The sequence below is a fragment of the Eublepharis macularius genome, chromosome 2 (assembly GCF_028583425.1).
Source record: "Eublepharis macularius isolate TG4126 chromosome 2, MPM_Emac_v1.0, whole genome shotgun sequence".
In the NCBI taxonomy this organism is placed as follows: domain Eukaryota; kingdom Metazoa; phylum Chordata; class Lepidosauria; order Squamata; family Eublepharidae; genus Eublepharis; species Eublepharis macularius.
The window spans coordinates 157,350,926-157,423,014 of NC_072791.1; the positions used below are offsets into that span (position 1 = coordinate 157,350,926).

Consider the following 72,089-nt stretch of genomic DNA (forward strand, 5'->3'; position numbering starts at 1 on the left):
TCCCACTATATTGGAATACCTGGCAACCCTAACCTAGACTCTTAACCCATGCCTCATAGGAAACATGCTCCAACCACTTAATTATCTCTTAATCATCTGGATTGCCCTCTTCTGTACCTTTTCCAGCCCTGAAATGTCCTTTTAGTGAAATGATGATCAGAACTGCACATGATATTTCAAATGAGGTTGCACCATAGATCTATACAGGGGTATTATAATATTCATGTAGTTTATTTTTAATCCCTTTCCTAATACTTCCCGACCTAGAGTTTGCATTTTCATCCTTGCTGACACTTTATTTGACCTAGCCACTGTGATTCCATGGTCTCTTTCCCTTTCAGCCTCAGCAATTTCAGCACCTATTAGCATATATTTCAAGTTGGGTTTTTTTGTTGGTTTTTTTGCTGCAATGGGCATCATCTTACACTTACCTACACTGAATTTCATTTGCTACACTGTTGCCCACTCACCTAATTTAGAAAGATCCTCCTGGGGCGCTTCACAGTCAGACTTTTCACCATCCTGAATATTTTTGCATCATCTGCAGACTTGGCCCCTACACTGTTTCTGATCAAACAACACTGCTGCAGACCAAACTGGTAGTAAAGGAATGGCTACAGGGGCTGGTTCAAGACTTGACAATGTATTCAGGCCAATAACTTGTGACTTTCCTAAAGGTTGCCACTAGGGGTGTGCAAAGGCACACTGTTTTGGGATTCTCGTTTCGGGTATACCCAAAACGAGAATCTGTTTCGGCAACAGCTAAATCCGAAACAGCAAGCCGTTTTGGGTTTAGCAGTTTGGTATTGTTTCGGGTTGTTTCGGGTTGTTTTGGGTTTTTCAATTGGAAAATGCCTCCGTCTTCCCGGATGCCTGGGGGAGGTATTTTCCCACCGAATCAAGCCACAATTGGTGGGGACCTTCCTCTAACTCCTCTCTAACAACCCCCCAAGTTTCAGACCGATTGGACTTTGGAGGGCCATGTAATGGCCCCCCAAACCAGGTCCCCCTATCCTCGCCTAAAAAAGGGAAACGTGAACGTATTTTTAGCTTGCTGCTGCTAATCTTCTTCATTATTTCCTATGGGGAAAAAATGAAGAGGCAGGCTTGTCTTGCCAGGGGTGGCATTTTGCATGCAAAATGCCCCCCCAACACTCAGGGGCCCTTCTCCCACCTTTCCTCCCACCCCCCACCAAGGCACAGGCTGCTCCCACTTGGGGGGGCATTTCATGGCCTCCCCAAGTAGGAGCTCTTTTCTCCACCAATTCCACCTGGGTGAGGCTTGTCTTGCTAGGGGTGGCATTTTGCATGCAAAATGCCCCCAACCCTCAGGGGCCCTTCTCCCACCTCTACTCCCACCCCCCACCAAGGATCAGCCAGCTCCCACTTGGGGGGGCATTTCATGGCCTCCTCAAGTAGGTGCTCTCAGCCCCCAAAGTCCACCCCCTACAGCCCCACACAAACCCAATTCCCCCCCAGCTGCCACACACAGACCCAAATCCCCACATTAGCCCCTCACAGACCCAAATCCACCCCCAGCAGCCCTACACCCATAAACCCAGGAACAGGCTGGCCAGCCCTCCCCTTTTGTTCCCTATGCTGGGAACTTCTAAACTCTCTTTCCCAGGGCAATTCCGCACAGCCCAGGGATGCCACAATGGTGGGCACACTTCTGAGTGCCAACTTGTCCCTGTGAAAGAGCACCTGAACCACAGACACCCTCCCTCAAACTCCCCCACCGCCTACAGAGATGGCTGGCCAGCCAGCCCCATTGTTCCCTATGATGGGAACCAACTGCACAACAAAGAATAAAACACGAACAACACAAAATAAAGTTTTTTAAAAAATATTTTCTCCCTTTCAAAGTACAAGTAGGCACATTACACATTACACCAGCAGTCCCCCACACAGAAAAATAACACAACTCTCACTTAACATCAGAGAATCACAAAAGCACAATTCCTGTCAAAAACACTTTATTTCTTTAACTGCTTTAGGTTACACAGTAGGAGGGCACAACAAGGCATGATAGCAGTGTACTACACAAAATAATACAACCCACTTCACCATTTTTGACAGCAATTGTGTTTCGGTGATTCTCTGATGTGAAATGAGTTCTGATATTTTTGTGTAGTACACTGCTTTCATGCCCTGTTGTGCCTTCCTACTGTGTAATCTAAAGCAGTTAAAGAAATAAAGTGCTTTTGACAGCAATTTTTTGGGGGTGATTCTTTAATGTGAAGTGAGTTGTGTTATTTTTGTGTAAGATACCGCTGCCATGCCCTTTGGTGTGCCCCCCCTGCTGTGTAACCTAAAGCTGTTCAAGAAATAAAGTGTTTTTGACAGGAATTGTGTTTTTGTGATTCTCTGATGTTAAGTGAGTTGTGTTAATTTTTCTGTGTGGGGGACTGCTGGTGTAATATGTCATAATGCTTTGCCTACTTGTACTTTGAAAGGGAGAAAATATTTTTTAAAAAACTTTATTTTGTGTTGTTCGTGTTTTATTCCTTGTTGTGCAGTTGGTTCCCATCATAGGGAACAATGGGGCTGGCTGGCCAGCCATCTCTGTAGGCGGTGGGGGAATTTGAGGGAGGGAGTCTGTGGTTCAGGTGCTCTTTCACAGGGACAAGTTGGCACTCAGAAGTGTGCCCACCATTGTGGCATCCCTGGGCTGTGCAGAATTGCCCTGGGAAAGAGAGTTTAGAAGTTCCCAGCATAGGGAACAAAGAGAGAGGGCTGGCCTTTGCCAGCCTGTTCCTGGGGTTATGGGTGTGGGGCTGCTGGGGGTGGATTTGGGTCTGTGAGGGGCTAATGTGGGGATTTGGGTCTGTGTGTGGCAGCTGGGGGGGAATTGGGTTTGTGTGGGGCTGTAGGGGGTGGACTTTGGGGGCTGAGAGCACCTACTTGGGGAGGCCATGAAATGCCCCCCCCAAGTGGGAGCTGGCTGATCCTTGGTGGGGGGTGGGAGTAGAGGTGGGAGAAGGGCCCCTGAGGGTTGGGGGGAATTTTGCATGCAAAATGCCACCCCTGGCAAGACAAGCTTCCCCCAGCTGTAAGTAGTAGAGAAAATAGCACCTACTTGGGGAGGCCATGAAATGCCCCCCCCCAAGTGGGAGCAGGCTGTGCCTTGGTGGGGGTGGGTGGGAGGAAAGGTGGGAGAAGGGCCCCTGAGTGTTGGGGGGCATTTTGCATGCAAAATGCCACCCCTGGCAAGACAAGCCTGCCTCTTCATTTTTTCCCCATAGGAAATAATGAAGAAGATTAGCAGCAGCAAGCTAAAAATACGTTCACGTTTCCCTTTTTTAGGCGAGGATAGGGGGACCTGGTTGGGGGGCCATAACATGGCCCCCCAAAGTCCAGTCGGTCTGAAACTTGGGGGGTTGTTAGAGAGGAGTTAGAGGAACGTCCCCACCAATTTTGGCTTGATTCGGTGGGAAAATACCTCCCCCAGGCGTCCGGGAAGACGGAGGCATTTTCCCATTGAAAAACCCGAAACAACCCGAAACAACCCGAAACGTTTCGGAAATCGCTGTTTCGGATTACCCAAAACGTTTCGGGTTTTCTGAAACGTTTTGGGAGAACCCGGAACAACCCGAAACAGGTTGTTTCGGGTTTTTTTCAGGTATCATATACCCGAATTGCACACCCCTAGTTGCCACACATTGATCTTGTGAGAACAGCTCTGAGGCTCTTATTGACCGCAGTTCTAATTGAAGCCTACATTTTTGTAACTGCCTGTTCATTGTTCTCCTTGCTTCCCTCTCTCTCCTCTCCATCACTTTTGAAATTTAGATTGTAAACTCCTTGGTGGAGGCTTCTGTAATGCATGATGGAGTTATATATCCATAACAATGATGCCACAGTTAATTTAGGTTTTTATTTCATGGAAAGCAACAGCTCTGTTAGGTAACTTTGCCTCTGAGGAATCAAAACATTGAAAAGGAAGTTTTATAATGCTAGGTCTTTTCTGTCACAAATAGCTAAAATGTTAGCTATTTGATTTTTAAAGTCCCTAAAGGACTTTATGTGTGGTGACAAGTATGTAAATCTGTCTCCATCCCAGGCTTCCAAATGCATCTCCAGCTTCCTTCATCCTGGACTTAAATCCTTCCAGCATAGGCAGGAGTCAATATTGTGAAGACACTAATGAAAAATAAAGCTCAAGAAGTCAAGGTTTCTTTGGGAGCCAGACGATCTTCCAGTTAATTATCAGCTCATTCAGTAGCTTTTTGCCCATTCGTGTGTACTCCTGCAATCCCTCTCCTCTCTGGAAGCTAGATTGGAAGGCAAATGACCAGCTCTCGAGAAGTACCTTGACCCAATACATATATTTTTATCACGTTGCAAAATAACCCATTGCACAGATCCTCTAGGACTCAGAAAGACACAACAGCCTTCAGTATCTGCCCCCCCCCCAACCCTCTTCCTTTTATGGGTATTCTTTGCTGTTTGCTGACAATGGTTTTATTTGCTTTTATTAGCCACAGGTGTTTCCCGCTTTTCAGCTGCCTTTATGTTCTCTTTCCCCCAACCAATTCCAACCCCAGGTTGTACTATGGTCACCTTTTTAACTGTGATGGTCAAGAATGAGTGAGATTTCTGCTGCATCAGATGTGCACGACCTGCCTCTGTGCTATCCCTTTTTTGGTTGAAAACACAAATGATTATTTTGCCCCAGGCTAAGAGAGCCTGACAGAACCAATTAATGGTGAAAAGGGAAAAGGAAGACGGTCTAGAGACAGATGAGAAAGGAAAAGGCATTCCATAGCACTCTTGTGCCTAGTTTGAGTATTTTGAAGAGTATTTGCTTTAAAAATTTTAAGAGCACCATTACACAGGCTCTGAAATCGGCCAGAAAACAACACTATACACCAGGCAAACACAGCCAGTGACTTAGAGGTGCTAGCCTCCAGGCAGGGACTGGAGATCTCCTGGAATTTCAATCGATCTCCAGACTACAGAGATCAGTTCCCCAATCGCTGCTTCAGAGGGTGGACTCTATGGCATTATATTCAGCTGAAGTTTCACTCCTCCCCAAACCCAAGTTTTCTATAGAAGACCTGATCTCTGTAGTCTGAAGATTAGTTGTAATTCCAGGAGATCTCCAAGCTCCACCTGGAGATTTTGTCACAGCAACAGGCTGCCACGGAATTAATACAAATGCAAGAAAGACCCAGGTCCTCTGTGGGTTACTAATCAATTGAATGTGAATCGTATATATAAGATTTTTTAAATAATATTTATAATTTATAAAGTGCACAGTGTTCATAAGTGAATAATATGCAACACATTCTATTACAAACAAAATACAATAAATATATATTCAATATTAGATGTTCCAGTTAATAAATAGGTTAGCAATAAATATATATCACATGAATAAATATACTCTGTACAATACTCTGGGGCAATTAAGTTAGTAAAATTGCTTGTATTCCAGCACCCTTAAAGATATACAGATATACCGGGAGCACGCATGCTTTAGGTAAACTGGCAAGGCAAGCTACTGCGAAGGACTCTGGTAGGCCTTGCATTCCTTTCTTTGTTTCTTCTCAATAAAGTTATACTTTGTTTAATGAAGACTCTCAGAATATCCCTGATTGGGGCATGTTACACACATCCCCTCTTTAAATACATAGTACACAACAGTATTTAGTGCAGAGTAAACTCTTACCCCTTTTTACCTAAACTCTTAGGGTTGTCAGTCTCCAGATGGTGGCTGGTGATCTCCCAAACTAAACTGACCTCCAGATGATAAGAGATCGGTTGCCCTGGGGAAAATGGCTGCCTTAGAGGGTGGACTGTTTGGCATTATACTCTGCTGAGGCCCCTCCCCTATCCAGACCCCTCTCACTTCAAGCTGCACCCCCAAAATCTCCAGGAATCTTCCAATTCAGAGCTGGCAACTTCCTGAGGCCTAATGGGATTGATTTGTTGGACTGAAATAGTCACCATGAAAGATCATCATTTTGTTTCTAATGTCCAGCTGACAGACAGCATCAATACAGTCACAAAAAATAATCACCAAGCAAAAGTGACAGGAAAATGTTGCAATCCATGCATACTACCCCAAGCATGTTCATGAAAAACCTGCGAAAATTGTATGAAATGAAATGAAACAGTGTTACACATCTAAAATGGACAGAAGAATCAGGACTTAGAAATGTTTTCTGCATTGTACTTGGACATTCTAGGCCATCTTGCCCAGTAACAGCGCATATTACAATTACATAATTTGGGGAAGAAGTACTAGGAATGGATGTGCTGAACAACAGCAACCTGATAAAAAGGGCACTGTATCCTAGAAATCCTAAGCATCAGCAATTACGGCTTCTGTTTCCTCAGTGAAACATATGCTGCATCTGACAAAAAGCTGGGTCACAAAAGTCGTGATTTTCTATCTTTCTTTGCTCAAAGAATTTGACAAAAGGGAAATACAACATCGTCTGTCGTTATTTTTTTTTAAAAGGCAGATTCCAAATCGCACACTGAATGGTGGGTACAGGGATCCCGTGGAACATATACAACTCTGTTAGTAACCACAATTGTCAGCATAGACTTCGATCTAGTATTGGGGAATTCTAATTATGCATGCAGTAAAACTGATACTCCCCCAAGAGACACATTAGTAATCCAAACACTGTTGCTGTCTTCACAGTTTGCTGTGTTTGCTTGTAGTCACACAGAATGCAGCTTGCAAAGGAATAATTGGATTCGCCAGAGCAAGAGGCCAGATACCAAAGGATCTGCAGCTGCAGCAGTTGTGAATCCAGTATGCCCCCTAGTCTTCATGATCACAATTGCACCGAAAGAGTCCTGATAATGATTCTTTGCTGCAAAGAGAATGCTTGCATCATGCAGCTCTTCTTTGTTCCCTTCAGGCATAAAACCACAGTGAAAAGTAGAAGCTTTCTTCAAGTGTTATTAAGATTAGTAGACACATTAAAACACAGCAAACAAATCTGTATGCTTGAGAGAAAGAACACTTTTCTTATAAGAGGATAAATCAAGACATCTCTGTAATCAACATATTGATCTCAGATCTAAAATGTAGGGTTTTGCCAATTTATTGTCATCAAATAATTCCCCTTCAAAAAAGATGACTATATTGTTAAACCATTGGATCCAGTCATGCAGATTTCATGTACAGAACTTCACACTACAAGAGGCTTCCCTCACTCTTTTCAAGCATATATACCAAAACACAATGGGTATGAGTGTGCGTATCAAAGACAACAGGGAACTCCCTCTCACACAGAGCTTCACATACACTTCAGAGTCCTGTTCAGCATTGGATCTTGGCCAAAATATATAAACATATTTGCAATTCAGAGAATGCACTTTAAGGCTTCTCCAGATAACCAGTTTTTAGCACAATAAATATATTTGTACGTTCAGATATCTTGCTTCCATTTTGTTAGGATGCTTTCCATTTTTGTTCACCTAAGAAAAGGCAACTCTTCCTCCAGTTATATCCATTGCTGTTGTGACCCACAACAAGGCTAAGATTTCGCTGTAAATCCATTCTTTAATTGTCACTAGATTACATTTATTTGTTTTTATTCTATAATAGCATTAAGCTTTTCCAGAGATTTTGAGCCAGTGTTACAGAGCTGGCATTACTAATGATATAAACATTTGTCTATGGTTCTGTTGTAGTCTCTAATTAAACTAGTTTTGCAAGTTGTAACGTTTCAAGTATAACCTGAAAAAAGTGAAAAGTAACACCTAGGAAGCACAACCAACACTCTTGAAATAAACGTTTGCACTTTTTGGAATGACGGGTGTGGGATCCTATTGGATAGTGTACAGTATGAGGGGTGTTTATTCACATCAACACTCAAGAAAGTTCTGTAAGAAAAGGGGGGGGGGAATAGTGTACAGCTGTTTCTCCTTCTCTGTAGTGCCGACCACTTAAGATTTTTTCTCCCAAATTTCCAATTGGAGTGAAATTGATTGGGGCAGAAGAAGCTTCCAAGATGGTGTAATGAATTTCACCAGTCCATTAACTTGTATGGGATTTACAGAAATGCCTTAATTAGGATAACAAAGTATACGAGATTCCCCCTTTGCAACAAGGTCCTCCATCTTTTACATTAATTTTGTATAATTACAGAACTACCAATGCTAGATCAGTTCTACTGCTATAGCAATGATATTTCTCCCAGTGCTCTGCAGAAATAATTGTATACATGCTACTTTCTGAACAACAAATGTTTTGTTGGTGTTCCTTGGTCAGAAGAATCGGTTGTCTTTGTTTCATATTTTTAAAGATCACCAGAACTGAATATACTTTCATTTAGCTTCACTGTTTACTGGTATATTTATTAGTAAGAACGAACATTTGCCCAGAGTGGGGGAAAGGCTATGGCTCTGTATTAGAGCACATTGCTTTAGACGGTCCCCAGTTTAGGTTTTGGAAAGACCTTTGGCTGAGTGCTGTTCTAATGGTATATGGCAGCTTCCTACATAGCATCTTGAACCAATTGACAGCCCCAGGCTTAAAATGATGTTAGACACTAAATGCCATTTGATTGATTGCTTGATTGCCCACCTATCAAGCATTAGCTAGCCAACCCCTTTTCTTGTTTCTTCTCTCTTCCATCACTGTCCCCTCTTTCACTCTCACACATTGGCATTGTCTTCTGGCATTTCAGGGTGGAGATACTTAAGTCTCCAAGGGACTTTAATCCTTGACTTTCTTTTTAATTGCATGAAAATGTTCCCTCTTTTTTCAGGCTTGTAAAACTCAAGTTTCCTCAGCAAAAACCTTTAAAAATATTTATTATTATTTTTTTCCTTTTTACCAAGCTAACAGGACAGAATCCCTTCCAGATAAACTTAGTTCTTATCCATGAGTCATCCATTAGCCTTTCTGGATGCCCTGACCAAGTCTGATGTGTCAAGTGGCACCAAAATACTCACATCAGGCCAAACAGTCTTGAAGACATATGCTGTATCCCTTCATCTTTTGGAAAGTTAGCACTTTTATGCATTGTAGCCTGAAGCTAGTCATGGAGCATGGAGCAGATGAGGTGTAACTGAACAGCAGCCATTTACCCACAACAAATAACAATCCAGGGTGTCAAGAAAACTGTGAATAGCCCTGTAAGGCACAGGATCTATCACTGAATACAGAATCCAGTACATTGCCTCAGAATTTGGTGAATCTATCTGTTATATATATTTTGTGTATTTGTGTTATATGTATCCATGTATGTATTTGGTGAATCTATCTGTTATATGTATTTGTGCATGTTACTTGTGACAATGTGATTAGTCTTAACAAATAATTATTACACAGCTCTTGTTCTCGGATATTTTTTTCCTGATGTACCGACTGGTCTACCTACAATAATTGCCAACAGAATATCTCTCAGTTTTTTCACATGGACAAGTCTCTGGATATGTAGTTCAGGACTATGTGGAAGTTCGCAGAAATTTGAACTTGGGAGACAGGTGGTTCAGTTCAGGCATTTGTGTGGAAAATGGGCTTACTGCCTAATGGCCCATTTGACATACGAAATTAATCTGATTTAAAACAGGGAGTCAAATTAGATCTCAATTCTAACCCCCTACCTCACCCCTCCAAAAACAGTTCAGAGAGATTTTGCTGTAAACAAAGACTGAACCCAAACGTAAAATCTCCTGTTTGCCTTGAACTTGAACTGGAACCAGATTCATGTTCAAGGAAATGAAGAGATTTTAGGTTCAAGTAGTTCTAGGTCATATCAAGAACCTTTCTGAACTTGTTTTCAGGATATGGTTCAGGTTTGGTTTGAGTGCCTCATTTAAAAAGGAACAATTCTAAAACAGCCTAAATCTCTCCTTTCCTTTTACACCCATCCCATACCCTGATAAGAGCCTTCACAGCCGTTCCTATCCCCTCTAGAGTACTTTCCTTCTGTTCTTTTTGCAGACTTGCCAGGCTGGTTGGAGACAGCTCCATCATCACAGTAGGCCTCAGGTTTCAAGCCCTACATATTGTGACCTGGCTAACGGCAGTGTCTAAGGCCTGAACTCTGAGGCCTATTATGATGAAGGGACACAGTTGTCTCCCTTTTCCTTAGTAACTGTGAGAAAATGAAGGCAGTAGGGGCATAGGCAATGGGCCAAAATAGATTAATTTTGGATCAGCCCAGTCTCCAGAGGCCATCTGGATTCCATCCAAACTGTGTCCGTGGGGAGAAGACCCATAAAGCTCAGTTTCCAGGCCCCTCCAAAAATAGACTCTGCTTCTCACTAGTTCTTTAACTTCTTTGGGACCCATCAGGCTTTATGTCATTGTTGCTGATCTCATCTGTTCACTGCCACAATTCTAAATATATTACAGTATATCACAGAGCGGTGTGTACACAAAGCTCTGTTCCTTTAGCTGAGGCTTACACAGGAGGTTTCCTAGGGTCAGCAGTGCTTCTTGGCAGACAGCTGCCCAACCCACATAAAACACAAGTCCTTTGCTCTTACCATCACACTTTTGTTTAGTTATACAATTGTTGATAATCATGACTGAACATAAAATATATGAACAGTACATTCAAAACCCTCCTGGAGAATAACAACAGAGCAACAGAACAGAAAATTCCATAAACATAAAAGCGGCATTAACTAATTTTTTAAAACCCTTGTTATTTGGTCTACTGATAACACTTACAGCCTAAGTTTCTCTTAAAAGAAATATAAAGAAATAAAATGCCAACATTAAAATGCAGAAATATAAAATAATTCCCTAATGCAATGTATCTGTTTCCTCTGAAGACAAGCTTTAAAAAAACTGGAGAGGAGCAACTTCTCTAGGAGGGTGTTCCACATGGTAACAGAAAAGCCCCCTAAGCAAGGCCTCAGTACACCGGCAGGTTCACAGGAGAGCTGATTGCCCGCTAGGTGTCCTAGTCACAGAACGCATAAAGCTCTAAAAGTTGGCATCAGCACTTTGAACTGTGACCAGTAATCAACTAGAACCCACTCTAAGTATTAACGCGAGACATGTCCTGGTTAACAACATGGCTGCTGAGTTCTTTGCAAACTGCAGTTTCTGAATACTTTTCAAAGGCAGCCCCAAGTCATGTACTTTATTTTTACCAAGACTTGAGTGATGGTGGTAAGATCTTTCCTCTACAGCAGAGGGCAGAGCTGGCACAGGTCTCACTCCTGTTTTAAAGTCATCCACCAGGGCAATCAAGGCAGTTTCAGTTTCATTCTCAAAACTGGATTGCAAGGCAGTGTGAAATGGATCCAGGAGTATTCGAAGATGGCCCACCATCATCTGTTCCAATACTTTACATGAAGAATGATCGAAGACTGGCTGGTCATTTGACAGAACTGCTAGTTTATATATGGCTGTGACAATCTCCAGTGCTCTGCATTTTCCTCTTCCCAAAACATACCCTGCCCATCAGTTGACATCTGCCCTCTCTGTTGATATTCGGCCTCTATGTTGTAGCCCTCATTGCTACCCATTTCGGTCCCTGACCAGCCCATCGATTCTGCCATCTTGGAAAAATCTTGCGTGCCTTTGACTACAGAACTGTTTATCAGAAAAGTTCAGAGGGCATGGGTGTGCAATATAGGAGAGGTTATATTGGCCAGGAGAAAGGCAGGAACAGAGTGGACTGTTGCATCGCACAGTATGTACACATTTTATTCTAGCATAACCATAGTAAATGCATCTGATGAAAGCTTATGCTAGAACAAAGACATATTTCTCTTTAAGATGTTGCAAGATGTCTTATTGTTTTGCAATAGACTAACGCAGCTACTCCTCTCGAATGGTTGGGTTGGATACTGCCTAGCACTTCTGCTACTTTTCATTGATTCCCTGTTCTTGCTATTCCTGAGAATTCTCCCATCCTCTCGGAGCAGCAATTGGGGTGGGGGGAGTTGAGCTAAAGTGGAAGGGGACAGGTAGGAAAGTAATGTCCAACGACAGAAAGCCTTCCAGTAGCAATAATTTTCAGCTGTATCTAAGCAGCTATCTTTCTCCCAAGTTACAATTCAGTCATTTTTAAGATTAAGCTTGCAAATTTAATACACTAACAGAAATCATCAGGGATTGTCAAATTTAATACAGGTGCAGAATTGGGGGATGGTGGATTGTTTGTAGAATTCAATATTTCCCACCCCCCATACATACTAGGGTTACCATACTTTTTACTAGTCATCCTCCTGAGCTTCTAAAATATAGGCATTCAAAAACAAAGTTGGTGGGCCTTTTCTTGGAATAGAGAGAAGTGCTGAGAAAAGCTTCAGCAGCTAAATTTCAATGTGTCAGGCTGCTAATAAAGGCACAGCCAGTTAAAAAAAAAGGCAACCTTCCAGCACACCATACATTTTGTGATGGAAACGTATTGGCTGATGCAAATAGAAATAAAGATTCAGGGCCAGTTTGGACAATACTCAGCCCTAACACACAGTGGAGAGAGGGATCCTGCACTTTCCCTCCTCCCCCAGCATTCCTTCCCTTCACCCTGCATGAAGCTGCCTAATGTTAAAAGAGGGTCAGAATCTGACCTTTCACATCTTGGATTTGGATATATTTGAACAGTATTTCATGATCATGACATGAACACAGGCAACATTAGGAGCTGGATAGGTGCTTTGGGTAAGACAGAGAAAAGCTTCCTTGCTTTCCACTCCATCTAGGGCTGAAGCCAGGGTCACCCAACAGCCCTTTGTGTGCTGAATATTTGCCAGTAAAGGAGGTTATCATGTTTCAGACATTATTGGAGGCTCCTCCCACCTTTTTTCCCTAAAGAACAAAAAAAGAGAGAAAGCTGGGGAGGGGGAGCGATCTTGATCGGGGGCAGATAATTGTGAAGCAAAGGCCGGCTCATCATGGGTTGCAAACTCATGTATTTTAGGCATCACTTTGAAGGGCAAGTATTTCTTTTCTGCTGGTGAGAGACCAAGATGGCAAACAGATGTCACAGACAGGCAGGATTTTGCTTGATAGGTCACAAACTGTAGAGGCCTGGAGCAGCAACAATAAGGTTGCCAATCTCCAGATGGGTCCTGGATATCTCCACAAATTACAACAGATCTCCAGAAGATAGAGATTAATTCCTCTGGAGAAAGTGGCCACATTGGAGGGTGGACGTTATGGCATTATATCCCTCCCCTCTCCAAATCCTGTCTTCCCCATGCTCCACCCCCCCTCAAATCTCCAGCAACTTCTCTACCAAGAGTTGGCAACCATAAGGAAAGAGATAGCTAAGGTTGCTAACATTTTATTGTCTCGTTCCTGTTTGACCAAGAGGAGGAGCAAACTGTGCATTCTTCCCTGAGCTCCTTAGAAGGCAGGTGGGATAAACATGTAATAAATAATAAAATAATAATAATAAATACATTTGTAATCAATAAAATAGAGATAGAAAAAGGTAAATTGTCGGCCCTTGGCCATTTGGAGTCATCACTCTAAGAAAATTAATCTCTGGTGTCTTTCAGTAATGTAGCCCACATAAAGAGTGTTCAAGAAAGGTAGAAAGGGGTTAAAGTTTTCAAGCAGCCAGGCTCAAAGACTAATCATAGATAAGGGTGCATTCTAGTGGCAAAAGCTATGCAATGCAGGCATGCTCAAGACAGACTAAAGATCTGGGGTTCAAGTTGAAGAGGAAGAGGGAGATTTTTTAAAAAGAGCCAAAACTGCTTTCAGTCCCCTCCCCAATACTGTCTGCTTATTGGTTATTTGCTGAAGGAAGAATTTCAGCGTGCTGCAGCTCAAGATGTACTGCATTTCTTCTACAGCTATGTTTGAGTTTTAGTGTCCTGGGAAGACCACTGATCAAAGTGCACTCCAATTTTCAAGTACACCGTCATCCCCCCATTAAGATATAAAGTTGTACAACATGTCTTTTAACGTCTTCTTATTGTTTAGGAATGCTAGGGAGGAAAAATAAAACTCCTTTCCAGTACTGGGATGTTTTCAAACTCTTTTCCAGGTGCAGATTTAGAAGAGCAGGGTGACAGGTGAAGGATGTCTTTGCAACCCACGAGGTGCGCTTTACATGTCCTCTTGCGGCGCAGCTGACTTGTTCTCTAGGATCCTGTTTGGACCCATCGTGCCTTTTTGCTGAGTTCATGCTTTGGATTTAAGCTGTTTGTGTTTGATAGGCAAGCTGCTTTTTGCCAGTCACATACACATCAAAGTATAGCCCTAACTGAACACATTGTGAAGCTATGAAGCCATACTGATCGTCACTGTGCAGAGACTTGATGTCATGTGCAAATTGGCACCTACTGTGCCAGCTGCTTGTATGCTACATACCAAAGGGGCGTTGTGACTCTGACCCTGCAAGTAAATCTTTGCAGTGCACTGCATCTGCACTGCAAACACAACAAAGTCTTGCCGAATTGAAATTGAGGTGTCACACGCGTCTGATCCTGTAATCTCTCTTTGGCAAAGATCATACACTGGTAATAAGGTGACAGCAGAGATACTGACTAGTTGCCAACTGACCAGAAAAAAAAATAATGTCCTGGCCAGCTCCTGCGCCTTAAACAACAGCACTAGCTGCAGAAATCAGCAAATGAAGCTTTTCACTGCAAAGGAGTAAGCATTTAGCACCTGCCAGTGCTGTCAAAAGCACAGGAACAAGGATTATTATTTTGTATGTTGGCAACCCTGCTTGTGCACATTTACTCGCGAGTAAGCCTCAGAACCGCATGAGGCTTACTCGCGTGAATAAAATGATAGTCCCGAGCATTTAAAAAGATGACCGCCCCCCCCCCCACTTCTGTTTTGAAATATTCCCTGCAGTTCGGAGCGAAGAGAACTTCATTCCTTCTCACCCATCCCAAAAGAGACGGCCGGGTGCCTCGGGGGTGGCTTGCGTGCGTGTCCCCGCTACGACAACGCTGCCTGCCGCTCACCGCCAGGGCTCGGGAAGCCTAGAAGTCAGACGCTGCACACCCCACCCCCCACACACATTTGGAGCGTGCACTGATCTTGCCCTGGTTACTGGCACCCATTCAGGCTGAGGTGTCACTGGGATCTCAGATTGCAGCGAGGGGCTGGCGGGCAGCCAGGGGCAGTCTATTTAAAAGACATGCCTGCTCGGCATTATTCAGTCTCTTTAGAAACTTCTCCAGGGGAAAAGTGTTGGGAGATCTACAAAGTGGAATTTTTTCCCCTCCCTTTTCTCCCCCTTCACTTTCTTTCTCTCTCTCTCTCTCTCTCTTGCCGACTTTGTAAAAATCCTTCAACTTTGCAGAAAACCTCTTTGTTGTTCTTAACCCAATCTAGGAAGACGAGGGTAGGGGGGAAAATACAGCCAGTGCCGACCCAAGCGCAGTCTCTTCTCGACAAAGCCCAGCTCTACCTGCTTCCGTGCTCCTCTAGACGTTTTTAATTTGCTGCAGATAATATCAGGACAGGCGAGAGCAGCTCGGTCCCTACTTTGCTGCCTTTTCCAGCCTCTTGCCGACCTTACTTTTGAGTAGGGCGTGTGGATTATTGTGTACGTCTTTGCGCAGGCACTCCAAAACTATCCTTGCTGCTCCCCCCCTCCGTTCCAGTGAGTTTTTGGGGGGGGAGGAAAAAAAACTCCAACCTGTTGCATCTGCAATTTTTTTGCAACTGCAGATTTTGACAGCCTGTTGAAATTTTTGGTTTTTTAATTCTACTGAATCGTTTGGAAGCGGAAAAGCTTTTGGGGGGAATCTAAGGAAGGAAAAACTTTTTTAAAAATTAATTTTCTTTAAAAAGACGCTCCATACTGTCTGGTTTGCCAGCGACAGTGTGCCTTTGAGTGCCCCGAAGATGCTCTTGAGACAGGTTTTTCTCTTCTGCCTGTGCCTGGGGCTTTCTCAAGGCTTGGGCTCCTTTGTGCACTGTGAACCTTGCGATGAGAAAGCCCTCTCCATGTGCCCTCCCAGCCCTGTGGGCTGCGAGCTGGTGAAAGAGCCCGGCTGTGGATGCTGCATGACATGTGCCCTGGCGGAAGGGCAGTCGTGCGGAGTGTACACTGAGCGATGCGCCCAAGGCTTGCGCTGCCTGCCACGCCAAGGCGAGGAGAAGCCCTTGCATGCACTGCTCCATGGTCGAGGGGCCTGCCTTAATGAAAAGAGCTACAGGGAGCAAGCCAAAAATGGTGAGTCCTGATCTGGGCCTTGGTTCGGGTTCAAGGGGGGATCTTTTTATGTTGCTCTGCTTTCCTTCCTTTGGAGCATCCCCATCTATTGCCTGCCATATGCTAAGAACCCTCTCTCTGCACACCTCTTTCCCTATTTCCTTGAGGTGCCACCTATCCCATCAGGCCATCTTTTCAATCCCCCTACCTTTTGTTTCCCCCTTACCTTCATATGCCCTGCCGTGTAAAACCTGTTTAACCTCCACACAATGCCATTTTCCCCTAGAGGTGCAATAATAGCCTTGCTTCATATGTAGGGGTGTTTTCCTTCTCCACCTTTACTAGCCTGAGGTAACTCTTTTTCCTTCTCTTTTGTTGCATAACTTATTGCATACCTGGTTTTGCACTCCGGTGAGTTTTCCTCACCACCTGTTGGAGCCCAACCCAGGTTCATCACTTGGCCTTCACTAACCACATTTTGCCATCCAGGCTCCTTCCCTTTGCATACCTTCCCGCCAGTCTAAATAGTACTCTTCCCCTCCCTTTTTTTCTTCTGTGGTATTGTCACAGTTCCATAGCAGTCTATTGTGTTTGGCATTTGTTAGTAAATGTTGTGTGTTTTGCAGCCATGTGGTAAAAGCACAGAAGTCTCTCCATCCCCTTTCCACCACCCAGCCCCAGGTATGCCAACCACCATACCTGTACTGCAGCCTAACTGGCCCATCCTATTCTGTCCCAAATCTCAGAATGAGATTTTCTTGGGATGCTACTAGCGGTCATTATCAGCTAAATTATTTGGCATAGAAATGAACAGGTGCAACAGAAAAATGAAAAAGAATGGGGGGGGGGTGATCAGCATTTCTACTTTAAATGTTTTTTTTAAAAAAAGACACGTTTCCTATACTTTATTGCAGCAAGACGTTTCTTCATCTTTCTTCATACTTGCACTCAAAAGCCTCCCCCCTCCCCCAAGCAACGGTTTCTATCCCTCCTCCTGCCCTCTTCATCATTTACTTTCTGCAAAACTGCTTGTTGCATCCATGCAGCAAAGATTTGCAGTTACAGATGCTGTTTCCCAATACACTATAAATCTTACTTTTTAAATTTTACCCTTCCGCTGCTTGCTGGTATTGGCTCCATTTGGTTGTCATCTCCTCTGGCACAGGGAAAATTCCTCAAAAAACAGACACATTTCAAAATGTCTGGTGCTACCTTTGGAAGGTGCTAAAGGCAAAGATGAAAAATGATTTCTTGGATAATTCGGTATGTGGGATCTGCTCTGTTACGTGAGGAGGAGGAGATATATGACTTGATTTCCTGTCTCAGCCCAGCAAACTGCTTCCACTGAAATTCGGTTTCTGTGAAAACTCCCTGTTGCAGATCATCAACAGCTTCTTTCCGCCCTCTGTGTGTTTGTGTGTGTGTGTTGAGAGAGAGAGAGAGAGACAGAGAGAGAGAGAAAGTTAAGCAGTTTGTTCAGTAATATGAGCAATATGGCTAAAGGCAAATACAGCAGCATGCAAAGGAACACACTCAGCTCTTCTTCTGCATCGTTTGGAGTAACAACAGTGCCACTTACAGTCGGATGAGACCAGCAGCAGTTTGACTATGAGATATTCTGCACGCGTTGGATAATGCACTTCCAATCCTCTTTATAGATCGTTTGGAATGGATCTTTTCGTGCGTGGAACAAAAAATCCACCTCAAACGATTGATAAAGTGTATTGAAAGTGCATTATCCAACGTGTGCAGAATCGCTCCACGTCTGAACACGGCTGAACTTTTTCTTTTCTCTACTTCTCCTCCCCTACCCCTTCTGTCATGTTCCAGCTGTACAGCAGGTACTCAGGGGAGGTCTCTTATGTCAGGGATAGGCAAAATTTGTGTTTACATGGCCGCTCTAGTCTTCAAATGGTAGTCCTGGCCTGAAAGTCTCTTTCGCTGCACAGATCAGCCCCCTCACCACATCTGGTCACGCTCTGTCATAAAATCTCAGAGTAGCCATTGGGGGTCATGTTTTATTTGCTATCTAAAGGATTATGTAGAAAAATGTGCAATCTCTCCTTTACACATAGCCCTTGATGAAAATTGTATTCCTTTATGTGAAACCTGGGGGGAGGGGACTTTATTGTGACTTGGCCTGAAATTTGGCAGACCTGTTGGAGGCCAGCAGGTAATCTTGCTTTGTGGGTCAGATTCTGCTCATATAAATGACTATCCCAGTGAGCTTCTATGGAATTGGCTGTATGCTGAGCCACTCTTCAGGTTTTTTTAATTTTTATATATTATGTGTAAGTTCATTTTAAGTCCTCTTAATCATACCACCCAAAATGAGGAAAGACACAAAAATGAACATGCAAGTATCCCAGTGGACTCTGTATGAACTGTTTGTGGGTTGCAGGGTCTCTGGATGTTGTTGTATTGTCATCCAGTGACCTACAAGTATTGTTAAGAATTTTTAGAAGGCAGATGCTGAACAAAGAGACTCCCCTTGCCTATCATTATTAAAATGACTATTGGAGTAACTTAGCCTCTCTCCTTACCTCTAGGATGGAAGTTTCAAACATAATGAATGTTGTGCATATCCAGCATGCCTTTGAAATATTTCAGACATTTGTCATGTTCTGAGGGGCTTTCATATTTCTGGGCAGTCCTTCAGAACACAGGACATCTGGCCATTCCACTTGGCAGTGCCCGTACCCACTTCCCTCCAGTCTTGCCAGTAAATTTCTAGAAACATCTTTGCTCCTCACAATAATATTAAAGCAGTTGCTGCAAATAACAACAAAGCCACCTTTCTCTGAAAGCAGAAGATGTCTTAAGTGTATTAGGAATAGATGACTTGGGCAGAACTTTATGCCTGCAAGTCTTTAAAAAAAAATTAGGAATTTCTGAGGGCAAGGCACAGGGAAAATAAAAGCTCTTGGCACCAGAACAGTAGAGTGTGAGAACGGAGAAGTATATTTTCATAAGCATGTTTCTAAGCAACTGTTGAAGGGGAAAAAATGAAGTTTGACTTGAACTTGAAGGCTTGTGCCAGGTTGGCCAGAAATCCAAAGAGTGAGCGTTCAAGAAGCCCGTCCCAGCTGTGGTCTATTGATGACCAAAATTGGCCCAGAATAGGAAGCAGAGTGGCAGGGAATCAGGCCTATGTGTATAATAAATTAAGCATTGGTGAAGAAAGGTGATTATTTTTTCCTGCTCTTGAGAATGTGTCTGGCTTTAGTGAGTGTTAAGAAAGGGTCTTCCCCCCCCCCCCACTGGTTTCTACACAGGATATGTTACCGTAGTTTGGGACTATGAATGGGAGAAGGCCAATGGTCCATTTGACGGAGGAGTTGGTTTCTTATGCCTCAGTTGGTGAACGTCCTGAGTGCCACATAAACAGAATAAAACATTTGACAGGTCTATTCAGATATTTAGTAGCCCCTCTTTGCTGTTGATCCATGATGCTAGAGTAGATGGCATACTCTCATTTAGTCCTACATCGTCTCCTGCCCAAGGCAATTTTTGTCCATGTCTCCCTGCACCCCATGGCATGTTTAACTCCTGCTTACCACTTAGCAGAACCCACTGCTCCTTTCCACAATGATGATATGACTCCCTTAGGCCAGCTCCCACACACCTCTCAGCTCCTTCCTTTATTTGCTAATATGCTGGTGGACAGGATCCACACCGATCAGCAAGTTTTCTTCTTGCTGTTATTAAACAATTCTTCTGGAAGTGTAAGATCATAACACTCTCATCCTGGGATTGAACCATATCTTAGGAGGGAGGTGAGGTTATATGATTGAATGCTCTTCTCTTTTCCTGTTTTGTATCTTCTCCTGTTTTGCCTAAGCTAGAATCCTTTTCAAGGATTCTTTTCAATCATTTTCAAGAAAAGGGAGTTTTTTTACATGGGGAAGATTCAGTCATTTGATTCCCTTGTGGTTCAGTCCCAGAAGAGCTTTCCCATGTGATTTTAATGAACATGTTGCTATGTCAGATATCATCCACACCTTCCTAACTCTTACCTGAGTGTTTTTTTTTCTAAAGGAGATGCAGTTATTGCAGGAGCATCCTCTGGTGGCCACATTCTGCAACAGCAGTTGCAGTGAACAAATCTTACCTAAGGGAAATCATACTGTCCAGATGATTTCCTGTGCAACCGAAAAGGCCAGGAACATGCCTGAGTTTATTTTTAATGATACACAATAGATTGGGGAATAGATCCCAATAAATATCCTGCTCACTCAGGAAGCTAAGGCAGTTTCCAACAGTATATTTTGCATGTCTAGTTTGCGGAACTACAACCAGCCCAAAATATATTTGTCTCCTGAGTAGTCATGCACACAGAGATGAATGAGGCTTCCAGTCAAGCAGATGCACAAACATGGCTGCAGGCCTAAGGGCCAAATGTGAGCTTTGGTAGTCAGATCTCCACCACCACTCAAAGGAGAAAAATGTTCCTAGACGCCAGGTATTGCCAACAAGTTCCCCCCCACCCCCGCCGCCCCTTTTTCCTTTTGAAGACGAGACGCTGAGCCTTACAAGATGCTGAGCCAACAATAACTGCTGCTAGGAAGGAGGGAGTCTTGAATCTAGCTTTTAAAAAAATAATGTTTTTGCTGTATCAGCTTTCACAAGTCAGGAGAGAAGCAATGACTTGAGCTTAAGTTTCCTGCGGCTAGTCGTAGATTTAATATTTTATCATTCCTTTGACATAGTTCCCCTCAAACTCTGTGCTCAAATGAGTTTAACATGGGAGCCAGATCTAACAGGCACTGGACAGCTGCAACAGTGTCTGGGATTGGGGGGGCGGGGGCGGGGGGGCGGGTGCACAGCTAGAAGTGGAGGGAGAAGTTCAGGGTGAACTGGGGTTAGGCAGGGTGAGGGTTGGGGCAAGGTTCATGGGAGCAGCAAGCTGTGTGCCTTCTACCATTGCCAAGATCTGCTGCCTGTCCTCTGCATAACTGGCTACCCTTTGCGCACTGTTCCCGCTCTGCATGAAGCCAAGGCAGCTTTGAAATTCTCAAGATGTTAAAGCCAAGGCTAGTAGCAACAGGCCTGAGGCTCTCAGAAACAGGAAAAACTCCATTCTTTTTTTTATCTTACAAGATAGGGGAGGGGGGAGTGAGTAGTTTAATCCATCAGGTCTGAGCAAGAAAGTCGACCTTTTGTCTGTGGAAAGACAGTGGTGCTTCTGAGGGAAACGTTGGCAACTATATTTTGAAGGAGGAATGAGTTTAAGGGATTGATGAAAAGCAGCCAATAGACCTATAAAGAGGGGGTAGAACTGGCAGAACATGGAAGGATGACATTGCTACACTGAGAATGCAGGGGTTTGTGTGTGTGTGTGTGTTTTGTACATGTGCTGCTCCCCACAAATACATGTCCGAAGTATCCAACTGCATTCTTAAAATATAAAGGGATCAGAAAACCAATCTGTAGGCTCCTAACAACAGAGACAAAAAGACATTGGTGTGATCGGTTGGGTTGCCAACTGGCCTGGATAAAAATATCTTTTTGACATTTGTCCTTTAATAAAGGCTTAACATGTAGAAATGGGTAGTTGAAGCTTTTCAGGACACGGAGGAAAAGAACACCGCCTGGTAAATAACATCTCATTAAGCCCCTGTTACTGGGACAAGACAGTTTCCTCAAGGCCTGTTGGCAACCTTAGGGATGCACACCAGAAACTGCTTTTTATAGTGTGTGTATGTAGGTTTATAAGTGACTGTGGGTCACTTCTTTTACCTGCGTGTTCATTAATGATCTCTCATTACTGCCTTGGTGCATACATAACTTGTGTCTGGTTCCACTAAAAAGCTCTGTGGTTCTGGTCAAATGGAAGTTCCGTCTGCAGCATTTAAACTCAGGGTTCAATTGCATAGGCAAGTCATCATGTGAGAGAACTTGGTGATTGCGTATGTGAGTGAGTGAGATTTTAATAACGGCACAATAAGCAGATTTCAGCACATGAAGATTTTTAGACAGCATTTAGAAGAGCAATCAGGAGAGCTTTACATGCTGAATTTATCTATTTTGCATCTTTTAAAGGTACAGAAGTGTCCCGCTCCATGTAGCCAATTATTGCTACCCTAACCCATCACAGAACCAGAGTCACATTGAGGGAACCTTTCTCTCTGCCGTCATCATACAACCTCTACTCAGTTCACTGCACTCAGAAGTCAGTTTGCCAACTTTTCAACCAGCCACTGTAGCTATGTTTTTCATAGCATTTTCATCACCAAACATAACTTGATATTGTTCTCCATGCTGTAAGAAGGGACACCTGCACATAAACAGATCAAGCCAGGCTTTATTTAAGGGGTTTGTTTCTTTTGAATTTAAGGGCTAGGCACTTTTCCTGTTTCCTGTGCTCACCTGCTCATTTATCTGATGCCATCATTCCTCTGTTCACCTCTTCTCTATGCCACCTTGCCAGTTTGCTTGTTCCCTAATAAGCTGCCCAGGTTTTTCCATGGTTAGGGGATTTCCTAGAGCACGTAACTATTGATTACCAGCGTGCAAGCTCTGTAGGCCAATATTCAGACAATGTCTTTTGCCATACCCTGTAGCAGAGCCAACATGGGAGCTCTGCAGTATGTGGCTCCCAGCTCCCAGCACTAATTACCTCTCTGAATGAACACAGGGCTGTTAAGCTCATATGTTTATTATGGGCTTTGTGACATAAGCAGGGTCATGCTCATCTGTAGCACTGCAAAGTTATGCCACCCATTTCTCAAAAGCATTCCTTGACTGCTGCAATGGGTTGCTTAGTGTGTAAGGGTTGAGATATTGGACCCTCTTTTGCTGCCCCCATAAAGAGGTGGGGAAAGCAAACATTCCCTCTCAAATAACATCTCATATCTCTGACCGAGTATCTGGGACTGTGTTCAGTTTAGTTAGAAATAAGTCCCACTGACCTGAAGGGGACAAACCCTCATTTAAGAGGATTTATGACTGCCAGCCCTAAACATACATTTCAAACATTAAAGAGATGAAGAAGAACTTTACAGCAAACTGCTGTCACTCACAGAGATTGGATCTGCAGTAGGGTTGCCAGTCCCCTGCTGGGGGGCAGGGGATCCTACTCCCACCCTCTACCCGCCATCCCCACTTACCTGGCAGCACATGACCCGTGTGATGATGTCACTTCCCAGAAGTTATGTCATCGTGCAGGCAAAAGGTAAGTACTGTGCCTCCAACCTCCCATCTGAGGTGTAGGGGACCTGGCAACCCTAATCTGCAGACATTAACCAGTGATATTTATTTATTTTTTCATTTATACCCCACTTTTTTTCCAGTGGAGACCCAAAGCAGTTTGTCATTGTTTCGTCCTCTGGGTTATCCTCACAACAACCACCCTGTGAGAGACAGGTTTCACTGAGAGAGTGAGTGGTGCAAGATCACCTAGGAAGCTTCCATGGCAGAATAGAAATTCAAGTCTTGTTCTCCTGGATTCTAATCAGACACATTAACCACTACACCATGCTGGCTCTCAAAAAGCTTTACATCTATTTATTTTTATTTATTTATTTAAGACTGTGATGCAATCACAAAGACACTTATTAGCTGTTTTAGCACCTAGAGGAGCTCAAGGCAACTTAACAATATAAAACAAAAACAAACATCAAGTCATATTTAAAATACAGTTTAAAAAATTTTCACTAGAGAGGGGCACGAACCAGAAAAATTCCAAACCATGCGGTTCGTGGTTCATCGTGTTTCACGAACCATGAACTTTCACGAAGTTGCCCTAGTTCACAAACCGGTTCGTTCAGTTCATGAAAATATCACTTCCAGGTCAGCAGAAGGTCTGCAGAGAGCCCATCCCCCCATTGCCTAGGAAATTGATTGATTAGTGCCAGGCTGTCTGCACTGATGAACTGAAATATGAACCAAATGAACCGGCCTAAAATTCATCACAATTCATGAGAAATGAGCTCCCACAAATCACTGGTTCGCAAACCACAAACTGGCCCAGTTCATGACGAACTTTGGTTCGTATTTCAGGGGGGTCATGGGAGGGAATGTGGGGGGAGAACGTACCTCACACGGGAGCACACTCCAGAGCTCTGGGCCCATTCCCCACACTTCCCTACTCCCCGCCAGCCAGGTGAATGGTGATGGGGGCAGAGGCTAGGAATGAGGGATCCCCTGCTCCCAACGGGGGACTGGTAACTGTACAGTCACCTCTGCTGTTTCTACTTGCTAGGAGTGCCAGTAGCCTCAAGAAAAATTAATCCTGCCAGAGGTTTCTAAGCTCATGGGCTGGAGGGAGACTGTTTTCTACAAAAGTTAAAAAGAGCAAGGCAAGCAGTTTAATCTTGAGCCCCTAATATACCTGTTTATAATGGTAACCTGAAGAAAATGCTGCAGGAGTTTGAAGTTCTCTACCCAGGCCTCTCTAGTTTGCATTTTGCCCTCAGGTTTGAATATAAAGGTGTGGCATTTGGCATGTGCAAATGGGTACTACCTTAGCATTTTTGAAGAGTGCAGGTGAAGTTGGGCCACTTGGGGACATAATCCATGAGCTGGGCTTCTGTAGAGAGTTTCTGTCCATGTATGCTTGAGTAGGAGGATTCTAGCTGGTAGACAAAGGGACAGGAAGGACATGATGCCTCATCGCTGGCAGATTTCAGGATATAGGAGAATCTATCTAGGGTCATCAACAGGCCTGGAGAAAAATGCCCTGCCCCTTTGATAATAATAACTGCTTATATGCTGTTCTTCTGGACAGATCAGTGCCCACTCAGAGCAGTGAACAAAGTCAGTGTTACTATTATCCCCACAATACCACTAAAGAGCTGGGGCTGAGGAGTGGCTTACCCAAGGCCACCTTCAGAGCTCATGACAATAGTGGGAGTCGAACCAGCAGAGTGCTGATTCTCAACCCAACCACTTAACCACCAAGTTACAGCAAATGGTGAGGTTATTTACCTCCATGCCATCAAAAGTTTCAACAGCTCATTTCCACACATTAAACCTCTTAAAGAAACAGAACATTTTCCTCCAGGCCTGATTCAGGCACCATATTCCATATGGTCAGAATGAGAAGTCACACGCGTTTGAGACAGAACCGCTCTGGGTTGACAGCAGAATAGCACGCTCTCTACAGGCACCATTTTCCTTAGCCTCACTGTGGTTCAGCATAGCCATCTGATCATTCACACAGTACATAACATTTTATGGGCAGAAAAACTGCACTGTTAACTGCTGAGTTAACAGGCAGCAGGAATATAACACCTGAAGTTTTTCAAGAATAGAGATCCAGTTATTGGGGAAAGAAGAGTTTGGTATTTTCTGTTGGCTGTGCTGCTTCTAAAGTTGTAAGGGGGAAGAAAGGAGCAATACTGTCCTTGTAATCCACTCTGTCACAGTACTTTGGGCTTCTCTTCCTCTTGCTTTCCAGGAATGAGGCCTTTAAGTACCAGACCTGCCCAGATTAGTTATTCTAGAGCCTTTTGTGCAGCCCAAGAGCAAGATAATAGAGAAGGGCTGAATAGAGAGAAGGGGAGAAAATAGATTCGTGACAGCAAAACATTTGGAATATTTTTGAAAATGCTTATACCATTCAGAGGCAGTCTTTTCTCTTTGATTTTCTAAGAGTACCCCAACTAAAGGATTTTTAAAAATGGAGTAACTACAGCTGTTCAGTTCTTATGAGTAATCTCTGATGAATTAAGCACCTAAAGTATATTCAACCATACTGCTGTTAGTTATCAGTTCAAAAAAACTGCACCCACAAATATCAAAACAAGTTACTTCCTCCAATATCCACTTTCCACCGACCTTGCTCCTCAGTCCTGGAGAAGCTCTGGGCAACCTTATGTTAAACCATGTATTCTGTCTTTTTAAAGTAGTCATTTTCAGATGTTTTATAGAGACCACTTGTAATATGCACAGAGTCCTAGTATAATACCCTAAAGCTTAGGTTGTCAAACTATGTGATGAACCCCACTTATTTAATTGGAGATACCAGAGACTGAATTTGGGGTCATCTATATGCAAATCAAATGCTCTTATTAAACCACAGTCTTTCACTCTGCAGAAGAGATGTACACAATGCCATAGAGAAAGAGGAATCTGAAGAATTGTTGCAGATTTCCAATAAATGTGTGTGGCTTTAAGACAGGATGAGATAATATTCTGCTCTTCTCATACCACAGGTAGACTCATGCCTCTAACTCAAAAATCTGTGCAAGCAGGGGATAGGTTACACACATGTTCTCCCTACACTCATCCATGTAACTGATGGATGGTACTTGGATAGAAGGCCAAAAAAGCAGAGTAAGTTTAGGAGACCTGGGTTCAAAAAATGCTCCAAGGAAAAGTGTTCTACATCCACCTACCCCCCTCTGCTGAGAATGCTTGCTATACACACCCTAGGGAGCCATGCTGTAATGGCAGAATGACCAGATGGTTAGTATATCAGCAAAGTCGACCGCTGTTTTTAATGAAATGCCACTGAGCCTTTGATAGGTTAATGGTGCTGATTAATCAAGTAATGCTTTTAGCTGAAGCAATTTCTGATTGAATTGATGGCTTGAAAAACCTGTCTAGCTCTTATCCACCCTCTGCTACCCTTGACGAATCAACAATCCTTCAGTTTTCAAGTAGGCAGAATTGAAATAATACTTCTCTGATTCCTTTGAGACCAGTCTATGCTTTCTAAGGAGCTCACTGTTACAATCCCCACCTATCACTCAACTCTTGCTTCCCCCATTCCTTTCCAGTGTCTGCCTTTCACCAGTCTTGTTGAAATCCCCTTTTCAGCCAAAACATGTGAACAGAAATACATTGTGTAAACAAACAGAGCAAATACTTGGTGAATGGGTTTCTCCAAGTCACCAGGTGTGTGTCTTCCAAGCAGCTGCCCTTGAGGGCAGTCAGTTCTGCCAGTCACTGAGAACGCATTTCCAGAAGGGAGGAAGGAGCTCAGAAATGTTGTGCAATTGGGAATTTGTTACATTGGATTTGTTTGTTTGATTTGTTTTAACTCTACAGTGGTCAATGGATACAGCCAGTCGGGTTTGCAGCAGAAAGTAGAAAAGGATACGTAGGTGGCAGTTGCTGAGGGAGGCAGCTGTTAGAAGCTGATGTAGCTTGGAACAAGAGATTTTGTTTTTATTAAAAAAAATGTAAGTGGTTGTCACATTTACAAAACAATCAAATCAACTGGGCCATTGTTATTGTTATTGTCGTTATTGAAAAAATAAACTTTTGGTGCATTTTGCAGCCTAAGCACATTTTTCAGCTGTAAGTTCCATTGGGCTTAAAGGGACTTATTCCCTCATATTACATTCCAAAGTGGGGACCTTACTAGTCTGCTGCAGCCAAAACAACAAAGCATCTTGCTCTAACATAAAAATGAATAAATGTGTTCTGGCAGATGCAGGCATGAGCCAGAGTCTTCTTCATCAGATACCCTTCTAAGGGTGCTTTAGGCTTGTAGCCTTAGCAGTAACTTCAGTACTGCAGTATAACTCCTAATGTACAAAAGCCAGAAAGAAGGACAATTGATAAGCAATTGAATAATTCCATTTCATCTAAGCACTTGTGGATTGATGCCCATCAATTGGAGAGATTGTCTGAATCACCAGCAACTTGATTGACAGAACATGACATTCTCCACATATTGCACATAGTGCAGCTTTGTTGCTCTACAACTGTGCCATATTATTTTATGCTAACCATTAAAACACTCAGCAACATATCAGAAGCAAGTCGCAGACTTCTGTAGCATCCACAAGATCAAGGAAGCTCAGAATTGTTGACACCTCTTAATTGTCCAGCCTTGTGTTTATTTTTTAAAGGTTTTGGTCAGCTAATCGACTTTGGAAAGGTACGGTTCTGTTTGAGGGTAAGATCTATGAGTTACTACTTCATTCAGGCTGCTTTGTTTTGGGGCACAGAAAGTGTATCTTTTGATGTGTATCAGAAGTTCAGTAAATGAAACTTCTTGATAACGCAGCTGCAATGGTAAGAGAAGCTTCACCTGCATTTCTTCTTGTCGTATAGTTTTTATATGAGCCCTACTTACAAAAAAAAGCCCTAAACTTCACACCATAGCATTCTTCTCAATAGACAGAAATGACTTGGCATAATCCAAGCAGATACTTCAGAGCTTAAATGGTCCCCCCTAAAATGTCAGGAGCGCTTTTTATATTTAGTATAGCATGGCGGAGCAGCCAGTGAAACATATTGTGGGATTTGTTTGACTGACTTTGATTTATCATAATTGGGTCCCCATTTTTTCCCTAAGAAACTCTGTGCCTTGAACAGCTGCATTAGTGGTGGTGGGGCGGGGAATCAACAGCTATATAACTTTCCCCATTGCCACAACTCCTTGCTGAGGGAACCACACCTATTCCACAGGTGCAGGGCTTTTTTTCAGGGGGAACGTGGGGGAATGGAGTTCCAGAACCTCTTGAAAATGGTCACATGGCTGGTGGCCCCGCCCCCTGATCTCCAGACAGAGGGGAGTTGAGATTGCCCTGCGCGCCGCCCAGCGGCGCGGAGGGCAATCTAAACTCCCCTCTGTCTGGAGATCAGGGGGCGGGGCCACCAGCCATGTGACCATTTTCTCTGAGGGCAACCCACTGAGTTCCACCACCTCTTTTCCCAGAAAAAAGCCCTGCACAGATGCATAACAGTCAGAAATTCAAGACATGGAAAACAAAGCTTTCCATAAGAGAAGTTATTTTCTTTTCATCTGTAGAATAAAAGTTTAAATAAATACATTATGAGTTTAATTTTACATTCCCTTCTCCTTGAGGCCAGAAATACCTAGCAAGCATGCTTTATTCCATCTCTGATTCTTTCTTATGGAAGACTTTTTTTGCACGGGTGATTTTCACCACTTCTGGCTCCATACCTTTTCAGATTTTCTTCTGATGTGGCTCCCACAGTCCACCCTCGCCTCCCAGAGCATGCTCCTGGGTGGCATGGCGCGCTCCTGAGTGCTGCAGCAGTCCATTTCAGGCTGGAATTAGCCAAATTCAGGCCCAGTTCAGCTCAAATCAGGCTGGATTTGGGCCAGATTCAGGCTAGATTGGGCTGCTGTAGAGTGCAGCAGCGCTCCCACACTCCACAGCAACCAGATTTGGGCCAAATCAGGCCGGATTCAGGTTGATTTGGTTATGAATTGGGCCCAATTTGGCACCCTGCAGAGCATGGGAGCGCTCCCAGAGTGGCACACAACCTGTGCAATGATGTCACTTCCCAGAAGTGACATCATCACGCAGGCCAGCAGCACGCGCAAGCTCTGTGTGCATGCACGAGGAAGTGTGGTATTGTGGTATTGTGTGGTAAAATACAAATGTCGCAGCAAACCGAGGACTTCACTCACACAATGCTCTTCATTTGCTATTGTATTCTGAAGCTTAGTTTCCAATGTATTTGGGTGTTTCATCAATCTGCAGTAGAAATAAAATGGCCACTGTTTACCACACATTACCAGAGTTTTAGATAAAGCACTAGGAGCATTTCATTATTGGTTTCTGAATGTATGGGTGTATTTGATTATAAATATTGTACAATTGACCACTGAAGAAGGTCTTAGGGGCGAAACGCATATGGTTGATCTTTGTGCTGTTCATTGAACTGTACCATCATCTGTGTATGGAGAACGTTTTAGCAATTTTTAGCATATGCTTGTAGCCTGCCATTCACACCTTATGTTTTAAACTTGTTTTTAACTTATATTTTGTTTACATTTATAATAAATACTCTCTTGGGATATATTTTATATTTTAAGTTGTAACTTGACCCTTCTATTTTCCCCTTGCTTGTTTGGGTTGAGTTTGCGGGGATCTTCCGCACGCCCCCCCCCGCCCCCTGTTTTTCTTCCTTGTTGAAGGCAAGAGAGTACAATTCTAGAGAGAAAAATAGAGGTTACACTTGGATTGTTGTGAAAGGGGCTCTGAAGGCTGTTTCTCATGCAAGGCCTCCTGAGTCTGACACATGTATTATTATAGAATTGCCAGCTCTGGGTTGGAAAATTCCTGGAGATTTGGGGAGGGGGCTGGAGCCTGGAGAGGGTGGAGTTTGGAAAGGGGAAGGACCTCAGTGGAGTATAATGCCATACTGTCCAAGTTGGGAAATTTCTGGTGATTTGAGGAAATATTTTTAAGTGGCACCGTACCAGTGGCATGATGTCATTCACCACATCCTGCCCCCTCCTTCTTCCACTGATTTACTGCATGGCTAGCTACCCTAGCTAAGTCACAATGGGCTCTCTGCCTGGCCACCAGCCGTGACACATACAACAAACATGCCTATTCCTGTATGGCCACCTTGTTCCGTATAGAGAGCTCTGTGCCTTTAATAGCTGCAGGAAGGACAGGAATCCAACAGGAGCAGATTCCCCCACATGTACGGAGCTCCTAGCAAGAAGAAAAAAGATAGTAACCCTACTTGTGACTGGGGGTGGGCCAGATCTTCCTCTATATCCTCACCACCATGGCCCAGCCAGCAAGAGATAAACTTCCAGTATGAAACCAGAAGTCATACCCTTGCATCAGAGCAACACTGTAGGATTCACCCAAAATTCTATGGTTAAACCATAGAGTTTTGGGCGAATCCTACAGCATTACCCTAACACAATAATATTTCTTTCAGTTTCGTGACAAAAGTGATGTAGCGTGAAAGCATGATGCCAAACAGCTTTTATCCACCACCAAAATTATCCTGCTTGGGTGCCAGCTATGACTGGCAAACTTAATTGTGATATAGCTAAAGTTACCCTGCCCTGCAACTAGGAAGCAGCCCAGACTGTGGAAGGTTTTCTGTGGCCTACAACTACACAAAACAAGCACATCAGATCATCAGGGTCAAAACAAAGCTCAGGACTATCACAGGTATTTTGCCTTCACCTATTTTGCTGCTTCTCTATTGACAAGATAAGATTGTATCCCTGTCTCCAAGGATCTTTCAGTCTGTGGCCTTTCCAACAAGGGATGGACCTAAAATGCATTTGCTGTGATGTGGTTTGTTACGCAGACACTTGACCTCTAGGAACTGAACTGTGATTAATTCCCATAGCCTTTTTTCTTCTAGCTGAGCACCAAACAGCTGTCAGATGATAACAGCTTTCACTCACCACTCACATGGCTGGGAGCCCAGTTCAGAGTTTCAGAAGTGAAAGATCCCTATCCAGTTACCACCCCTCAGAAACAATTCTAGACTTGCTTGTCGGCCCCCACTCTGGACACCATGTTTATCTGAGAGGTGGGCGTTTCTAATGGAGATCCCATGCTGTGGATTGTGGAATCCCCACTTAAACTCTAGACAGATGTTGACAATCCAAAGTGACTCCAGTGCAAGGGGATAGAAATATGAGGCTTTATTTCAACACTGTGGAAGCAATCAAGTGGCATAGAGATAATGGGGAATGGTATAATTGAGTATGACGAGGGCTGCTAAGAGCCCACAGAAAAAGTGCCTTCTGCGTTTCCCCCTCATATCATCCAGATCTAACTCAAACATTATATGAAGAAAATCACAGGGACTTGCCCAATCCCATAGGCTTCCAAGGTGATCAAGGCCCCTAGAATTTTGTTCCCCAGTTCTCCCTCTTTTTGGAGGTGCTGGGGATGGCTGAGTGACACAGTCTTAGCAAATGACTGGCCAGTTGTTACTGAATTAATTATTGTTTTACTGATGTGGACACAAAATTGAGACTAATTCAAGGTTATAGACAATTCTGAATCCTGAATATACCTATAACAGAATATTGGTTCCCTTCTTCAGCTTTATCTTCACAACATTGAATTGCCTTGCCAAACAAGCACCGCCCCCCCCCACCCTAAACAAAAAAGTGCCCTAGCTGGGTTTTTTGACAGCCAGTTAACAGAAAAGCAAGGGGCAGGACCATTTTCTCCTTCCCTTAGCCATTTTTAAAACTAACTGTATACTTTAAGTGAATAGTTTTTGTGCTAGGATCTACCCATTGCTTTTCTACTAAACAGGTGCTATCCCTTAACCCATAGGACTGTTGCCGCAAGAGTGATTCAGATACCACAATTGTATTTCTGTTAAGAGCTGACGACTTGAATCTTTGCAGTTTTCCAAGTATTTGTTATGTATTAAGTAAAGATTGTATCATGAATGTGCTAGGACCATTGGGAGGCTATTAAGCGCTTAGACAAAATTTCAAATTTGCACTTCTTTAAAGTATGGATTGAACAAGATTTGGATTTCATTAATGGATAAGGTGATTTGGGATGGATGATTCTAAGAAAATAGACCTAAAAAGTATTTTCCAGAGAGGATGTCATTACTTGATGACTATAAGAGAACTAGATTTACAGAGTACGAGGTACCAATATTTAACAGAATTGTTCATAATTTTTGATGACTGACTGTCTCTTTATTTCATGGTTATGACTGTACATTTATTTGACAATAATTCAAATGGGTTATGGTGGCCAGAGCCCCAGGAACCAAACTGGGGGTTCAGGGGTGCTCTCTCACATGTGCAGGCAAAGCACATGTTCACACATCGTGCCAGAAAATGACATCATTTTCCAGCACAATGGAGCCACTCCACTGAAGCTAAGCTCAGGAGAAGACGTAGCAATGGGGGAGCATGGGCACATGTTTCTTCCCCACTGATCAGGTGAGCGAGGCCAGTGGGGGCGGGGGATAGCCAACCTAGGGAGGATTGAATTCAGTAGAAATTCGAAGAAAACATTTTAAACTCAGCTAGTTTTCCTCAGAGAAGCAGAGTGGATAAAAATCAATGTTTTTTTTAAAAAAAATTAAAAATCAGATTTTAAAATTTAAATTCGATTTTAAAATTTAAATCTGATTTTTTAAATTTAAATTGGATTTGTTTAATAAAATGTTTTTTGAGGAAAAATCCATCTAAAGATAGTTTTCTGTTTAAGATCCATTATAGTCCAAAGGTTATCATCATGAAATAAGGATTAGTTTTTAATTATGTAGCTGTGAGGCTCCTCCCTCACTGGCACCCTCTCCTGATGGCCTGCCATCCTACCAGCTCTCTAGGCAGGTGTCCTCCGGCCTCAGATGGGCAGGGAAGGGGGTTGCACCACCTTGTTCCTTCTCCTGCCGTGGGAGTAGCAGCACGCTCTAGCTGTCTCTCTCTGCAAAATCTTCCTCAGCCTTCACAGGAACCTGAATTTAAAGGCCTCCCCTTGCCTCACCTCCCTGGCTCTGCCCCCAATTGCCACCCAGTCTCCCTGACTGGCCCTGCTCCCAGCCTATCTGATAGGAGGACTGGGTAGACTCTGCAGTCTCCGGCCCCACCCACTCCATCCCCACCTAGGGTGGGGCATTTGGTCTGCTCTCTGCCTGGCTCGCCCCTGCTGCTTCTAAACCCTCCCCAGTGGCTCCCCTGGCATTGTGGCGCCTGCGCCTGCCTGACTTCTGCTGATGGCAACCTCCTGTGAGCCTGGATGAAGTGGAGCCATCTGGGCAACTGCAGGAGACAGGTGAGTCTGCTGAGTGGCTGCAGGCTGTTCCCCAGAGTTGTGCCTGGGCGTCGGCTGCAACTGGCCTAAGGGTGAGAGAGGCCTGTAGGGGCTCCTGCAACTGAGGTACTGCCAGAGGCTGTGCGGCAGGGCCTAAAGGGGGTGTCTGCTGCTGCAGGGCTGGTGGTGAGGGTGGACAAAAGGCCGGCGTCGTCAGACAGTAGCATGAGGCTGTATATTCATGCAATGTTTAAATTTTGGGGTAAATGAATTCCATTAATCCATTCACAATGTCATGTTCTTCCAGAGATTTCTGTAAGATTATTGGGCAATTTTCTATCTAGAATACATCATCACAGATATTTGGTTTTACAGTTCTCAAAACTGTGAATTTGTGTCTGTAGAGATCACATGTCTCTTCTTCACAGTAAAAAGGTTATAAAATAAACATACACAGTTGAGAAAAAGACCTTAATGCCATTGTTCCTTTGCAAACCTTTTTACACAGAACCAACCCCATACCTCTTAAGTGCTAAGTTTCAAAAAATTCAATGAATAGAATATGAATAGAAGATTGTTGGAAGTAGAATAGATCTGTACAAGAAGCTAAGTGTGAGGAGTCTTTACGTAGAAAGGAATTAGTCTTTATGTAGAAAACCATGATTTAAATCTAGTCTTACTAATGATTAAATCGTGATTTAAATCATGATTTAAATCAATTCGATTTAAATCAAATCCACCCTGCAGAGAAGACGCATGCATGTTGTATGTCATAGTTTGATCTGGCTAGAACAGAAAAAAAGTCTTGTAGATTTTTCCACTTCACCCATTGTCTCCTACATCCTTAAGCCTAGAGTCCCCGCAATGGTACATCTGTATGGCAATTTTTAAATGATTAAATACTGTTGACTCCCACCAACTTCTGTAGGGCTAATATCAGCGGTCGGCATGATTAGGCATCTGCTGAGGCTCGTCATTTGGCAAAGGGATCCCCACCAACCAGACAGGCTTTGCCTAACTGCTCCCACCAGGAAATGGGAGAACACTCTAGAGGGGTTCTGTGATATCACAAGGACCTCTAGGGTTATCTCAACTTACTGTTGGGAGAAGCAGAAGAAAGCAACTCTGTTAATGCTCTTTTAAGCTCAGGGAATGCCAGCATGGCAAAAAGGATTACCCTCTAGGGAAATCTCCCATTTCCTACTCCTAGAAATACTGGTGGAAGCAAAGCATGCCTCTTCCATGCCCCGTTAGCCTTAGCTATGCCAACAAGACTTTAAAAATCTTGAAAGAGTCATGCTTTGTTCCATCATCATTTTGCTCACACATTAGAGATGGACACGAACCAGTAAAAATCCGAATCATGTGGTTCGTCACATTTCACAAATAACAAACTTGCCCCGGTTCGTGAACTGGTTCGTTTGGTTTGTGAAAACATCACTTTCAGGGCAGCAGAAGGTCTGCAGAATAGGGGTTTGCACTTCTGGTTTCCCCTTTTTAAATGCCTGCCACTTTTCAGCTGATGGGAGGGAAATCCCCCATCAGCTGAAAAAAGCTACAGGCTTGAAAGCAGCAATACTTTTCTTGCCTGGCAAGAAAAGTGTTGCTGCTTTCAACCCCCCCCCCCCCGCGCTTGTCAGCTGAGGGGAGGGGCATCCTCCTATCAACTGAGGTCCTTTTCACATTGAGACGTTAAAGCGTTTCAATATCAGTTCTGCTTCCCATGTTTGTAGAAGTTTGCTTATTCCCTGGCATGTTTCAGGCTTTGAAAAAAGGGGGGGAAACCAAGCCTTTTGCACAGTTCTTTGGAAACAAAGTAGCTGGGAGGGGATGAAGCAGCAGCTTCCCTGCCACTTTGTTTCCAAAGGACTGTGCAAAATGCTTGGTCCCCCCCCTTTTTTCAAAGCCTCAAAGATTTTTCAAAGCCTGAAACGTGCTTGGGAGGGACGGAAAAGAAGCCATTTAATCTTTTCCTGGGTTTTAAAGCCAGGAGGAATGTGCAGTAACATTGCAATGTTACAATGTTACAACATTACAACCTTTTCTTGCCTTTGGGGGGGGGAGTGCGCATATCCCAAAGGAGGAAGGGAAAGACAAGCCATTTAACCCTTTCCTGGCTTTTAAAGCCAGTAGGGAATAAGCAAACTTCTGCAAACATGGGAAGCAGAACAAACGAGTTCCAGTGCAAAAAGGACCTCAGTTGATAGGAGGGGGATGCCCCTCCTCTCAGCTGAAAAAAGCAGAAGGCCCTTTGAAAGCAGCAACACTTTTCAGGCAAGAAAAGTGTTGCTGCTTTCAAACTCTTCCTATCGGCTGAAAAACAGCTGGGTGAACACCTCTACTGCAGAAAGCCCATCTCCGGTTGCCTAGGAAATTGATTGATGGTGCCAGGCTGTCTGCAGTGATGAAATGAAAAACGAACCAGCCTAAAATTCATTGTGGTTTGTCAGAAATGGGCTCTAACAAACCACCAGTTTGCGAATCACGAACCGGCCTGGTTCGTGATGAACTTTGGTTCGTATTTCAGTTCGTGCCCATCTCTATCACACATACAGTAGGCAGGATTTTTAGTGGGAGGCTACTGGATGGTATCTTTCCCAGGGTGCCTAAACCTGGTGCTTTCCCTGAGTCAAAGTGTTATCATGTGGCATTTCAAATGAAATATTCTGGGTGTAACCAGAATTTGCCTTGATCTTCTCTCCAGGCCCATTAAAAATGCTGTGAGCTCTTCATTATTGTTTTGTTTTTGTTAAACATGTAGGATATATTGAATGCGCCCATTTCAATGTTTTGGAGGGGTTAACTTCCTTGGGCCACCATAACAATACTTTGTATTTGCATTGGTTGGTAAAATTCCTTCCAATTTCTTAGAATCTGCCAATATAGTTGAGTGAAGTTATGGCACTGATTTAACTACTGGATAAACAAGCATTCTATTTCTCTCATTATTTTATAAAGAAGTAACTCTATGAAGCTCTGAAATATTGGAATGAAATTGGATATGCATCAGAACTCAATAAGTTGCCAAATCGTAAATAGTTCATGACTAGGTGAACTGGAGGCTTCTCCTTAAGCCCCAAATATGGCTGGCACAGCAAGGGAAACAGGAGTACTATTACCGCTCCCTTCTTTTTTTCTGTCTTTCTTCAACTGATGCTTATCTACACAACATGTCATTCCTTGTCAAGTCATTTTCCCCTGACTTTAAAAAAAAATGTACTAATATTTTTCTGCTTCCCTGGAGAGTCCCGAGCATGACAAAAAACCCTCCCTTGTCTGAAGGCGTTCTTATTTTTCTGCACTACTGAGAGGCCTTGGGCTTGCTGTTGTAAGGAATGATCTGCCGATCTCTGTCTTGGAAATTGAACTGACCAAGCAGAAGTGTGTGATCTCATTTAAGCTATCGTTTTATACATCAAGTTCAAGCCTAAATCTTTTACCATGAGCTTATTCGCAACCGTCCTGCCTTCACCCTAACCGGGATTAAGTGAAAACAGTACTTTCCTCTAGCTTTTTCTCGATAGTTGTACATTGGCCGCTGCCCTTGCATAAAAGGCAAAGGTCCCTTGGGCTTGACCACAGGTTGTTCTCTGGCATAATGAGTTATCGCTTGGTGGTGAATTCACCCTTGGCATGAGGAGCTGGAAGCTGACACTGATGTTCTTTTAAAAATGCAGAGGAATTGACATCACCAGTGACATCATCTGGGTGTGGATTCCAAGCACTGATCTAAAGGTGTGAGATGTGATGGTCCGTCATGTTCCAACAAATCCATACTCAGCCACCTCCATCTGTCCACCTGGCTTTCTCTGTCCTCCAGCAACCATGACAGTCAGGGTCATTTCTTCACACCCTTTCCACGTCTAAAGGCTTCTCCTTCATCCCACATTTACCAGAATGAGACCATTTGTTCAATGGTGTTGTTACTTTGCTGTAAAAACTTTTTCTTGCTATCCGAAGGGATTGCAAATTCCATCGCTCATTCTGCGTTCCTGTTAACTTAAGGACAAAAGTTTTTAAAAACCCTCTGACACCTCCCTCACAGGAAAATGGTGCTTGTTATTGAAGATGAACTGGCTGGGGAGTTGGTAATGGGGTGAAGGACCTTTTACTGGATGGTCATAGTTAGTAATCCAGTTTGAATGGGCTGTGGCTAATGGCTTCTGCCCATCTCAGAAAAACAAGTCACATCTCCATTACCTTAGTATTGGAACAGACTGTATGATATTTTGCATCAACTCCAGGGAGCTTGGAGTGATTTTTGCAGGTGGATGTGTATAGGAAAATATCTCCTAATAGGTCACCCAAGCTGTTCACTTATAAATAATCCCTCTGATCACAAGAAGCAAGTCTCAGCTTAAAGGATATCCATGGGCAGGTGAAATTGATGACTTGTTTAGATAAGAAACTTTTCTATGTATAAATATAGAACTTCAGAAAGCCCTGAATCACCACGTCCATCAGGAGCAAGAAAATCCTAGTTATTTGATTTATTTAATAGCAACTATAATTTCTGTCAAGGCCATGTTAATGTACAGTTTGACGTCAGAATTCAGTCCACTTATACCTTGTTTATTAACAAAGACCACAGCTAGAAACTATGAGTTATGGAGACCCAAGAGAGAAGCGGGTGGCAGAGAATCAATACGGGATTTTTTTTTAGTTAAGTAGGAAAAGGGGTCCTAAAGAACCTAGTGCTCCTCAGTTATCCCAGAACATTTGCCCTCATTGGCCAGAGTATCAGAAGACAGGAACAAGTTTATTTCTTTAATGACCAACTGGGTAAAAAACAACCTTGTGGTTTCCCTTCTATCTCTACCTATATTGTCTCCATGCTTCCAAATGTACATTCTTTCCAGTGTATATTATTTAAATGTGGCCATTATTTTTCTGAATCTCTTGAACTGATTTCTTTGGGATAAGAGGCTTCTAAAACATATGTCTGGGAGGATTTAACATGTTCACATTCAACAGAAAGTCATGACTGGAAAAAGGTTGCCAATGCACAGCAAAATAAGCAGTGCATACATGGCAGCGTATATGTATTTGGGAATAATATATCTGTAGGAAGCCATTGCATGAGAAATGGCCTTCAGATACACTTCTACAACAATCCTAGGGTAACCTCCCTTATTACCTTGTGATAGAGCCAGGAAAACCTTTTGGAGCCTGTGCATGCATTGGCACGTACCAGCCACATCACTTTCAGCTGGAGTCCATCCAGCCCACTAAGTGTTTTCACATATGGCATCATAAATGCTTGTGAGCACCTCTGGCATTCTTTGTGCACAAAACCTGTGGTTCTGTTAATGTATATTGAGAGAACATGCAGACATTCTTGTAGGTAAACGTTACATGGACATTACAGATTGGTGAGACAAAGAACTTTTGTGAAAGTGGCCTGAAATTGACAGCCAGCTCCTTAATGACTAAAAACTAAAGTAGAATTTGTGCATGAAGGAAATTAAGCTCTCCAGAGAGGTTGTGTATGTAGCTGAAACATTTTTTTGAACAGTGAGGAACTTTTGCCTCATTATAAGGGCCCAGGCATTGCCCTTTAAAGAACCAGGGGTTTTCTTTTTGGGAAGGAGGTTGTATCTGGAGGTTGGTTTGGGGGATTATAATTTTTTTGCCCTGGATCACCCCAGTAGTTTTTATAGAAAGCATAATATTGGCAGGACCAGGTGGCTTCCACACAGGTTTCTCTGCTGCTGGAGTGGCTGCCAATGCAGTGCAGTGGCAACAAAGCCTCTACGTGACAGTTTTCACCGTAATCTGCCTGCCGCAGTCCCCCTGCAGCAGCCATCACCCCTCTCCCAGGCTACTGGAACTTTTGCAATTTAAAAAAATCAGCAATTGAATATGGTTATATTGATATAACATCATAACAACATGTATGTATGCATCATAACAATATGTATAACAAGTTCTCAGACTTCCCAGCTTTCTTTAAAAAAAAAAAAGTTAAGTCTCTCTAACCCTTTTCTTCATTCTTGATGAACGGAACTTTCCCATTGAAGTGGAGCTGGGATAAAAGCAATGACCTTTTCTTATGGACTGAAAATTTAACTCCTGTTCAAGGCTGTAATCAGGATGGAGCCAGCATCTACCCCAGCTGGAACACTGTTTTGTTCCACTTCAGACTTTTAAAAGTCTTTTATTTTTGTGAAATGAAACAGAACTCCAGTGGCACCCTAAAGACCAACAACATTTATTCCGGCATCAGCTTCTGCGGACCAGAGCTCACTTTTCCATTTAAACAATAAGACCCTGGCTTGACTCCTATGACATTGTTCCCCTTGTGCTTCTCTCCAGCAGTCGCAAAGGCTTTCCTCCACTACAGCGCTTGCTTCCCACTAGCATTTCTGCATAAAAAGGGACTCCTTGAGACCCACTGATCTTGCAGTGGTCTGCTAGGAGCAGAGTAAAGGAGACCCATAGGAATGCATTTGCAGTGCCTGAAGAGAAGCAGAAGGAAAGCATTGTCACAGAATCTATGACCTTGATTTTGGAACAAGAAAGTTCTTTTTAAAAAAAAAACCTTTTAGCTACTATAGCTGTCAGAATGGCAAAGTATTTAAAGGAGGCAAGCTTTGTAAAGAATAACAAAACTGGACTGGTGGGACTGGCCATTTATCTTTCATGGAAGTTTCACAGGGGGCTTTTGGCCAAGAGCAAGCAGAGCCAAGTCCCAGGGGCCACTTGCCTCAAACCCTTCAGTGGTGATGATAATCAGTGTCAGCTCACCATTTGCCTCCACACACTGTCCTCAGTTTTCAGGAGGGAGCAATGGGTGAGCTAATGTCTGTTGTTGGCAGCGCTTAGCTGAGCAGCCCTGCAACACTAGCTTATAGCGCTGCAGGGGCTACTCTGCTTGGCTTTTGCCAGGCCATATTAACTTTCCACCCTGCAACCAAGTAATGGGTACTTCAGCCAGGAACAGTCATAATACCACTGCCCCCTCTCAAGGAAACAGCCTACAGATGGCCTGGCCCCATCTGGAAATGTTCCTAGTGAGGAGGGCTGGCAGTGGTCCTAATCCTGCTGTGCAAGATAAATAGCATGTCCTAATTTGATGGTGGTATGGACAGATGAGGGGTCAACCTCTGAAATAGATGGATAACTAGGAGCTGTTGAGCATCGTATGCATGCGTAGAACTGAGTGGCATCCTGCCGAGCATGGCTCTGAGTTCTCTCCAAACGTTCTCACAATGTTTCTGTATTAGCTCTTGCAATCCTGTTCTACCTCGATTAGTATATGAATTACTCTACTTAGCTGGCTTAGACCAAAAGTTCTTTGGAGGCAACCATTCTTTCTCCAGCTAAATGCTCACAAGAATGACAGAGATGACACTCTGCTATTATTTGTCCCCGGATTCTAATGCCTTCATCCCAGCTCTACACCTCTGTAGACGTACTCCTGTAACTCTCAACTTTTCTTCCCATCAAGCCTGAATAGATCAGATTCAACCTGGAAGTTAACAAACAAGGACCAGGAGGCAGGGCTAGTATCAGCACACGGCAAGATGGAGCAGCTGCCAGGGCCCATGGCTTCTGATGAGGCCCACTGCTGTTGACTTTATACCTGTGCATCTCCTCTGATGCCTGCATTCACACCCTTCCACTGCCTGCTTTTTAGTGCTTTGTCACCTCTGTTCTCAGCCTCCTATGCTGGCTGGCACTGCTAGAGAAGGACATGTGGAGTGGTGTACAAAACATCAGCATTCCTGGTGGCCATGGAAGAGGTGCTTCTAGCTGCACCCACCACCCAGCACCATCAGGGAAAGAGTGTTCAAATAGTGTGGGCAGCTGTGACTGCAGGTGGGACACCTTGCAAGTGGACAAAGGAAAGATACACAGGCAGGTGGAGGCAAATGTGCGGGAGGATAAAAAGGGGAGCCTAATAGTGGGCATAAGGGGGGCCCTGAGTACTTTCTGCCCAGAGCCCCCACCATGCCAGGAGAGAAACTCAGGCTTAGATCCACTAATGTGTGGATGACGTAGCTGGTGGCTCCTGATTGCATCAAGCAATCAGCGGGTAAAGCCCAGCCAGGAAGGCAGCTCAGGTTCAGGCTGTTTCAGTCTCGCGCACCAGCGGAGGGATCAAGTCTCAGTGCAATGCCATATCAGTAACATGGCCCAGGCTGAGTGTATGTGCTCCACCGGATGCAGCCCGCTCCTCCACATTCTATCCCAAGGATACCCGATCCCTGCATAATCCCAACAAGCTTCTGTGCAGGGTGTGGAAAGGAGAAGAGACCTCTGCCCTTCAGAATTCCAGCCCTCCCCACCCTGTTCCTTCAACTCTAAGCAGCCTTAATATCTGGGTCCTCCTTCCCCTCCCCATTTGCACCATAAAAGACAGAAGTTAAGCTGGATATCTTGTTGGTTTTTCTGCAGATGGGGACCACCAAGGTTTGCTACCTGGTAACGTTTCAACCAGTCTGACCAGTTTGCCAGCTAAGACTGTCACCTGGCTGGGTTTTCTTTTTTGGTTTTGAGACCAATTTCTAAGAATCCATATGCAGCCTCAGAGATCAACACAAAATGTTTCCTAGATTATATTTTGCTTGAATTCCTCTTTATTCCCTCCCCCCTCCACTGACATTTGCAAACCACAGCAGTACCTTTCTGCAGGATGCAAGAAAAAGATAAGAATGCTGATTTCAGCATTTCCTTCATTCACACACAAAAGGATGTGTGTACTTCCCTACCTATAGAAGCTAAAAATGCCCGTGCAATACAGTGTTCTAAGGCAGAGCTCAAAGCCTATTTGATCAGGTTGTTGTACACTGTTGCTTCCCAGTCACTAGTTCAACACAATGGCCAGAGCAATCCATGCTAGAGTCATAGCTTTCCCAAAGAATCTTGGGGATTGTAGTTTAGCTGGAATGATGAGAAGTTCCATAATGTTTACTGAAATGCCTTAGGATAAATGAAAGGCAATGTTCCAACCCAGTTTACATTGTGGTTTTGTCCATATGCTCAAAGATACTGAGAACCAGCAGTATTTGTAAGGGACAGTTGAGCTGTTTCAACTGTAGTAGCTTCAGACTACCTTTGCAGTGGTGGCATGGGACATTAAAACAGCCCTGGAACAGGTTGGGCCAGATGGTCCACATGGAGCTGTCCCTCAGGGGCCACCTGGCTTCCCCTGCTTTGGGCCACCAGTGCCCACTAGAAACTTACCTGGAAAACTCATGAACAATCCATGCCTGGCACCAGGAAGCCTTCCTCCCCTTGCCATGAACAGCCTGCCTAAATTAAAACAACAATTGTTAAGCATACCATAATACCATACCAATAACCAAGTTATTGTATGCTCATTGCTGTGTGAAAAACATAATGTATATCCTGATAAGGTGAGAAAAGTGTGGCATCTCATCCCCATGTTTGCACAACTATTGTTGTGTCTCCTCACATTGGCAAATGTTTGTCATGCAGTGCAAACTAAGTGCGTGCACTGTAGGCCTCTCTAATAATCACATCAACACCCCCCCTTTGAGGGAATGACCCCTTTTGGCCATAGGGGTGTCTAGGGCTTTTTTTCTGGAAAAAGAGGTGGTGGAACGCAGTAGGTTGCCCTTGGAGAAAATGGTCACATGGCTGATGGCCCCACCCCCTGATCTCCAGACAGAGGGGAGTTTAGATTGCCCTCCACGCCGTTTGGCAGCACAGAGGGCAGTCTAAACTCCCCTCTGTCTGGAGATTAGGAGGTGGGGCCACCAGCCATGTGACCATTTTCAAGAGGTTCCGGAACTCAGTTCCACTGCGTTCCAGCTGAAAAAAAGCCCTGGGGGTGTCCATGTAGGTCACTATTTAACCACTTTTGGACACCTAGAAAAAAATGCCAGTGTTCAGTTAAGGAGTGAAACTTTCCAGCTAATTAATTCAAGGGAAATTTGCCCCACCTGCACATTTTCCCTTTGCAAAGGGCAATTTGTACCACCAAACTGATATGGTGGGAAAATGGATCCATACAGAGTTTGAGGCATGTGACTGTAGGACAAGGATTTGAATGACGGGACCTTAACCCACAATTACAGATCTGTTTTTCAACTGTCAGTAATTTCACAGAGAGTTATTATTCACTAAACTGATAACTAAATAAAAACTCCGTATTCAGATACAGGGTCTACTATTGCAAAATAGATAAGCAGCCGAAGGAGGCTGTTGCTATCATGCCCAATACATAAGCTTCCCAGAGCTGGCTACAGTCTGATTCAGTACGTGGACTGAATTGGATTTCGGCTCTGATCCAGCAGAGCCCTTCCAATGTTTGTATGTTCACGATCACTTAACCATGCACTGGACTCCGTGTGGATCCACTTGACATTGAATCTCAACAATTTTTCCAGTTTATTTGAATGAATTGTCCATAAAATTTAAGGAGTAATAAAGAGACAGTGTAAGATTCTACTTTACCCCCCTTTCCAATCTAGACATTTTCCCCCTTGATAGCTGCTAAACATCTCCATTCTGATTAGCAAGAGGAATTAGAACTTGGCCAGCACTTTCCTGCCTTGGCTTGCTGACAAATTCCAGGTTAAAAGAATTGTTTATGCTTTCTGTAATTTATAAGGTGTCTAATGTTTATATGCCCAGGTTATATTTCCCTCATTGATATGTGTGTCAATGGAGCCCTCTTCAGGGCATACTGGAATACTGCAAGCAAGATGAGAATTTTCAGGAACTAGAAACGGATGGGTTGTTTAATGCCTTGCTTTTGCTTGCTTTAAAAGCATTGCTTCTTGTATGCTTATCTTACCCTATTGGCCCCAGTTTTTATAGAAGCTGCCTAGGGAGGTGGTGAGCTCCCCCTCACTGGCAGTTTCCAAGAAGAGGCTGGATGAATATTTGTCAGAGATGCTTTAGGCTGATTCTGCACTGGGCCGGGGGTTGGACTAGATGGTCTGTATGGCCCTTTCCAACTCTGTGATTCTGTGATTCTAAGCACTACCTAGGACAAAAAATGACAAGCAACCAGCATGGTGTAGTGGTTAGAACATTGGCTTAGAGAAACCAAGGTTCAAATTTCCACTCACCCATGAAATTAACTGGCTGACCTTGGGGCTGGGCCAGTCATTTGGTCTCCACCTGACCTACTTCACAAGGTTGCTGTGAGATGAATTAGGATGGAGAACCATCATGAGCTCCTTGGAGAAAGTATTGGATAACAATTCAATAAATTTGCACTATTTTTCAAGGAAGATGTGAATTGGTGGGTAGGCCTTGAAAAGCATTATTTGTATGGAGGAAAGTTGAGGAAGGTGTGTTCTGAGTTCATAAAGACTGTCCACTGTACTGGTGATGTGGACGCAGACCTGTGAGCTAGGATTTTAATATGTTATACAATGAAGCAAAATAAGGCCAGTCATACATACCATTTTTACTAAACGGGATACATCTGTTGTGACTTAACAAACCTGCTGACAACTCTTTGAATCATGAGGCTTCTAGAGCTTTTTTTTAACCTGTGTTCGGAGATTCCTTTGCAGCTTTGCTGCCTATCTAATATGTTGGGAAAGAAGCATCTCACTTTACTAACACAGATCTAGTATCATCTCTGTTCCATGAAAACAGAGAAAACCCTAAATGCTAAAGTTGCAAGCCTATGCATACGCACGTAGAAAAAGTTTTCATTGAATAAACGGGGAAAGGTGTAACTGTGGCTTGGTGGCAGAGTAGCTGCTTTGCATGCAGAAGGCCGCAGGTTCAGTCCCAGGCACCTCCATTGAAAAGCATCAGGGAGTAGATGATGTGAAAGGCTCCTCCCTGAGACCCTGGAGAGCTGCTACCAGCCAGAGTAGACAATACTGACCTTAGCAAATCAGTAGAATAAGGAAGTCCTCTATGATTGCATAGGGTCAGACTGAAACAAAGCAGTGTTAACTGCTGCAGTAGTGTTCATGGGGCACATACAGGAGAAGATGGAATTAAATTAAAGAGAGCAGAAAGTGGACGGCACTTGTTCTAGCCTTTTCGTTTCAAGTTGAAAAGGAGCTCTGTGACATTAGTCCAGTAAGAGTAATTGGTTTATTATATGGTGTGACTCTGTGACAGACTAGCAGTAGTCTGTCACCTCTAGAGACCAAACGCTCAGCACTGCTCGTTCCAAAGCTCGTCTATTGCTGGAAAGAAGGGGGGTGGGGGTGGAGGGAGGTAATTGCTCAAGTGAGGTGAAGGACTTCACACAATCAAACAACAGTGTTTATATTTTTGTGCACAATTATGGCAATGTAACTTTTTGCATGTGATCAGCAATTGCCTTAGAAGAATCCAACATGGAAATATTCTAATTGCTTCAGAGCAAACACACCAGAGTCCATTTATGGCCAGATTTGTCCCCTTCAGGGTGCAGAGGACTGCAAGCATTTGACCTCCTCAGCTCCTGTGCCTTTAACTTCAGTGTAATGGTATGTAACTTAACAGGTGAAGCTTTTCACATCACTTTATAATGCCTGTAAGAGCTTTGCTTGCTAGATGTCTGTTTGTGAAGCTGGTGTTAAAGGCACAAGAAAGGACCCAATCATAGCCTTCCTGCAAGGAGCTGAGGGCAGACTACACGATTCTCTCCCTCTTCCAATAACCCTGTGAGGTCAATTAGGCTAACTACCGCAAGGTCACTTAGGGCCAAGCTACACATGACGAATGACACTTGAACGGCAAGTGTATTTCTCCCTGTTCACTTGCCCTCCACTCAATCCACTTGCCATTCAAGTGTCATTCGTCATGTGTAGCTTGGCCCTCAGTGCATTTCAAGGGAGATGGGGATTTGAGACCCAGGTTTTTCAGGTCCTGTTACCAACATTCTAACCACTACGCAATGCTGACTATAGCCAGATCAACGTTGACATGAGCCTTCTTTTATCATGGAAAAGCTTCCAAACTCATGTAATGCCAGATAGCAGTTAAGCATACTTTAAGCATCCTGTCCTCAAGGTCTTTCCCCATCCTCAAGTTTGCTATTGGAGTGTGGTGTAACCATGTTGTTTTTCACTTGTTCCTTTCATTTTTATGTGCCACAGTGCTCTGAAGCCCCATGAATAGCTGTGAGAATAGATCTATATGTGATAATTATCCGCATGAAACAATCCAGATTAAGCCCTGGGCCTGCTTTGCTGGGAGGGTGGAATAAAAGTAAAAAACAATAAATAAATAGAACACATCTATACCCTAATTTTGGAAGAGGTGAACAGAACATCTTTTAAATTCTGGGTCAGAGTGTATAAGTACATAAAGCAAAATGTAATTAACAGGCTGTATGTAAAGTGCTGTGAAGTCACAGCGAACTTATGGTGACACTGTAAGGTTTTCAAGGCAAGATACGAACAAAGGTGGTTTGCCATTGCCTGCCTCTGTGTAACAACCTGGGTCTTCGTTGGTGGGTTCCCATCGAAGCACTTACCAGGGCTGACTCTGTTTAGCTTCTGAGATCTGATGAGACTGGGCTAGCCTGGACCACCCAGGAATTAACAAGCGAATTGATTTTTTTTAAAATCCCCTTGGGGTTAAATTGGATTTATTTAGTACCTTTTTACCCTGTTCTTTGTTCAAGGGGCTCAGGGTGATATACAACAGTCTTCCCTCCTCCATTTTATCCTCACAACAACCCTTTGAGGTTGGTTAGGCTGAGAATGACCAGTGCAAGGTCACCCTGCAAGCTCCATGACAGAGTAGGGATCTGAATAGTTCTTCCAGATCCTAGTCTGCCACCCCAATCGCTACCGCATTGGTTGGCTAGATTGCAGCCGGGAGAACGTGCCAGTGCCTTTATATTCTCAGGTACTGCAGGAGATCAGACAACTGTGGCTCCTTCACTGATTCCACTTATTAGTCTTGTGCAGATATCTCCCTTATCTCCTTTCACTAGGAGGACTCCAGCTGTGAGGAAGGGGCTACCAGGTGTATAGGTGTGCATATGAAGCAGCCTCCCACTGCATCAGTGAATTTTGGCCTGAGAACTAGCCCCAAAAGAGAGAGAGATTCTAAATGAAATGGCGAAAAGTTCTTGAAAATGAGCAAAGGTGGATTATCCTCTCCAGTAAGCTTTGCCAACACATGCTTGGTGCAAACTGGGTCAGCTGCAACTGCTTGGATTCCAAGGAGATTTGCAGAATGGAGGGTGGGAGCAAGGCCATGTGCTTCCCATCCATAGCGCTCTTCAAGGGCCGTTTTCACACTACTAACCTGCTTCTGTAACATTGCAAAACATCGTGCAAAAATTGCGGAAGATAGCATCTTCTCGCAAGAGTTTTGCACGACGTCGTGCAAAACTCTCACAAGAAGACGCTATCTTCCATGTTTTTTGCGCGGCGTTTCGCAATGTAACGGAAGCAGATTAGGAGTGTGAAAACGGCCAAGGTTTCCCCTCACCACACCAGCTCTCAGCTGCACAAGCACTAGCAGTTAGTCTGGTAGAAATGGGCCATATAAGATTCCATAGCTACTGGGGGCTAGAACTTAATTCAAATCTAGAACCAAAAATAACCCTCTTTCACTCTGAGGGCTGTATTAAAGGTCACCACCAGTTAGCTAAGTATAGGCTGTCACTAAGTTACTCCTATATATAAACCTTTCTGAAAATGACCATCTGTTAATAAGATCATATTGGTCAGGATCAGACAGTATGAATATAGAAGCAAAGAGCTGAGGAAACAGTGTATGGATTTTCCCTGGAGGAATTCACCGCCACAGGAAGGACTGACGATGGCCACCAGCATAATTAACTTGAGGGCGAGCGTGGGATTCTTCCAGAGCTCTTCATCAGACTGGGTGTTAAAGTGGGGAGGAAGTCAGGCCATGATCTTGAGGCTATTAATCTGCTCCTGTTAAGAGAGTCATGCAGACTTAAGAAGCCCTGGGGCATATGGTAAAAGTGGTATCAGGCCACTTAGGCCTTGAGGGAAGAAGATAGAGAGCAATGGAAACCTGTACTATGAATAGAAAAATAAAAGATTGTCATCTGGAACGTTTGTTGCTCCCCCTTCCCTTTTAAAACATCCAGCCCGATGAACCGTTCTGGCACACCCAACAGTTTGCACACTATTTGTGTTGTTTGGATTGGTCTTAGCAAAGAGCAAATGCTACACCTTGGAGATTATGAGATGAGAATACCAATGCATGTAATGAATTGATTCAGATGGAACCAGCAGCTAAGAAATAAGATTGGCTTATGAAGAAGCAAAAGTGAAACGGGATGTTGTAAGGGCTGGCGAAACCCGTTGCTAACCCTCCTGGAACACGTCTCTCCGTTGCTACTGCCTATAAAAAGAAAATACAAGGAATGAATACATAAAAATGGACTCTTGCTATGAATATTGACTTCCAGGTCATACAGCATTGGTTGTGATTGGTTCTGGATTGTTTATGGCATTGCACCACTTCTGAAATACTGAGAATTTGGGGCTTTACTGTATTGTATTACATGGAATTATTGTTATGAGATTCTTGTATATATTTTTGGATTTACATTATAGGTTGGTAAAAATATTGCTTGCACTTGCACTTTAAAAATTTATATAATTAAAAATTCATTTAAAAAATCATAACTTGTTTGGGTCTCATAGGACCTTGACTCCCCTTCTGTTTGGTGCTTAACAAAGGGCAAACCTGTGGGTTTTGGTTCTGGATTTTTCTTTGGATCAGGAACTTTGAGCAGAAATTACTTTTTAAAAACAATTAAATAACTGTGTGGGATATAAGCGGCCGCTAGGAAGAATACCTAGAAAGATATACCTTTGGTAATCAAACTCTGGGGACAAAGGGGATAGACATTTTGCCTGTTTGTAAAGATCCTGTAGCAGCTGATGAGCTGGAATGTGTATTTCTCAGCATTGCTGATAAGACTGACTATATATACCAACACTCAGATCTAAACCAGAACTGAGGGAAATTAACAGTATTGTGAATTCATAAACTGGGTTTTTTGACTTTTAAGTACATTTATTTCATGCATTTTTATCGCATCCTTCCTCCAAGGAGTTTGGAGCGGCACATATAGCTCTTTCCTTCCGTATTCTAACTTGTCATCAACTCTGTGAGACATGGGAGAGTGAGAAAATGACTGGCCTGAGGCCACCAAGTAACTTTTGTGCTGAATGAGGGCTTGAGACTTGGAGTGATTCCGCACACGTTGGATAATGCACTTCCAATCCTCTTTATAGATCATTTGGAACAGATTTTTTTGTGTGCGGAACAAAAAATTCATCTCAAACAATAAATAAAGTGCATTGAAAGTGCATTATCCAACATTTGCGGAATCAGCCTTGGTCTTCTCAGTACACCCAACTGACTGACTTTGTACAAAGATCTCAAAATGCTGGTGGAACTCAAGTGCAAGAGCATAATGGTAGCCATTTCTTTACTTTCAGGAGATTCCTTTCTCTCGCCCGAGGTGGGGGGGCAAATCTATTTTATATGTCTGTATATATGGATCCAGAGGAGTTAACCGTGTTAGTCTGTAGTAACAAAATAGTAAAAAGTCCAGTAGCACCTTTAAGACTAACCAACTTTACTGTAGCATAAGCTTTTGTGAATAAGGAGACTACAAAAACTGATGTTTGACAACCCCAGTTTCATTGTATATGAAAGGGCAGGATGTAAGCAATTAAATTGTTGCTTCTAGAACTCCTTGTCCTCTTCACATCATACACTATGATTAATCTGCTGTTGGCGGAACAGTTAACTATAGGAAGCTGCTTTCTGCCGAGTCAGACTGTTGGTCCATCTCAAGCAGTGTTGTCTGCACTGTCTACCAGCTGTTCTTCAGGGTCTCAAGCACAGAAAGGTCCTTCCCACCACCTGCTGCTAGAGATCCTTTATCTGGAGGTGCCAGGGACTGAAACTTGGATCTTTTGAATGCAAAGCATGTGCTCTACCAGTAAGACATGGACCCTTCCCAACTGACAGACTTCCAGCCTGCAGCTTGAAAGGGCAACCTGGAGTCCTTCCCTGGCAGCAAATCTTCTGCCACCCCTCACTGAGAGCTCTTCCCAGACATCCAGAAAGAGGCCAGTGTTCCTTGTGGTGCCTACTTTGACATTTTATGGCATATCACAAGTATCTCTTTGATGACAGACTCATTTTCCTACAATGAGACCCAGAAGCAAACCGTTGTCAGTGATGCCCACATAGAATGTGGTTCAAGCAGCACTTTCTGTCATTAGCCAGGTTTGTGGCTGAATCTTAATATAAACCCATAGATCAACAACTTTACTGACAGCAGCCAGGGCGCCTCCATACAAAATCAACATAAAAACAGATAACAGACAGTAGCCACTAAAAACACTTCAAAGTGTCAGGGGGTAGAAATTAATGAACAGGCCTTCTGGAACAAGAAGGAAGCACTTGTGATATGGAGGGGATGGGGAGTGAGTTCCATAAAGCAGGGGCAGCAAATGAGAAAGCCCTTGTGCAGATTAAAATTGATTGAATTTCCCCAGCCAAAGGTCCCCGCAGATGAGATCCCTTGGCTGACCTGAGAGCACAAACCGGAAAATAAAGGCAGTCCACTGGGCATCTTGGGCCCAAGCTGTTCATAGCTTTAAAGATTATCAGGAGTACTTTTTATTGGGGTCAGAAGCAATGTAATTAGTAGCGAAGAGGCATGACACGCTGTCACTGCCACCAGCTCCTCCCATATTTGACTGCTGCAGCTAGCTCAGTGCATTTTCAGCACTTTACAATAGTTTGAAAAGGAATGGTGGCTGTTGGGAGTCTTTTGTGCTAATACAGTTCTGCTTTCTGGAGCCATGAGGGAGCCACTGGAGTCAGTATCATCTGGTTCCCTTGTTGTAGCATCACAACCAAGTAGTCATGCAATGTAGCTAACACAGTATTATAGCAAATTCCATTCACAACCATGCCAGATAAACAGGAATGTATGTAACACCCTTTGATTATTCCTAGCAAGGATAGTATATCTTTGGAAACCCCTTTAAAATGTTGATTCAGTATCTAGCTGAGCTAAAGATGTTCCAGTTACAGCAGAAAATCATGTGAATATGCTTTGAATGTGGACTTGTATTTCCACACTTAGAGATCCTGAATACCTCTGCATGGATCTCGGGCAGGTTACAATGCCATAGGGCATTGTGGATCAAGTAAACATTAAAAAATGATGTGAAAACACATTTTGAACATTTTATCTTGTTCCTTTCTCCCATCCAGAAAGGGAATCCCGAGAACATGAAGAGCCAACTACATCAGAGATGGCGGAGGAGACCTACTCATCTAAAATGTACAGGAGCAAGTCCCATGGGCGCCTCTCTGATTTAAAGGTTGAAGCCCTGAAGAAGGATCGCAGGAAGAAACTAACTTTATCCAAGTTTGTTGGTGGGGCAGAAAACACAGCACACCCTCGGGCTGCTGCCCCTGAGCTAAGACCAGAATTTGAACTGGTAAGTTGGACCTCTCCAGAACTAAACATCAGTCCCATCAATCTCTTGCACCATCTCTTGTCTTTCTGTGTTCTTCCCACTCAGTCATTGTCATGCCACTGGAATTTACAAAATGAAGGGAGGAGAAAAGCACATATGAGAAACTTGCAGACAATACCATTTAGTCCCTTCTTCGTGGTGATGGTCAGCATGTAGAAATCTCTTTGTGCTTAGCAGCAGGATTTGAGTCCAGTGGCACCTTACAACTAAGAAGATTTTCTAGGTATAAGCTTTTGAGAGTCAAAGCTCCCTTGTTCAGACACAGGAGCTTTGCCTCTCCAAAGTTTATACTCTGAAAATCAGGGCTGTTTCCACATGGCTCCCCACTGCTCGTAACAACCCGGAATATCGTGAAAAAAACGCAGAAGATCGCGTTTTCTCGCGCGTGTGGAAACGGCCCTTCTTGGTCTCTAAGATGCTACTGGACTCAAATCCTGCTCTTCTACTGCAAACCAACATGCTACCTACCTGAAACTTGTGTTTAGCAGCTCAGCAGTTTCCTCTGTGCTACTACAAGTAACCAAAATACTAGCCTGAGCTGGAGGGGGGGAGACTGCCTCATTTGCATGGTATACAGAAAGCTCTCTACATAGTGATTTAAGGGAACTGATGAAGAACAAAAACAATGATGCAGTGTAAAAAGGAGTTGCTTTATTCTGATATACTGCCCCTACATGTTTCACTCACGCTTCTTCAGGGGGGATCTATAAGAATATAAATAGAAAATATTATGCCATTAAAAACAGAGTTAAAAACATATTAAAAGACAGTAGATCCCAGGTATGTGAAGAGAACAGGAATATATCCAGAACCACAAATCCATGAGAATATTACAAATACGATACAGGTGCAATGTAAAGTTGAAAACATGAATCTTAAAAACAATGCTGAAAAACTTTCACAAATTATGCAAATATATACATAACTAATCTGTATAACAGTATTTAGTAGATTACCCAACAGTATCTTAAGGGGACATCCATGTGGTAGCTATAATGTGGATTAGCTCTGAGTTATACGCTTAAATGGGATTCTTTTGCCTTAAGAAACTGTATTTTTCTCTGAGACCCTAGAGAATTCTCACAATTCTCAGCAACTGTAGTACAGTTTATTTGATGAAGGGGCCATGATAGTTAAACCAGTATGCATCTGTAGTGTGTACCTGTCCATAGATAAAGGCAGCTCATACAATTAGAATAAAATAAAGTAGATTCTTGGATTGCCTCATAGGAGCGTATCCATCAGTTGACACTCCTAGGATGGATGGCTGAATAACATCTAGACTGCAACTGAATAAACATTTAGTTTGGGTGACTTGGTATTGATTGAGGCCAAGCATGTGAAATTGAAGCTAAATGCGACCCATAAGTAATGTACTCCTTTTTTTTTTAGGACAGGCAGGGGGAAAGGAGGTATATTGAGCCCTCAGTGGTTATCACAGTACCTGATGGATTACGTGTGGTGGTCACAAGGCACCAGGCTTCAGTGAACCAGTGGGTAAAGATGGCACTCACTGTAACATGAAGCCTCAAATAAAATGTTTTTTTTTGCAGAGAATCAGAAGTAGTTCTGAGTTTTTAAGTGTATTTCAGAACCTGTCTGCCCTGGAAAGTCATGAAAGCCCTACCATAGCATCTTTATTTAGACAGACTGTATGCCACCAGGCAGCTCACAAGAATAGAACAAAACCAAACCGGCAGTAAAAACAGCAAAAACAAATCACACCAATAAAACCAGATCATCACTAACCCTGAAGAAGGCCTACAGAGGCTTTCCTAGAGATCCACAGATGAAAGCAGACTTCCTCTAGTCATTGTGCTAATCTTACAGTTGAAATCTCTTGTTTTATATACAAAGCAGAACTATTTTGGTCTTCATAATGACAGGAAGACTATCAATATTTTTAAATGTCCTCATAGATGTGAAACCTGGCTGCTTTTTCCTTGTCATGTGACTAACTGTGAGAAATTTTAGAAGGGCTCAGCTCAGGCACTAGGCCAGGCACACTTTACTGTCTCAGATGAAAGGGGACATTCCCAGTTTGCTGCACCCTGCTCAGTGGTATATTTAACATTCTGGTTCATCTGAACTTCTTGGGAACTTAGTCTTTCATCTTGCTCATTACATGGTCTCTGAGCATCATATACTTCCAGAACCTTACTTCCCCGCCCCCCCTTCTCTTTCTGCTTATCATTTTCAGGGCCCTTGTCGTAGACAGATGGAAGCATCCCTGCAGGAGCTTAAATCTAGCCAGCGAATGATCCCCCGGGCTGTCCATCTTCCGAATTGTGACAGGAAAGGGTTCTACAAAAGGAAACAGGTATAAGCACCTCCTGATATCAAAATATACTTTACCATCTGAGCAAAGGAGGAATCTTTTATTCACTTTTGGACTAATGCGCCCAGCCATTTAATAATAGTTTTTTGTTGACAAAATATAAACAAAGACTGTGGCCTCTTCCAGCCATCAGCGCTGATTGGTATTGTCATCCAGGGCACCTCCAGTCACAGCACATTTGGGAGGGTCTTTCTACACAGCTGATTTTTATGTGGACCTTCCCCATATGTGTGTCCTGCTTTCCTTTATGGACTGTTCGGTTTAGGGTGATTTTTTAAAAGGATTTTTCATGCCCTTGCATTGTTGAGATGGTGCATTCTGTCAAACACAATGCATCGAGCATGCACTGTCTCACTTAGAGCCAAGCTACAAGTGACAAATTACACTTGCCTGGCAAGTGAACAGACTCGCGTATATTCCTCCCAGTTCACTTGCCATTCACTTGCTCTCCACTTGATCAAGTGGAGAGCAAGTGAATGGCAAGTGAACAGGGCGGAATACAAGTGAGTCTGTTCACTTGCCAGGCAAGTGTAATTCGTCACTTGTAGCTTGGCTCTGAATCAGTTGCCTCCGCTAAATCCCACCTCTAAATTGTACTTTGTGTATACATCTGGGCTTTGATTGGTTAGTTACTCTCCCATGTTTTACTGGTTGTTTTCATTGGCTGTGCAGTCCTTTGGTCCCTTTTTGAATTATGGACAGTAGCTAAAGAATACAGCAGATCTATGATCATGGCTAGTTACAAGACTAAAGTGATGTTGATTTGGAAGTTTATTATTGAGGCTCTTTAAAGTACCTTAATATTGTTTACTGCTCTTTTGACAAGTGTTCATAGGTGTACTAATTGGCCATCCCGATCCATTTAACACATGCATGGTATATTGCTGTTTTGACACATCGCTAGTATGCAATTTTTAAAAAGTGCACTACCCACTGCTCACAACAAATGGTGAGGTGGGCCATGAGAAATAGGACAGGCATTACAGAGAGGCAAAAAAAATGCAATCAGGGAATTTCAGAAAAAAAGATCAGGGGAAAACAGGTTTCAGAAAGAACAGAAAAGAAAAGCCAGGGTAGCAAGGGCGAGACAACAAAGCTGTGAGGAAACGATGAAAAGAAACTAAGGAAAATGAAACCAGAGCATTAAGGCTATCTGGAAGTGTACAAAAACCACAGTGCTCACAGTGGTCCAAGTTCTTTGAGAATTTTTAACGTATGCAAGTTGATTTTAGGACATGTTTGTGTCTTTTACTTTGGTGAGGTGTCTCTAGAAATAACCAGGATTATTTTAGGAGTGTGATGTGTGTAAAATCCCACAACATGAGGTCCTCTAGCCATTTTCTAGGAAGTAATCCCAAAGGGATTCCCTTTAAAAAAACAGGATTACTCTGAGTTTACCTCATTTGTGAAGTGCTGCCTGCATGTAAGAGTCAGAGAGAATTGTTATCCTTGTTTATAAATAATGGAGTAACAGTATAATCCTTAACAGTAACATTCTAAGTACATTGAATTCAATGGGCTTAGAAGAGCGTAACTCTGTTTAGGATTCTGTGAAATTGCTGCTGTTTCTGGTCCTTAGGCCAGCCATATCCTGTTCATTATGGGTTCTGGTTTATTTAGTGCATTATCCTCCAGGTCTATAAATGACCTAGTTAGTTTCTTCTGAAGTAAATGTCTTCTCCCAAGGGAAAGGAGAAGGCTAATGATCGCCTCACCCACCCTCAGCTCAAGTTTATGCTGTCCTTTGCTTACTGTTGTCACTTTCATTCCCTTCCTAGTGCAAGCCATCCAAGGGCCGAAAACGTGGGCTCTGCTGGTGCGTGGACAAGTATGGACTGAAGCTGCCAGGAAGTGATTATGTAACTGGAGACCTCCAGTGTCACAGCTTTGACAGCGGCAACACTGAATGAATGTCCCTCTTGCCTTTCTCTGCCAGAGCCTTTCTCTATCCCCAGCCTACACCTCGTGACGCCCCAGGAGACTGATTCCTTTACTCTCATTAAGAATCTGAGAACCTCGGAATCTACAGCACATTGTCTACTCCTCTCAACAGCAAAAGACTAAAAAAGAAAAGGCAACACATTAAGCCAAAAAAAGATAAAGATGACAACAAGCCAGCCAGCTCCCTTAGACCATGGCCCTCAAGAATCCCACAGGCCACCTTACTTGCAAGCAGCCCCAAGTCCATTCTGACAGCATCAATGTAGGAAGCTCTCAGAAGCACTTGAATTGTCTTACTGTTCTTTTAATGTTGCGGGTATAAACCCTTCACATTTCAGACATGAGCTAGTTTTACAAGCAGAAACTTAGGACAAGAAGGACTTTCACTATTCAGGTCTTTTTGGTATTCTGGTCTGTCAGGGGGGTTTAAAATTTCTTTCATTTTTTGTTTCCTTGCTCTCCCATCACAGACTCAACTTCAGTCCTCTCTTTTCTCTCTCTGTCTCTCACTCTCGCTCCTTTTCATGAAAAGCAAGTGTATCGGAGCAAAAAGAATGTACAACAGGCAGGACAAATTAAAGCAACAGTTAGAAGTCAACTCAAAAGCTTTCTGTTCCCAATAGGACTTTTTCCAAGGTAGTAAGTAAGAGGTTTGACCTGAATATTTAAGAGGTTGTTGTGCATCCCTATTCTAATGTAAATAGAGATAGATATAAGTGCATTTACTTTTGTTGAACAAGGTCCTTTCTTACAAGCAGAGCTATTTGACTTTAATCCTGCAAGAAGCTTCTCAGACCTTCTTCAAATTTATGTGTATAAGTAGAAGAATGTCAAAATCATACATTTGCAGGATTGGGGCCCTAGCTGAAACAACACTGAGTCAGACCTCCTGCAAATATGAGAAGCATCATTGCTTTTGAAAATGAACCCGTAGACGGCCACACTCAAGTGGGTTAGAAATTTCTGCCTCCTCTATCTTTTACTGCAAGAATGAGGATGAAAAACACGAACCGTATTTCACCCTCAAGTATCCTACATAGTTATCCTGCACTAGGACAATTTGAGGAAGATAGTTCCATAATTACACATACCCTTAAAACGTAAATGTAAACTTGTCCCACAAAAAATTCCTTTGTATCTAAAAATATCTGAGAGTCTCTGCAGAGAGAAGCTTCTGCTCTTTCAAAGTGTACTTGAGTAACTGACTGCGAGTAGAGTTGTCGCTCTAGATTTTTCCTGACGGATGTTTCAACAGCTGTATGGAAGACAGAAATTCAGTATGTGTGCTTCTTATCACTGTGCTGTGGAAAAACAATTACCTGTTGAATTTCGAACTGTTGTGCCAATGTTAAAGGTACAAAGCCTCTGGGGAGCAGGGAGCCCTATGACAACTCTAGCTGTGAGAACAAACAGGTGGCCCATAAAGGTTGGCCAAAACAATTAATTTGACAACTTTTACATTCAAGCTTGGGCAGACCACAAAAGCCTTTTTTTTAAAAAAAAAAAAGTTTTTTAACTCCTTCATATATTGTCATGGACACTGCCACGATAAGGGTCTTTCCTATGCCCATAACAATGAATGAGAAAGCAAGAAAACAAATCAGCAAAGGAATGCTGTCCATCAAATTCCTAGAGTTGGAGGCACTGATGAAATAGTAGCCATGAAGCAGCACTGGGACACTCCAATCTGCCCAAGAGTGAAAAAGGAATGGAACTCTTGGAGGTCATTCTCTCCTGGAGAAGGGCTCCAAAGGACTCACGAACACGAGTGTGGCTGGCTGTAAGCCCTCCCAGACAACGTGCTAATCAGAAGCATGGAGAGAGAGACTGTTTCTTCCTTGTAGGCAGACAGAGAAGGCTTGCTGCCTGCTGAGCATCGGGAAAGAGAGTTGATATTAGGAGAACCGGAAGGACAATCACAACGCACAACACAATAGAATTGTTAAAAGGGAAATAAGGAATCTGATAGAATGGTTGCTGTGCATGAAAGCGACTGGTGGGTTTTGCTCCTACCCCTTCACTGCCAGTAATGTCCAACTGGGCCTCAGAGTAAAGTTTAAAACAAGCAATACCTGGACTATCCAGGGATTTGAAGGGCTCACTGCTGGAAATCTGGATATCTGTATCAAAATTTAGAAGGGAGATTTTTCACATTTGGGTATGCAAATGCCGTTCTTTTGTGAAGAAGCCGGGACATTTGGGAAGGAAATTAACATTTCCCCCAAAACAAACATTTCAAATTCTAATTAGTTGGGTAGATTAAACCCAAACTTCAGCAATCCAAACAAAACCTATTCTGTCTTTCAATTTTCTCTTAGATGTTAAATAGCAATACCTGTTCACTTTTGGATTTCAAGAAATTCATACAGCACTTTTGGTGCTACACCTCTGAAGATGCCAGCCACAGCTGCTGGCGAAACATCAGGAACTACAATGCCAAGACCACGGCAATACAGCCCGGAAAACCCCCAACAACCATCGTTCTCCGGCCGTGAAAGCCTTCGACAATACATCATACAGCACTATTCAATATTCCATCACCGCTAGGACTTTGGCAGCAGTGACAGATATTTATCTTTTCCCCTCAACAGTGAGAATACACACATTTCTGTGTCCAAAAACAGGACCATGCTTTGAGTGAGACATTTGATACCATAACAGCTGGGGCTCCCCCCACCCCAATCCTATTTAGGTCATGGAAAAGTGAAAAGCTCCTTTGTTTATTTCTTACATTTGGGTGCAGGTTGGTTGGTTGGTTGATTGGATTATTTGGTTGTCCTTTTCCAATTGTCTGGAAAAAGCCCCGGGGAAACTGTTCTGCTCATATAATCAGAACAATAACCTTTACCAAGTCAAGCCTCCCACTCTTGCCTAGTAGGTCTTCTGAGCTGGCAGTAATGATGGGAGGTCAAAGTTGCTTTTAGGACAAAGGAATATTACTGTACTACAAGGGTTCCTGAATGGTCTTCTCTACTACTAAAATGTGGAGGAAAGGTGTGGATTCTTATTACTGGTGGCAGGAAGGGGTTTTACAGTTAGGGATATGAGATGCATTTTTGCCATAATCCTGAAATATGTGTAAGAGATCCGTGTCCAGTGTCTGGGCTATCCATGCAATCTTCTAAGGAGAAAGAAATTGTTTAATGATTTTCTTTCTGGCACTGACTTTCTATATAACTCTTATCTGTGAGTGGACAAATCATTTGACCAGAAATTTATACCAGGGAAAAGTCCTGTATACTTCTTTCCTTCCCCATGGAAGATCGTGGGGATAGCTCAAATGGCATTCATAGGTTTCTTATGTACAGGGATAATGGCCAGTATTCCAAGGAGAGACTTACAGTGGCACTAGAATAGCTACTTGGACTTTTACTAGAGTATCTTGGGCATCCCAGAATGAACTATCCTAATAACCAGATCCTATTAGCCAAGCTGAGCTCCTTGGTTTGCCTCATGGACCACAACAAGAGGGGACTCCTCACTACCTGAATGGCCCCTTTCTCCCAAAGAGGGATTGGAACCATTTTGTTCACTCAAAGGTGAACACACTGTGTTTCTCTAGAGGATATGTGGAAAGTATCCAAGACAGAATAATTTGTGACTGGGGAGAAGCAGGAATTTCACAGCTTGTGATTTCAAAATATGCATGCACACCACTTGTCCAAAGAAGAGGAGGAAGGGGGAGAAAAGTACACATAAAATCTATACGGCTTATAATGGAGCAAGAATTCTTCTGGGCTCATAAGGAAAGAAAATAAGGCAAATTTTACACTACAAGCTTATAATGGATTTATACTTGTTTAATTGTCATGGCCTTCACACACAAAAACTTGGGAGTTCTATTTTGCTGAGGTGTTGAAAATTCTTTGGTAGACATGCCAAGCTTCCCTCAAAGAACTACAGTTCCCAGGTTTTCTAGAAAGAAGAAATGACTATTATATCATTTGTTTGTGTTGTAGATATGCCCTCAGTTGCATAAGATGAAAGATTTCTGCTAAAAATCCCATTTCTTCCAAGAGAGATAATATCTTGATACTTTAGGACTGGCTTCCATAAAAACCATCTTGAATTAATTTCTTTCCTTTTTAGATTACATTTTATTTTTTCCCAAATGCTTTCTTTCTTTATAAATATTGTTTCCTGAAACTTGAAAAACTTTCCCTGCATAGAAAGTAAAGAGATCTTCAGGACAGGGAGAGCCATTTGACTTCCCTTCCCTGGCACACAGGGAGTAATAAGGAGGAGTGGCCCCAAGGGAATATTACCATCTGGCAGGACCCTCGCAGGCTCACATGCAAGAGTTTTCTCAAAGACTCGAGACCTCTGGGGACAGTTTCATCTGAAAGGCAGGATTCTTGCCGTACCTAATCCTGAAAAACTGCCACTGTTGTAGGGATTTTTATTTTATTTTTAAAAGCCCTTTATCAAGAAGATGGTTCTTGCACAGTTGACCAGGAAAGACTTTTTCAAAGGCTGATAGTTGTTTGCTTCAGGTGTAGAGTTCCGTAGGGCTCATGCCAGCAGCAAGGTTAAGTAGGATGACAGCCTGTTGTGCCATTAAGAAGATTCAAGCTGACCACTGGCATGGCCTGTGCTGAGTTTGACCACAAGCAAACAGCTTAGAAAGACAGCAATGAAATAAGGCGCGTGGAAAGCAACAGCTGTAGAAGATGTAATTACAGCTAGATATCAGGCTAAGAATCAGGGATGGGGAAAGTAGGTTGGAGAGGGGCAGTGGCTCAGTGGAAGAACCTCTGCTTTGCATGCGGAAGGTCCCAGGAGGGCCACTGGCAGCCTGGAGCATGCAGAGCCAAGACCCAGTGCCGGGGCCACTCAGGCTGGCTGGCTTCTGGGCCTTTAACTTCGCACTTGGCCCCTCTAAAAAGAACTTGAGCCGCCACATTGATCACAATAATCTATAATTGTCAACAGATCTTCATAACTAAATGAATATCAAAGATAGGCCCATTTCCTAACCTGTAGTTTTCGAAGTGTAATGCAAGAGTCTACAGAGAATAAACATGCTTGAATTCAAGCAAGTACAAGTTCTGAGGGAATCCAACATGGAATGACTCTTTTTATCTACCTACCAGTATTTAATTGCAAAGTAGCTTAGCAATCCATTCTCAACGATCTCAATATTAGCCCCCATTAGATCACACAAACCAGCATCTAAAAACTGCTGAATTCAACTGTTTTTGAAACAAAGCCACCAACATTTTAAACGTGCTGTACTTCAAACAGCCTTCCCTCCTTGCCTCTGGTTGGCCTATAGGCACTTAAATATCTTCTCACATAGCCATGCTCCCCAAGAGAACTCGATTATTATTAACCACTGGAGATGGATATTACCCAAGTGCAAAAGTGCTCAGGATAGTCTCTCATTGTTGCCGAAAGGTTCATTGGAGGCATTTGATTTCTTTCCAGCCGAGAGTCTTTCTGCCTAAGTAGCAAATCAGGATGAAAGGTGATGAGAAAAAAAATTGAAGACAAAGCAGTGGGGGATGCTCCCTTCAGAGACTGTACACAGTGCAGAGAGGGTTAGGGAGGTTTGGAGGCTGTTTTTCACAAAGTGTTGAATAAAATATTGGTAAGCTCCAGTCTCCATCATGACGTTCACTTTTCAAAATTTTGAGATGGGGGTGGGAATCAGGAGCATATGAAAATCTCGAGGGCCTCACTGCGGCTTATGTTCCCTATGAAAAACAATATGGGGAAGTAAAGACCTCCTTTCAGGCTGAGATATTCCTTGTCAGTGCTGCAGTGGGCAGTTTTATTTTGAAACCACTAGTACAAGAGCATATTGCACTATTTCTCCACTTCATCTCCTGTCTCTCCCTCTCCCCCCCCCCTCTTTTAACAGAGCATCTATATTTAAGCAGTTGACAGGTCACTGCTAGCCCAAGCTACCCTTCCTGGTTTGACCATCTTGGCTAATGGCCAGGGAGCCTCGCATCACTCCACCTCCAACTCCGCCCACTCTAAGCCCCGCCTATACCACTACAGGGGACCGCTCTTCTACAATGGAGTAATCACCCACACTAGTACAGTTAATGACATACGAGATTCCGAGTTTCCTGCCTGGTTTTTATCATTATGCAAATACTCACAACACATGTTACAGTAGCTTTTAATAGCTTTACATACATACAGTAGCTCTGTGGATATTTTTTTTTCTTTTGCAGTAAACAAGAATATTCGTACTCTTACCGGTGGGGGGGGGAAGCAGTTTGTGAAAAACTGACCATGGATGAGGAGTGTAATGCTCTGTTTAGCCTTTTGTACTTTAAGAAAAAAAAGAATCTCACATTTTATTAAAAAGTGAAGATTGCTGTATACTATTTATTCAACTTATAATTTATGTTACTCTTTGATCTTTGTCTTTTCTCATGACAAAGCATTTATTTAATAAAGTTATGCATTCAGTTAGCCTGTGTGCATGGCTTGGAAAATGTCTGTGTATTGCATGTATGCCAGGTGACTGATTTCCTAAAGGTGTTCATGGAAGATCCTTTTGCCTATCTTTGGAACTAGCAAAATACCTAGCATTATGACAGGTAGAATGTGTGTAGACAGAGGACTTGCACATTGCAGACACCCAAAGGACACAGTCTTCTCACCAAGACAGGTGAGAATCAGGACAATTAGAGCCTGATTGCAACTGGAACTAACAAACTGTTCCCAAGGGATAGCATTTTACTTTCCTCCTGTGAGTCCATAGCAACCATGTAGAGGACAAGTAATACTATATGTATGGAGGGGGATTCCCAGTGAAAATTTGAGAACTGAGCCTATTAGTATTCATATAGCTCCACTGAGTTCTCATTTCTTGGGCACACTAGAATTTTATTTTCACTTTTTATAATTGGTCTTTCTCACTGAGACTTAAGGTGGATTACACAGTGTAATTCAATATGATCAATAGGGTACAGATTGCAGAAATCTGGTACAGAGCTGATGTTGAAACAAAACATAAGCAATTTGGCATGACATAATAAATGATAGTAATTGTCAGTGCACAGTTGAATAGTCTATAGTCCCTATCTCTACATCAAGGCACCTCTTTAAACTATTTCTTTACAGCATAGCCCTACTACTGTATATGAAAGCTGTCTTGAAAAAATTTGGTTTTGCATGGTTTGCAAGAAGCTGGTAGAATGGGATCTTTTCTGATCTCTTCAGGTGGGACATTCCATAAGTTGCAGGCCTCTACAAAGAATGCATATGCATGGGAAGCTGTTGTTTTAGCCATTTGCAAGTTCGCACCTGCAGAAGGCCCATCATTATAAATTATCAAAATGGTCCACAAGGGAATCAGACCATGAATGAAGCATTTCTTCGCCTCCGTCCACCTCTATTACAGCTGACATCTATATCAGAACATATTCATGCTATTTTATCAGCAAAAAACTTTGCAAAGTTTTTTTGCAAACTTGGCAAGCAAGCTTCAACTGCACACACTAAGCAAAGGGAAAGCATTTTCCTGTCCAAGGTCTTCATTTCTCAAGTCCTTCCTTAGCAGCTCGTTGGGGCCATGAAAAGCTTTACACAAAAAGACTTTTTTCCCAAAAGATTGTTTTTAGTGCAATAATGACACTGTTGTTAGTCAGTTGTTCCTTGGGATCTAGATGTCTTTTCTCAAGATAGTGCTTCTGTTATAGGGAATTGCATCTCTAACCCATATGCTTCCCCCCCACCCCCACTCTTCTATTATAATCATAAAGTTGTATTCAGGGCTTCATGTGAGCCAACACTCACCCAGTCTCTGGGAGAGCCTCTTTTAAAGACTGATGTTTTCCAATGTAATGCTTAAAGACGTTGCTGAGTAGATCAGAAAACAGCAAGCTCCAGCTCATAAAATATATGCCTCAATAAATTAGCATCAATGCTATAACACATACTACAAGACAAGCATCAGTGCTACAAGACAATGCTACAAGACTGCAACTAATTAGCCTCTCTAGAATCAGTTCATAATGTGACTCACTGAAGCCTGATTGTTTGTCTATATTACAGAAGCCTTTCTCCCTACTTGCTATTTTACCACAACAAGGATCACATATTGAGGGGAAAAAACCAAGCTGGAAACACACCTAGAAATTGATACTTATTTTCATTGAAGCAGCTTCCTAAATAGTGAGCCAGATCTGGGAAACCAAATTATAATGACACGCTCCCACCAAAAAGTTTGTTTCATTTCGGTTCTTAACTCAGAGCCCTTGCGTTATTAATTAACTCTGTTGGCAAAAAAAGGAAATGTGCGCAATACACAAAAGTGCATCTTTCCCCCCTATTGTTACCCAGGAAATGGCATTGTCTCCCTACCAATCAGGGCCTTGCAAGAGAAGACCTCTCCCCACCTATCAGCTTTGGAAATGGTTGGAAGGCAGAAAGCGCAGACTTCAATTACAGGCTGCAGTTCTAAGGACACTTCCCTGGGAGTAAGCCCCATGGACCTTATATCTGAGTAGACCTGTCTGGGATTGCTCCCCCCCCCCCCCGTCCTGCAAGCCATTCGACTACTCTGCCCTTTCAAAAACAATCTTGCCTGCTTAAAGCAAAAGAAAACTTATGGAAAAAAACAGAGGTCTTTTTAGATGAGGGGGAGGATACAGACAATCATGCGGGCTGCCTGCCTGTTCTTGGGTGATGGAGATTGGCGGCATTTAGTGCAACAATACCCCCTCATCATGGGAACAAAGCACAAGGATACATGGCACCAACAGGCAACTGCAGGATGCAAAGGTAATAATTTATTGGAACTATAGAAAAAGAAAAAAGTACACATGAAGCAGGATTTTTTATTGCCACCACTACCCCACTGCCCCTTTGACAGACAGTTTCCCACCATAGTGTGCACTTGCTGACTCTCGCCATCTTCAGGGTCCATTTTTGTTGTGTGTGTAGTGTAACTGCAGAAAAACTCAGTGGATCAATGGTTTAGAGGGAGGCGTGCATTGTGTGTGATTTTGGTGCTGTTAAGTGCTTAAACAACTGCCCCAAAGAACCTGGAAGCCCTCAGTGCAAAGAACGGAGACAAAACTCATGATAAGAAGATCTGGGGTTTTTATCAAGTTTGACTGAATGGACAATTTGCACGCCCTCCCACCCCCAGCAGCAGTTTTCCTTACGGCAACTGATTTGTCCCAGTGGCCAGGATGGGGGTGGAGGGAGCGATCAGTGCTTGGGTAGCATTGCAAAACAAACCAAGATGCATATTCCCCCCTAAACAGGTCTACAGATGTAACTCCCATGTTATTCAATAGTTCTTACACTCAGAGAAGTGTGTTTAGAATTGCAGCCTATGATGGAAGTCTGCACAATCCCCCTTCCAAATATTTCCAGAGCCAATAGGCAGGGAGCAATCTCCCCTTGTGAGGACTCGATTGGCAGGGAGACCCAGATGGCTTGGGTAGCGATGTGGGGGGAAGATGCTTTTGTGTGTATTTCCCCTTCACACCAACAAAGTTAATTAATAATGTAAGGGCTCTCTCCACATGGGATCCAATTGGAGAATGCCAGAAAATAAAACAAGATGCTGCTGCCTCTGCAAGATAAAAACCAAAATGAAACAAAACTCACTTTTTCATGGGAGGGTGTCATTGTAATTTGGCTTCCCAGATTTGGTCCACTGTTCTGGAATCTGCTTTAATGAAACAAAACAGTGATTTCCAGCTTTATTTCTGCCTCATTTGTTTCATTTTACACACCATTAGTAAGGATCACAAACCTTTAAAAAATGAAGCTGAAGGGTTGCACAAAATTCTTCTACAAGAAGGTAGATACAAGAAGACAGAAAGTTTGAAACCCACACGAAGCTGAAGTTGGTTCCCAGTTCCCAGTTCCTTATTCCTTATTCGTTATTCGCAAAGCCAAAGAAAAATATTGTGGGAAAACTGAAAAGCTATAACTCCAAAATGAAGTTTGCAGGGGCACATATTATACACCTCCATATTCAGAAGACTCAGCACTCTAAGTGGACCTATACTGGGTCATCCTACAAAACCCAGATCTTGAGTAAACAGATTCAAAATAGGATGCCCCCAGAACATTTCAATAAGAAGAAAGGGGTGCAGCTGCAGCAGAAAAATACTTTGGATCACCCCAACTCACACAAATCTGAACTCCAGAGATTGTCCCCTACAAGAGGACATGTGCTGGTGCAGATCCAGTCTCTGGTTCTGGACCTAAGGCCTCCTATGTGGCCTGCCTGGAAAAAAATTGTATTAGGCATTGCTGTGAATAAGGAAGTGGGGGAACTATAAGCCCTCTGAAACCCAAAACAATCTTTGGATCACCCCAAATCACACACCCCTGAACTCCAGACACTGTCCCCTACAAGAGGACATGTGCTGGTGCTGATCCAGTCTCTGGTTCTGGACCTAAGGCCTCCTATGTGGCCTGCCTGGAAAAAAATTGTATTAGGTATTGCTGTGAATAAGGAAGTGGGGAACTATAAGCCCTCTGAAACCCAAAACAATCTTTGGATCACTCCAAAACACACACCCCTGAACTCCAGAGACTGTCCCCTACAAGAGGACATGTGCTGGTGCTGATCCAGTCTCTGGTTCTGGACCTAAGGCCTCGAATGTGGCCTGCCTCCAAGCACCCAGTATTAGACATGGCTTTGAATAAGGAAGTGGTGAAAATATAAGCCCCCTGCAACCCCAAATAATCTTTGGATCACCCCAAATCACACACCCCTGAACTCCAGAGACTGTCCCCTACAAGAGGACATGTGCTGGTGCTGGATCCAGTCTCTGGTTCTGGACCTAAGGCCTCGAATGTGGCCTGCCTCCAAGCACCCTGTATTAGACATGGCTTTGAATAAGGAAGTGGTGAAAATATAAGCCCCCTGCAACCCCAAATAATCTTTGGATCACCCCAAATCACACACCCCTGAACTCCAGAGACTGTCCCCCACCACAGCGCATGGGCTGGTTGTGATCCAGTCTCTAGTTTTGGAGCTGAGGCCTCCTATGTGGCATATAGCTTACTTGCAAATTGTCCCCAAATGGATGTGGGCTTTCGATAATCTCCTTTCTGTAGATAAGGATGATATTCTATGAACGCACCAATGATTCTGACCTCAAAAGATGGATCTGACAGTCTAGTTTTCCAAGACATTTTCTTTTTCTTTTCTTTTTCTTTTCTAAATTTTTTTTAATTAATTTTGAATTAGTTTACAACATATAACTCACAAAACATAACATTAACAAACTTCGACAGATATTTAAAACAGTTCGTTGTAACCATATTATGAGTTATTAACTTACATTAAATTAACAAGTAAAATGTTATTATAGCAAAAGCAATATTAAATAGAACTTTATCTGGGTAAGACTACCACAAACCCCACATTTCCATATCTAGGATATCTTGATAGGGCAATTTTGTTAACAAAAGCTCATTTTTAGAAAGGAATTCTAGAAAAGGTTCCCATTTAGTATAGACGTCTGAGATACCCGTGGGGTTAATTTGGAGATACAATTTTTCTGTGATTTTTTCCATTAAAAGCAGATCCCAAATTTTGTTAAACCAGGTGTTGATCGTAGGGATTTCTTTTGATTTCCAGTATAGGGCTAATGAGGCTTGAAGCAATGTGAAAATTAGGTCTCTTCTAATGGAAGGTATACTTTGATCATTCCAGATTTCTAAAAAAATAGTTTCTGGGTTTAGAGGTATTTCATATATAGTAATAAGCTGTATCTGATTTAGGATCTTGTTCCAAAATTCTTCAACACGTTTGCACTACCACCAACAATGTGAATAGCTACCTATATTCCCACATTGTTTCCAACATAAAGGGGACTGTTTTGAGTAAATTTTAGATAGTTTCTGGGGTGTAAGGTACCAAAAATTAACAATTTTGTAAGATTGAAGCGTAGTATTAATAGCCTTGAGTTCCAAAGTTGTTTCCAATCGCTTTCTGAAATATTAATATTGCATTCTTTCTGCCATCTTAAGTGTGGACTTGGGCCTTTAGTGTCTAATGCATGAAGTAGTAGATTATAGATCTTAGAGATTAGACCCTTACGCACAAATCCTTGTGTATCCAAAAGCTGTTCAAAATCAGTTTTCTGTTTACTCATTAATACTTTTAATTTAATATCTTTAGAAAAAATAAAATGAAAGTAAAGAAACTAAGGTATATTTTTTCCTATAGTTTCTTCCAACTTATGCTTCTCCTTTAGACCCGTCTTAGATGCAATATCTATTAGGCGGAGATTATTAAGTTGATCTCTGTTTCCTGATTTGTTAATCAAAGAGAAACTTGGAGGTCCCTCTTGTGAAAAAATAGTAGCAAAGCGTGAAATAGTTGGTACTAGTTTAATTCTGTACTTGTCCCAGGTTTCAAGAATTGTTTAAAAAAAAGGGTTGTGACAAATATCTGCAGGCCTTTGATTTGCTCTTTTCCATATCATGTCTTGAATTGTACTTTCCTGTTGTGCGATGTTAACAGTTTTAATCCAGTCTGTTTGTCCTTTGTCTTGGATTATTTGTATTAGATTAACTAGTCTTGCAGTGGTATTGTAGATTTCCAAGTCTGGGTAGTTAAATCCCCCCTGTGTTCTTTTCCTCCTTAACGTTTTGAAAGCTATCCTTGGGGTCTTACATTGCCAAAGAAATTGATTAAGCATTGATTGCCATTGCTTTAGCAACCTTCTGGGTATATAAATGGGAAGCGATCTAAACAAAAATAGCAATTTAGAAAAGATAAATGACTTTATCAGGTTGAATCGTTCAAACCAACTAAGGTTTTGCTTTTCCCAAGTATTTATGTCTCTTTTAATTTCTTTAATTTTACTTATATGGTTATACTGTATTAACAGGTTCAGATTTACTGTAATTTTTACTCCAAGATATGTTAAATATGGATGAGCCCATTGATATTTATGGTATTGCCCAATTAGCACTCTTTGCGTTTCTGTCAAATTGATTGGGAGAATGTTAGATTTGACTTGATTTACTACTAAACATGATATTTTAAAAAATTTAAATAGTTCAACATCCAGATGTTTTAAAGAGCTAATTGGTTGTGTAATATACAATAAGAGATCGTCTGCAAATAAGCTTATCTTATGGGTTTCTTGGCTAATTTGTATACCTTTAATATACTTGTTTCTTCGAATTGCATCTGTGAGGGGTTCCATTGCTATAACAAAAAGTACTGGTGACAGTGGGCAGCCCTGCCGCGTACCTCTGTACAGTTTAATTGAGTCTGAGACAACACCATTTGTTTTAATTTTAGCTGTGGGTTTAGCGTATATAGCTTTAACGATTTGAAGAAAATTGTGCCCGAAATTCATGAGTTTTAAGAGTTCTAAGAGGTATGAGATCTCAAGCGAATCAAACGCTTTCTCTATGTCGAGAGAAAGTAGTAGTGAGTTTAGGTGATTTTGTTTACAGTATGATACTATATTTAAAGTTTTGAAAACATTATTAGTTAGGTCCCTTTGGGGGATAAATCCAGCTTGCTGATATTGAATATATTCCCCAATAAAGGTATTGAGGCGTCTAGCCAATATGCCTGTAAATATTTTATAATCAGTGTTTAGCAACAAAATAGGGCGATAAGAACTAGGATTGGATTTGTCTTTGTTTTGTTTAGGGATTAGTGAGATTGTTGCTTCATACCAAGATAAAGGCAAAATGCCAGAAGATATAATATTATTACAAGCGTTTACCAAAGAGTGAACTAAGGAATTAGCACATTTTTTGTAAAATTCTGGCGAAAAGCCATCAAGCCCAGATGCCTTATTGTTATTTAGATATTTTATTGAGTCTAATACTTCCTGTCCTGTTATTGGTTTTTCCATTATTGCCTGATGCATGTTATTAATTTTCTTAAGGCCTTCATGATTCTGTAAATATTGTTTAATATCATCTAGTTTGGGGTTAGTAGTTGCATATAATTTGGAGTAGAAGTCTTTAAATATCTTTGCTATATCTAGAGCTTTAATATGAACTTGATCTTTGTTGTCTCTTATTATTTTAATATCTTTGGATGCTTTTTTTCTTTTATTTTCCATGCTAAGTGTCTTAGGTTTCTAGGGGATTTAATCCAAAATTTTTGTTTCATGAATAGGAGATTTCTATATACTTTATTAATTTCTAAAGTCTCTAGTAGTGTGCGCTCATTTAATAGCTGTCTATATATTTTCCTGTTTCCTGTTTCTTTATGTTGCTTCTCTAATTGTTGTATTCTGATTAGGATATCTTGCCTTTGAGCATTTTTGTTTTTATTTATATGGGCTGATAAGGCAATTATTTGCCTTCGTAGTACCGCTATAATGGTGTTGTGTCAGAATTTTGGTTGTCTGTCAAGTATTGACTTATATGTTGATTAATTTGATTAACTGCACTGAGATTGAAAATTAAATTTTTGTCAAAAGTCCAGTGTCTCGATTTCTTTGTTGCCTCATTGGTGGAGACCATGCATTCTACCCATGCATGGTCAGAATAGTTGATCAATCCAATTTCAGCATTCAGTGTCTTTTCTACGAGATCTGATGAAAGCAAAACATAATCTATTCTGGTGTATACTTTATGTCTCATTGAATAGTATGTATAGTCCCTTTCTGTGTCATGTAAGACCCTCCAAATATCAGTCAGTTGGAATTTATTTAATAATGTTGGCAAAGGGGTGCCATCTCTATTATTTTTGGGTTTTCTGCTAGTGGAATTTGTTTTATCTAATTTGTAATTAGAAATATAGTTAAGGTCTCCTCCTATTATTACCGACCCTTCCTGGAATAGTTGCAGCTGTTTTAATGTGTCCTCAAGGAAACACAACTGATTGTCATTGGGAGCATAGATAGATGCTAGTGTATAAGTTTGCCCTTCTATTTGACCTTTCAAAAATATGAATCTGCCTCTTGGATCTTTTAAGACATCTTTATATATGAATGCAATATTTTTAGAAAGAAGTATTGCAACTCCTCTAGCTTTAGAACTACCTTTTGCATGGAATTGGTGTTTGAGCCATGACGATTTAAGTTCAACCTTAGCATGGAGGTGGGTTTCTTGAAGTAAAATTATATCTGGAGATGTCTTTACAAGAGAGGTCAGAACCCTTTTTCGTTTCACTGGGTTGTTGAGACCATGAACATTTTGTGAGAGTGCCTTTAATTTGGATATGGTCATTTTGTTTATAAGAGAAAAATAAAAAAGGTATATCAGTGTTTGTAAATTTCAGTACAAATTAAATATTCAAAACCTATCAATACTCTAACAATAGCAATGTTGTCAACTATTAATATATTAATTTACCTTAGCCTATATAAACAGTTAACTGTAAAAAAAACCCCACTATTTTTTAATTTGATTTTTTTTATATAATGAGTAGGGGTGTGCAAAGGCACACCGTTTCGTGTTTCTTGTTTCGGGTTTACAAGAATCTGTTTCGGAAACAGCAAAACCCGAAACGGCTAGCTGTTTCGGGTTTAGCGTTTCGGGTTTGTTTCGGGTTGTTTCGGGTTTCTTTCTGGTTTTTTCAATGGGAAAATGCCTCCGTCTTCCCAGACGCCTGGGGGAGGCATTTTCCCACCGAATCAAGCCAAAATTGGTGGGGACCTTCCTATAACACCTCTCTAATAACCCCCCAAGTTTCAGACCGATTGGACTTTGGGGGGCCATGTTATGGCCCCCCAAACCAGGTCCCCCTATCCTCGCATAAGAAAGGGAAGGGTGAGCATATTGTTAGCTTGCTGCTGCTCATCTTCATTATTTCCTATGGGGAAAAAATGAAGAGGCAGGTTTCCTTTGCCAGGGGTGGCATTTTGCATGCAAAATGCCCCCCAACCCTCTGGGGCCCTTCTCCCACCCTTCCTCCCACCCCCTACCAAGGCTCAGCCTGCTCCCACTTGGGGGGGCC

General features: G+C 42.6%; 1 protein-coding gene across 1 annotated transcript; it reads left to right on the plus strand.

Annotated features, from left to right (window-relative positions):
• Positions 1–15,084: 15,084 nt before the first annotated feature.
• On the plus strand, positions 15,085–56,817 carry IGFBP5 (insulin like growth factor binding protein 5). Its single transcript, XM_054972366.1, has 4 exons — positions 15,085–16,088; positions 51,665–51,894; positions 54,134–54,253; positions 56,050–56,817. The coding sequence occupies exons 1-4, from the start codon at positions 15,758–15,760 to the stop codon at positions 56,179–56,181; spliced, it is 813 nt and encodes a 270-aa protein (XP_054828341.1). The 5' UTR covers positions 15,085–15,757; the 3' UTR covers positions 56,182–56,817.
• The last annotated feature ends 15,272 nt before the right edge of the window (positions 56,818–72,089 follow it).

Bases quoted from the DNA above. Each gene is read 5' to 3' on its own strand.
- IGFBP5 (XM_054972366.1), top strand. From the start codon at position 15,758: ATGCTCTTGAGACAGGTTTTTCTCTTCTGCCTGTGCCTGGGGCTTTCT. The intron at 16,089-51,664 runs GTGAGTCCTGAT...TCTCCCATCCAG, and splicing joins CAGGGAGCAAGCCAAAAATG to AAAGGGAATCCCGAGAACAT. The intron at 54,254-56,049 runs GTATAAGCACCT...TTCCCTTCCTAG, and splicing joins GGTTCTACAAAAGGAAACAG to TGCAAGCCATCCAAGGGCCG.